This window comes from Squalius cephalus (assembly GCF_949319135.1).
Source record: "Squalius cephalus genome assembly, chromosome: 7".
NCBI lineage: Eukaryota > Metazoa > Chordata > Actinopteri > Cypriniformes > Leuciscidae > Squalius > Squalius cephalus.
Genome location: NC_137128.1, coordinates 43213679 through 43274626, shown reverse-complemented (window position 1 = coordinate 43274626; position 60948 = coordinate 43213679). Strand labels below are relative to the sequence as shown.

General features: G+C 37.2%; 4 protein-coding genes across 6 annotated transcripts in view; 1 reads left to right on the top strand and 3 right to left on the bottom strand.

Annotated features, from left to right (window-relative positions):
• Positions 1–3909: 3909 nt before the first annotated feature.
• LOC307161889 (interleukin-6 receptor subunit beta) lies at positions 3910–33296 on the bottom strand. 2 transcript variants are annotated; one of them, XM_079876833.1, is made up of 15 exons: positions 33052–33296; positions 32171–32267; positions 30865–30991; positions 24782–24960; positions 23664–23803; positions 19216–19375; positions 15153–15235; positions 11064–11286; positions 10230–10418; positions 9835–9933; positions 7617–7754; positions 7396–7524; positions 7213–7303; positions 6880–6961; positions 3910–6165 (listed from the first exon to the last, which is right to left on the bottom strand). In XM_079876833.1, exons 2-15 carry the CDS (start codon positions 32241–32243, stop codon positions 5737–5739), a joined length of 2142 nt encoding a protein of 713 aa, XP_079732959.1. In that variant the 5' UTR covers positions 32244–32267; positions 33052–33296; the 3' UTR covers positions 3910–5736. The 2 variants fall into 2 exon arrangements, with proteins under 2 accessions (XP_079732959.1, XP_079732960.1); XM_079876834.1 differs by lacking the exons at positions 23664–23803; positions 32171–32267; positions 33052–33296 and having other exon boundaries at positions 30865–30937.
• A 7399-nt stretch (positions 33297–40695) lies between these two features.
• spmap2 (sperm microtubule associated protein 2) lies at positions 40696–51888 on the bottom strand. Its single transcript, XM_079876850.1, has 6 exons — positions 51755–51888; positions 49488–49552; positions 49184–49250; positions 48140–48266; positions 41672–41834; positions 40696–41596 (listed from the first exon to the last, which is right to left on the bottom strand). Exons 1-6 carry the CDS (start codon positions 51814–51816, stop codon positions 41355–41357), a joined length of 726 nt encoding a protein of 241 aa, XP_079732976.1. The 5' UTR covers positions 51817–51888; the 3' UTR covers positions 40696–41354.
• LOC307161903 (uncharacterized protein) overlaps positions 46494–60948 on the top strand; it is a 150839-nt gene continuing 136384 nt past the window's right edge. The window contains exon 1 of the mRNA XM_079876856.1: positions 46494–46497. The gene's annotated coding sequence lies outside the window, so the exon portion shown is untranslated. The remainder of the gene's footprint in view (positions 46498–60948) is intronic.
• shda (Src homology 2 domain containing transforming protein D, a) overlaps positions 59511–60948 on the bottom strand; it is a gene marked incomplete at its 3' end in the record, with an annotated part of 15553 nt that continues 14115 nt past the window's right edge. For both annotated transcript variants that reach the window (XM_079876841.1, XM_079876842.1), the window contains one exon: positions 59511–60948. This exon is cut by the window's right edge and continues 966 nt beyond it.

The window sequence follows — 60948 nt, the reverse complement described above, 5'->3', positions numbered from 1 at the left end:
GACGTCAGTCTCCGATCGACGAAACAGCAGCAGCTTTTACAGTTCCTCCTGAACCAAAACAACCCGCTTATGCTGCATTCACGCCATAACTACTGTCATTTGCAAGAGATTGGAAACATTGTGACGATATACTCAGAGCGTTTTATGACTCAGATTTATGCGTTTCAGTGGCAACACCATCAACGCTGAAATGAATCTGCAGCAGTCAGGTGGTACAGGTCAGCACTCTTTAAGTTGTTTATGTTCATTATTATTGCAATGTTATGTGCTTTGAGACATGAGGTAGTTTAACGCCATCTCTCGTGACTCTTTTGTTTACTCACTGTTGTACGTGTTCATGTGTTTTTAAACTTTTGAACGAGGCGTGGCTTTGGAGACGCTCTGAAGGGAGAACAGGATCTCATGCTTTCAAAGCTAGCTCGCTATTGCTAGCCTCTCAGAAAATTGCCTATACTACCTTTAATGATGTCTTTATACTACCTTTCTGGGGCTTGAAAGTGGTAGTTGCGTAGGCTGTCAATGCAGGGACTGAAAGCTCTCAGATTTCATTAAGATCTTAATTTTATGAAGCAACACCAGTGCTTTGTTTGCGCGGAAACAACAATTTACCACTTTATTGAAAAATATGAATCTCCAATGGTCATTCACGAGAGCACCACGATGCATGCGTGTTGTGTTGTGTTAATGCGAGAGATGTTGTTGCGTGAACGCATGTTGGAGATTAATATTTTGTAAATAAAGTGGTAAATTATGTTTTTTGCACTAACAAAACACTCAACATAAAATTGAGGTTACACCACTGGAGTCACATGGATCACTTTAATGATGTCTTTACTACCTTTCTGGGACTTGAAAGTGCTAGTTGCGTAGCAATGGAGGGACAGAAAGCTCTCAGATTTCATTCAAATGATCTTCATTTGTGTTCCAAAGATGAACGAAGGCCTTACAGGTTTGGAACGACATGAGGGTGAGTAATTAATGACAGAATTTTCATTTTTTGGGTGAACTATCCCTTTAACAGTATCCAGTCTGTTTGGATGTAGTTTGTGGTTTATAGTATTTTTTTCTTCTGTTAATTACACTGTATATGTGTAACCCTGATTTATTTTACATATACCATCTGCCTTTCACAGCAGCTCGCACTGCTTTTTTGCCTCCTGAGTAGTTATTTATACTTCAACAGGAAAAGATGTGCAAACTTGTCTCACACAATACAAAATAAATACAAAAGATTGTTTACATATCCAGATTATTTTAGTTCTTAAGTAAATGAACCCTAATAATCACTACGCCCTTTTATGAATCTTATTCCTTTGTCCCTAGGATGTTTTGTCAAGTTGTGCTATTGCTCTGATAACAATAGGGAAGTTAAATACAAAAATACCCAAAGTTAACAAAATGTCTACACAGAGAGAAAAAGCTAACATGCACTTTTTACTTTTTAATTTCTCCATACATGAAACATGTACACAGAGCAGTCAAAGTGCAAAGGAAATAGCTATGATCAATTCCCACACCCAAGAAATATCAATAAATATAACCAAAGTCCAATGTATGCTGGCATTTCCAAGAGCTCAACACACTCAGCGCATGTATAGTCTATGTATATGCACATATTTCCTCAAATTGAGTAAGATATAGAGTTTTTACTTTCAAATATTAACCTTGTGACTTGAGATAACAATAACACAAGGTGATTTTCTGTCCACTTTTTTTAGTGAATAGAGAATAACATGTGCTTTATCAGAATATATACATACCCTTGAGAACATTACTACAGGAATGACAAATTGTGTGCTAAGCATTAATCCATTCCTTTTTGAGCCACATTCGCAGGCTGACAAATTCCTGAAGGACTGGTGGAATGCAAGGAGTATGTTAGCACTGTTCTGGCAGGTCAGCGTGAATATCCATCTATTGTCAACAATAGCACATTTCATCCACAATAAATATTGCTGCACCAGCTCTGGCACACGGCCGATCTGCGCTCTTGTCACTGAAGATCAGCTCTGTGGAGCCGGATGTGTGTGTGTGACACTGCCCTGGCCCGTCTGTCCAAACAAAGAGGGACTTTGTCGGGAATTCCAGTCGCAGGAAAGATGGACCAGCGGTGGTGAACTCTGGTCTAAAGCCACAACATTCCCAACAAAATGTTCCCAATGCTCGCGACCCTCTCGCTGTCTTTTCCTCTTCCGTAGTCTGGTTTATCTTCAGATGCAGCTCACAAAAATGAACTTTTAACATTATTTTACAAGGGGATTGCTTAATTCTATTCATTTGTAAATTAAACAATACTTGACACTTAATTAGGTACACCTGCTCAACTTCTCCTTAATGCAAATATCTAATCAGCCAATCACATGACAGGAACCTAATACATTTAGACATGGTCAAGATGATCCGCTGAAGATCAAACTAAGCATCGGAATGAGGAAGAAAGGTGATTTAAGTGACTTTGAACGTGGCCTGGTTGTTGGTGCCAGACAGGTATCAGAGTATTTCAGAAACTGCTGATCTACTGGGAATTTCATGCACAACTATAGGGTTACAGAGAATGATCTGAAAAAGAGAAAATATCCAGTGAGTGGCAGTTTTGGTTCAAGCTGAAAGAAAGGCAACAGTAGCTCAAATAACCACAAATTACAACCGAGGTCTGCAGAAGAGCATCTCTGAACACACAACACGTCCAACCTTGAAGCAGAAGAGCTCTAGCAGCAGAAGACACACACCGGTGTCACTCCTGTCAGCTGAGAACAGAAACGGAGGCTACAATTCACACGGGCTCACCACATTTTGTACAATAGAAGACTGGAAAAACATTTCCTGGTCTGATGAGTCTCAATTTCTGCTGCGACATACAGATGGTAGGGTCAGAATTTGGCGCAAACAACATTAAAGCATGGATCCATCCTGCCTTGTATCAGCGGTTCAGGCTGCTGCTGGTGTAATGATGTGTTATATATTTTCTTGTCAAACTTTGGGCCTTTAGTATAAAACCAACGCATTCTCAAATCATATCAAACTGCTTTCTTGAACATGACAATGAGTTCGATGCTCAAATAGCCTGCGTGATGCTATCATATGGACCAGATGTTTCCAGCACCTCACCTTGTTTAATCTATGCCATGAAGAATTAAGGCAAGTGGGGGTCCAGCCCAGTCAGCAAGGTGTACATAATAAAGTGCCCGGTGAGTGTATATATATGTATATAGAGAGTATAGTATAGTATGATCACATACAGTAGTTCAGATCAGGTGGGTTGTGTTGTTTTTCTCATCTGAACAGTTTACATCCATATATATGGTTAATGACACAAATGGTAATTTGTAAAAAGACTGGATAAAGATGTATATTATTTCTAGGCTAGTTAGATCCAGTCGTGTTACCAGATCCTGTCAGATGTTATTTGTTTTGTTTGGATTGTTCTGTCTGATATCCAAAACCAGTTAGAATTTAGTTTGGTCTGATATAAAAAAAAAAAAAAAACACAGTTAGAATTTAGTTCTGTCAGATATCCAAAACCTGTTAGATTGAGTTCTGTCTGATAACCAAAATCATAGAATTTAGTTTTTTTCTATTATCAAAAACCAGTAAAAAAAAAAGTTATTCTGTTTGATATCCAAAACCTGAATTGAGTTCTGTCTGATATCCAAAACCAATAAACATTGAGTTCTTTCTGATATCCCCCAAAAAAATCAGTCCCGTCTGATATATAAATATATAAATTGATATCAAATTTCCAAAACCAAATAGAATTGTTCCGTCTGATATCCAAAACCTGTTTAGTTTGATTTCCAAAACCAGTTAGAATTGAGTTCTGTCTTGTATCCAAAACCAGTTAACAATATATTTTGTCTGATATCCAAAACAGTCATAAACTGAAAAAAAAAAAGAAAAAAAGGACAGAGTAAAGCAGGAGACGACAGGTTTAATGCAAGCAGCAGCGTTACAGTAAAGACCATCATAAATACACAATGCACAATAACAAACAGAAAAATAAGTTAAACAGGTCTGTATAATTCCAAGATGTGTCCGTGATGTAACCAGTCCCACGAAGGGGAAAGTGTTGTCCCATCTGGGACTGTTTGTCCTTGACTTTGTCAACAGAAAAAAACACTATTTACAAAATGTAACAGTAAACCAAATATCACAAGATGAAAGTAACATAATGTGAATACTTAAGGTTTTCAATGCACCATAAGATAATAAAAATGAGAAAAGCAATATGCTGTCAACAGCACTGTTTTAATAAGTCTCCATGCAACGAAAGCAATTTTCCCACCTGGCACATTTTTTCATGCAGTTTATAACTGATATCAGTGGTTTATGCACATTTTTTTTCCTTCTTGAGATCAAAGTGGTTTAGTGAGAGGTATCGCATGTGGAAATGACTAGTCCTTGACCTAGACGAGATCTGACGGGAGGAGCTTGGATAAAAAGTTCCTGCTAGGTCACAGTGTCAGGTACCCTGGAAATCCAGAGTTCTTGCGAGAGCACAATTTGAATTTGCTCAGCGAGTTACTCAGGCATTGAGTAATGATGCTCATTAACTATGCCCTTGTATCCGAGCTGCACCAATCACATCGGGTTATCTGATATAGGCGGGCCAGAGGCGAGCTAAACATGACATGACAGCGCTAGTGGGCGCGCAATCACGACAGTAGGCACGTTTCCATTACAGATTTGCGCAAAACTCTTGCATTTTTTTTTTTTTTCTTCTTCTAAATGTCGACAAAGAACTATTATGAAATGACGGCGTTTCCACTAACCGATGTTATGCGACCAAAACTTCACTTTTTCCTCTCGCGATAAGTCATTCCAAAAATCATGGCAACGGACATTGGTAGGTTTATGTACTATATCCCAGCCACTGCACTGGCCATTATTATTAATCAAAGGAGACGTATGTGTGTTTTCCAAGCATTAATGGCAAGGAATGACCCTTATACTTGTGAGCGGCACATATGAGGTGTTTCTGGGTGTTTCTCACTCATTTCTGCTTCGAGGTCTCGATTGTGGCATTTCTTTTGAGGTTTAGAATTCTTCTGTCTTTTATGAATTTAATAAAGAACTCAGTCTCGTATTCTGTCCAAACACACCGCGTCATCTACGTCAGGTGACCTGTAAATGTTTCCATTGCAGTTTTGCTAAATATTTATTTTTCGAATTGCCTGAAAAACCCCCTCATGCGAGCGTAAAAACTTTTTTGCGATAAATGGGAGTTCTTACAAAATTGACGCGTTTCCATTGGGCGTATTTTCAATTGCCAATTTCAATTTGCGCAATTTGAAGGGTAATGGAAACGCGGCTAGTGATTGGTCGAAGTGTTATCCAATTGCGTGCAGTGAGATTTTCAAATGCATGCTCGAGCTGGCTGATTTTCATTACTCAATGCCAGATCCTTAATCTTCCGGATTTGGGTCTGGATAACCAGACAGTGAGCAGACCCAATCTCTTGAACCTGCCAATGAAACTTCAGTAAATCCAGTGCAACTACAATTAACTGAGGCTGTCTACACCGGACAGTTTGCAGACCAGTTATCGGATTCCATTGCATCCGGCTTTACGTCCCAACCAGCCTTATGCCGTTTCAAACTATCCTGTTACTTCCCAAGCCTGTGTATATCTGTCAATCAGAATGCACACAAAGATGACGTTTGATATGAGGGCACATGTTTTGGCGGGCTGGCTGGAGAGAGTGGGATTGTGAAACTCCAGTCACGTAAGACTTGTTGTTTACGCTGTGATGTTGGTGTCCTCCGGTAAACCTACAGTTCTGTATGCGTCTACGGTTGTAACAAACGGTACGTAGCTCTGGGACACATGGACGTAGCCGTTTAAATCTACTGGATTCCTTTCACAGCTGAAGAGTGAATCAAACAAGAGATCGGCCGATGAGGGCTCCAAGTCTTCTGTAAATCCAGCAGGAATGACTTGGTCTGGTTTGGTGTAGCTCTGGTTTAGGAAATGTGTCGTGAAAGCTTGAGTTGGTGCCGGTTTGGGGTCCAGGAATGTTGCAGTGCCGTTGGTCTTGGTTTCGGCCTCATTGTCTTCATGTCGAACAGTGTGGTAGGATAATACCTGAATTGGGTCATAGTCTTTCTCAGCATAGCTTGTAGCTTGACCGATAGAGATGATGGAGCTCATGGTGGATGTTAGCTTATGCTGTTGAACATAGAAGAGAAAACTTCATGAAACTGTAGTATTGAATATATATATAATTTGAAAGGAGTCTCTTATGCTCACCAAGGCTGCGTTTATTTGATCAAAAATACAATAAAAACAGTAATATTGTGGAAATATAATTACAAATTAAAGAACTGTTTTCTATTTGAATATATTTTAAAATGTAATTTATTCCTGTTAATCAAAGCTGAATTTTCAGCATCATTACTCCAGTCTTCAGTGTCACATGATCCTTCAGAAATATTTCTAACATGCTTTTTTACCTTTAATTAACTTTCTTAATTATTTCAAACTCCAAACTTATAATATATTAATAATAATATTCTATAAAAATATATAAAAAAAAAATTTCATGTTATGGATGATTTTCTTTGACACTGCTGTCTACTACTTGGTATTAGTGGAAACTGAGTACTGTATACAAAAACTATTTTTGTCCTCAGAATTTTTTGGTATATGTTTTCCAGTAAAAATATCTAAATATACTTAAATCAAGATACATTTACTTGAGAAGCAAAATGAGGAAACTACATGTTTTTAGGCCACATCTTTGGACATTAATGTGGAAGGAATTTTCTTCCAAGACTGTAGCAAGAGATACAATTAATTCGCCAAAAATTATAGTTTAAAGATTATATTGATACCAAGTGGTGTATATATTTCCTATATAACTACAACTAGGGTAATGTTTACCTGACATGGTTTAGTGTAAGACCAGACGGACAGGCTGCTTTTTGAGGGGTCTGGTACGGTCGGACACAGACACTGTTTAATCCTAAAAAACAAACATAAATACAGAGACAATAAGTACTGCATGCTAGTATGTTATCATATTAAATAAACACTGACATTTTTATTTAAATAAAAGAACATACTGCATTGCAAAGTGTTTTTAATATGCTATCTCCATTTATTTGAGGTTGTTCATATTGAGATGTATAAACATTGGACCATGTTTATTAATGCTCTCCTTGAATGAATATAGATTTAATAACTGAATCATGATTTATTTATAAGTTCTCTTACCTCACTCTCAAGCATAATGGGATTATTAGTATCAGAAAACTCAGCAGTAGTGAGCACAGCAGTATGGGGATCACTTGTACATCCTCAAGTCCTTTGGACACACACAAACAGGTTTAAAGATAACATTGTGTTTATGCAGGCATGCATGAATGAATACAAAATTCAAGCCAAATGGTGTCATACCCACAGCCACCATGTGCCACGGCCCAGCGGCGCCCCCTACTGCAGTGTGAGCCATTACACAGATGTTATAGGTTCCTGCTGTTAGTCCATTCAGGGATATCTGTTCAGCACGAGTGTAAACCTTCTCACCTTCAGATACAGACACAAACTCTTAAATGAAAGTTCTGCTCTGAAATAGTTCTGATATAGCTTTTTAATATTTTGCAAAGTGTGCGTCTTACTTTTGCCATTTATACTGTACAGAACAGTGTAATTCTGGATGAAGCCATGAAGTTTCTCTATAGGAACCGGTTCCCATTTCAGAATAATGACGCTGCTGCTCGTCTTCTTCACTGTCATCGTTGGGCCGACAGAGGGCGCTGATACACAGGAACACATCAGTAAAGCCGGCACACCGGCAGCAATGATTTTGATGTGCCCTTGTTTACACTTACAGGCTTACTTTAACTACACGAACACACAGACGCTGTTCATTGTGTTCATCTTCATATTTAAATATCGGTATTGCCATGAGCTGCATTGATGAGTACAGTAGTCGAACGTAATGCAAATTCATGAGTAGCTGCACTGTTTTATTATTATGTTGCCGTAACTGTCAATGGAGATACATAAAAACTCTCAGATTTCATTAGAAAAAAAAAAAGATCTTAATTTGTGTTCCGAAGGTGAATGAAAGTTTTACGGGTTTGGAACAACATGAGGGTGAGATATAAATGACAGAATTTACATTTTTGTGTGAACTATCCCTTTAAGGGTGAATGGGGCATGTTGTCACAGTATATGGGGTAACATATATGAAATATGACATTCTATATAAAATACTACATATATACTTGCATATATAATATACTTGCATATACACTCACCTAAAGGATTATTAGGCACACCATACTAATACTGTGTTTGACCTCCTTTCGCCTTCAGAACTGCCTTAATTCTACGTGGCATTGATTCAACAAGGTGCTGAAAGCATTCTTTAGAAATGTTGGCCCATATTGATAGGATAGCATCTTGCAGTTGATGGAGATTTGTGGGATGCACATCCAGGGCACGAAGCTCCCGTTCCACCACATCCCAAAGATGCTCTATTGGGTTGAGATCTGGTGACTGTGGGGGCCATTTTAGTACAGTGAACTCATTGTCATGTTCAAGAAACCAATTTGAAATGATTCGAGCTTTGTGACATGGTGCATTATCCTGCTGGAAGTAGCCATCAGAGGATGGGTACATGGTTGTCATAAAGGGATGGACATGGTCAGAAACAATGCTCAGGTAGGCCGTGGCATTTAAACGAGGCCCAATTGGCACTAAGGGGCCTAAAGTGTGCCAAGAAAACATCCCCCACACCATTACACCACCACCACCAGCCTGCACAGTGGTAACAAGGCATGATGGATCCATGTTCTCATTCTGTTTACGCCAAATTCTGACTCTACCATCTGAATGTCTCAACAGAAATCGAGACTCATCAGACCAGGCAACATTTTTCCAGTCTTCAACTGTCCAATTTTGGTGAGCTTGTGCAAATTGTAGCCTCTTTTTCCTATTTGTAGTGGAGATGAGTGGTACCCGGTGGGGTCTTCTGCTGTTGTAGCCCATCCGCCTCAAGGTTGTGCGTGTTGTGGCTTCACAAATGCTTTGCTGCATACCTCGGTTGTAACGAGTGGTTATTTCAGTCAAAGTTGCTCTTCTATCAGCTTGAATCAGTCGGCCCATTCTCCTCTGACCTCTAGCATCAACAAGGCATTTTCGCCCACAGGACTGCCGCATACTGGATGTTTTTCCCTTTTCACACCATTCTTTGTAAACCCTAGAAATGGTTGTGCGTGAAAATCCCAGTAACTGAGCAGATTGTGAAATACTCAGACCGGCCCGTCTGGCACCAACAACCATGCCACGCTCAAAATTGCTTAAATCACCTTTCTTTCCCATTCTGACATTCAGTTTGGAGTTCAGGAGATTGTCTTGACCAGGACCACACCCCTAAATGCATTGAAGCAACTGCCATGTGATTGGTTCATTAATTGCATTAATGAGAAATTGAACAGGTGTTCCTAATAATCCTTTAGGTGAGTGTATATATATATATATATATATATATATATATATATATATATATATATATATATATAAATAATATACAATATACTTTAATATACATAAATATAAATCTCCCACAACACGTGTAATGGCTTTTCATCTAAATGTAAATAGCAATACAATTATGTATTTGGACTTTTGACTCAAAACCTTACAGTTATACATCCTACTAGCCCCATTCTTCTCTAAAGTTCATGTTTCTGTGTGTTTTTTTTTGTTTTTTGTTTTTTTGGCATGGCATGGCATTTTTACAAAGGAAAAGAGCTGACAAATACACTATTGCAGTACTACCACACCTTCAGTTCCAATAAATGAACATCTTTCAGTGTAATATCTGACCTCCTTCCCGTGTGAAGACAATGACAGACTTGTCACTTCCTGCTCGTCGCCCATACAGATTCACGACTGACAGATTATATGGAATTTCTGGCAGAAGACCTGAAACACACATACATAGACATGGACTAAAACTATACTGTTCAAGTTATTTGATTAAACTATGATCATAGTAGTAAAAGACGGCAGTATGTTTGTTTTTTTTCATCTAAGGACGAAAAAGAAGGAAAACTTAACACTTCTTATGAAAGATGAAAATAAAATAAAAGTCAATAAAGAAATACATATATGCCACCAGTAACTATGAACTTGAACAGGACACTGTCATATCGACCAGCAAAAACAAACAAAAAATGACTTAGTGCGTATTCTATTGGAGTATAAATGATTGATCAGACCTGTGAGATTAAAACTTCTTGCAGTTTTATTCATTTGTTCCCAGTGCAGACTAGCTGGTCCACTGAGAGGCACAGAACTCCACTGCAGCACAAAGCCGCTCTCTGATTGGTTCAGTGCAGCTGTCCATTCCACCTTCAGACGAGTGTCGTCCAATGGGGTGACGCTGATACTCTGAGGGGGAGGGAGTTCTTCCAGGGCAGGAAATGGGAGATAAGTTTGGGATAAATGAACGTAAGGTTTCTGATAATGATGGTATTTTATGAATGCTTGTGCAGAATTTCCCATATAATCATCACTATTTCATTAGACGTCCACAAGGAAGTTGCTTTGAGATTTTTGCAGGATGTCATGAATTAAGTAGAAGAAAGCAAGCGTTTTGTTTTTTTTTGGGCAAAAAATTAAATAAATAATTTGTCTGTTTATTAAATAAAAATGTTGCGGTGCCTATTTTTTAAACAAATCAGCTACTTAATTATTCTCATTTGATTATTTTCTCTTAATTTTTTAATTTGAGTTAAATGCAAAAGACTCAAAACAGTAAAACTAATAAATATTATATTATATTATATAGAAAAGATAACAAATTCAAATTAATTGAATTCATCAAATTCATCAAATATGATATATGTACACCTGTGATGCACATTAAATTCTACATTAATGAAGCAAGTTGCATTAAGACCAGCTAGGGCCAACTAGCGACCATAAATGACCACCGGTTTGGACCAGCTAGAAACCATGTAAACCAGTCCAGTGGTTATTAGCTGCATTTTCCAACACATCAATTCCACTGAAACTCCCAAACACGCTGAAGCATCACATCAGTGATTTACCTGCATCTGTGTGCGCGGGTATGTAGAGGTGAGCTGGAGGTGACGTCCCGGCAGAGTTGGTGGCCGTCAGGTTACACTGACAGGGATCGGTTGAAACGGCGAGGACGCAGGAGCTTCTGGATGCGTTTAATGCGCCGCAGGTCCACTGAGATGAATCCAGCTCACTGCGACAGGACACTGAGTAACTCAGAACAACACCATTGACCTCAGGCCAGGAGACAGGCTGAAACACACAGACAAATCCCAAAGATATTAATTATTATAATGCTTAAAAGCAGGTCATTGAAGGAAGATGCATATGCAGGCAGATCGTGTAGTTACAAGATCTACCAGCAGGGGCTAAAAGGGCCATGAAAAGCTGACACACATTGACCCCTTCATCACAGTCGCAGCAACAGAGCAAGTATGGACTTGCTAATGCTAAGACACACTGCTGTACGCATGTAAGAGATGCTGCTTTTGCTTAAATAGACATCCATAATTCTGGTAGCAGATCTAGGCAGGTGGAGCTGGGGGAGGAGGAGGGTTTCAGAGAAACTGCAGGACTAGCTTAGCCTGGGTGCCAGTCCGAACCCCGCCCACAACATTTTTTGGTCGGGAAGTTCGGTCTGGACTCGATCCGTTGAGGAGTAATTATGCTCGGCTCCCAGAAGGCCGAGCCAATCAAATTGCCAGGGCGGGCTTTAATCGATGATGGACAGATGATCTGAGGTTACGTAATCACCCATGTCACCAAAGAGCGCTTGATTTGATTAGTTTACAACAAAGATGACTGCAGCTGGAGAATTGAGATTTCACACTTACAAATAAGTCAGATAGAATAAATGCGTAGGCTATATGAGATTTCACGAGTTCACACAAATAAGTCAGATATGCGTATATGACGTGCTGTCCGAGGAGAGGGCTGTGGGCTCGGTAGCCATACTCCCCCCCCCCCATACTTCGGGGTGGTGGAGGGATGCTGAAAAACTGTCAAGGAGTGTTAGGTAAGTTGACAGAGTGAATATGCTTCCTCATGCTGATATAGGGCAACGTTAGACATGGTATTGTTTGATGACAAGTTGATATTGGATTGATTATTTGTACGTGCTCCTCCCGAACTTTGTTTATGAAACATCATGTGTAGATTCCGCCATCGCGTCTGTTATAGAAGATATCCACAGCGCATTCATTTTAAAAGAGGAACAGAGAGCCGCGACATTTTGTTGGTTGAAAATATGAATGAAGAACATGCGTCATTTACTCCGTTGCTCTGATTGGTTGTAGGTCTATCCAATTGAGTGCAGAGTTTTTTTTTTTCCTGGTTCGGTTGAGACAATAATCAAATCTCTATGGAGCAGTATCAGACTCACATTCTGACTAGAATATGAGTATGACGAAGTCAGGCTAGGACTAGCTTACAGCAAACAATAAACCAGACTATTTAAATGCTGAGCAAGCAATCTCATTGGCTGCAGGATCAGCAGAGGCCAATCAGCTTGTGCCATGCAGTAATGTGATTGCTTGCAGATTGCATGTAAAGGATGTAAAAGATTGCATGTATCAGCCTGCGCCCTCTAGAGTTTCATGACTGAACTATATTTATAATGCTTATCAATTCATTGTTACACCTTTAGAAAGTATAATGCATTTAAAACACATAACAAGTAATTTACAATTGATTAGTTAATGATTAACTAATAATTTACGAAACATGACTATGCATTCATAAATGATTAATCAGTGATATGTTCATTATTTTATGTATGTTATGTAGATTCAGTTATAAGTCATTTCATTAGTTAATGATTAACTAATCATTTACAAAACATGACTATGCGTTTCATAAATGTTTAATTCATTTTTAATTTTTTTTTTGTATGTTTTGCTCACATCAGGTGCACAGTGGTTAAAGTGGACTCCATGTGTTTCAGAGAAGACAGCTGTCTATACCCTCACCAGTCAGCACTTACACTGCAGTACACACTACAGTGTTCAACACCTGTTATAGATGATGTGTAAATGCATGAATAAATCATTTACAACACTTTCTGCATCCCCTAATCTAAAGTGTAAACTATTCATCACTTGTAAATGTCTTACACATCATTCGTAGATACGATTCGTTGATCTTATGCCTTGATTGATTCTTGAAGTGGTAATCTACGAATGATGTGTAACACATTTACAAGTGATGAATAGTTTACACTTTAGATTAGGGGATGCAGAAAGTGCTGTAAATGATTTATTCATGCGTTTACAAATCATTGTGTTGAATACAAGGCATTTACAACACTTTCTGCATCCCCTAATTGCTACATATATACAAAAAAAAAAAAACATAATTTATTAAACATTTATGAAACGCATATTCATGTTTTGTAAATTATTAGTTAATCATAAACTAATCAAATGTAAATGACTTATAACTGAATCTACAAAACATACATACAATAATGAACATATCACTTATTAATCATTTATGAATGCATAGTCATGTTTTGTAAATAATTAGTTAATCATTTACTAATCACTTGTAAATGACTTGTAACGGAATTTACAAAACATACATAAAATGTTAGTATATCACTTGCAAATCATTTATGAATGTTTTGTAAATTATTAGTTCATTTACTAACCACTTATAAATGACTTACTGAACGTTATTATAAAGTGTTACCATTTATATATTTGATAATCCCTGATTTAGATAATAAGGATTTCCTGAGTTTATTTTGTTTGTCAGAACAGATTTAGCCCTGCTTTAGTTGATCCACACTAAAACAGAGTGACTATAAAGCAATGAAAATGACAAACATGTAAAGGAGTAAACATGCATGACACACTTCTGTCTTTAATTAGCACTGGGTTCTGTGTTAATTTCCTGCTCCAAATGTTTCTCTGCAACAAAATGAGCCATATCACCTCACACCAGATCATATTAATCACAGTAGCTGTGAGACTGGAATCATTCTGAGGTTATTATCCTTCTAAATGTTATTGCAAGCACGCCAAGCAGTGAAAGACGAGAGACAAAACCGCTTATTAAAACCTATTAAGTTGAACTGAGGCCTCATTAATTATTATTCCATAAAACTCAACGAGTAGATGAGGGTGCGGACAAGTCAGGGACTAGATCTTGTAGAAGGAGATCTTTACATTGGACCCCATTGACTTTCAATGTATTTTCAGATTATCTTTTTTTGTGTCAAACAGTCATACAAGTGAGGTGTGACCAACATGAGGGTGAGTAAATGATGACAGTTGTCAGAGTTGTCATTTTTAACAGGATTATCAATTTTGGATGAACTATCTCATTAGCGTGAGAAGCAATCTGGTATAGAATACTATACAGATTGTCTAATCACTAAATCAGCTGCTAAATGTGCTAAATTCAGCCATATCAGTTGATATGTGGAGCCCAGAAGGCAGGATGTGGTCGTGCTGTTTGTCAGATTTAAGCTGACAGGAAAATCTGAAAGAGTGTTATTAAAACAGGAAGTGCCTTGATGCACAGGAAGTGAGTATAAATAAGTCTTTTATTACAGTCGCTGATCTGCTTTACATCTCTATATTTATGCTGTTGATTTGTTTTTGTCTGTATGCCAGGTGGGAACATATAAACATATATTAAATATTAATGATCATGTCATTGTTAAGTTTAAATACGTTTTCCAATAAATTCATCCAGAATGGTCCATCTCACAGGAAAGAAAAGAAAAAAATATCACAAATTAGGTCTTTTTTACATCTCAGATGCCTCTCGATGACATTAAATAGTGATGTTTCTCCTGCGAAAAAGACCCCAGATATCATAAACTGTGCTCAGATTGTGCCAAGATAAAGTCTGCAATCAAAGTCAGAGATCTCAATAACATCTCGCTGTATGTCAACAGACTAATTTTTGTATGCTTTGAATTCTCATTTCAAGGAATTATAGGTGAATCATCTTTACAAAAAGCTAACGCAAAATAACTGAGAACTACAACAATGCTCTATAAAACAGATGCCAGTTTTTCTGTGGGCTCAGTGCTTTAGCTGCCTTTCGCAATCATCCTTTAAATCACATGCTCATGTTTAAAAACAGATTTCTTTAGAACAAAAGCAAACCTTCCAGAGCAGGGTGAGGCGTCTCTTTCCAGCTTCTTCTGCAGGTTGGATGTGTCTCCAGAGCCGAGGAGCCGCAGACGGGGCTGAGGAAAGATCAATCTTATTACTCATATTCATCCATATGACCACATTTAACCACACTACTAAACACAAATGACTCAAACTGATGTCTATCTTTGCCAGCAAACACTGAAACTAATCATAACGAGTGGACTAGAATTGCTTTAAACAAGTGTCTGTTTGGTGGGATGTGAAAATGCACGCTCGTTTGAGAGATTCAAGCCAGAAAGTGCCCCTGTTATGCTATTTTAATGGTTTCTAATTAGTTTTGGAGTCTCCTACAATATGCGTACATGCATCCAAGGTCAAAAAACACTTTAATTTTCTAATAATATTGTAAGGCTGGAGAAACTGGAAGAACTGGAAGAGAGAGCTACTCTCTGAGAGAACAAAGGAAATCAACATTTGAACTCTCTTGCTATATTACCATCCCCATTCGAGACACGATCACACTTGAGTTGACCACCTCCCAATTTACACATCATTCCCTTCACCCATCCCTACCTGAATTCACCCAAAAATCTATATGGTTTAATATGAACAATTATCATACAGTAATACACATTTTTGGTATCATTTGAAATGTCTCAGTGCGACTGGTACAAAGGTCTCATTCCCAAAGAAGTAAACCAAAAGGTAATAAAGTATTTAAGAGTTTAGAGATAATTCGCACACATAGGAGGGTGTGTCTTCCAGGCAAATTGCATCCTGTTCTCAAAGGTGTAAACTCCGCCCTCAGTAAGTCTTGGACGGTGATCAATGCAAATTCCCATTGTTAGCATATGTTTCCATGTGAAAGAAGTTTCTGTCTATATAATGAAATGCAACCAGAGGATCAGGGCGATTCTGTACCTCAGATCAGCCCGTGATGCAGAGAGTCGCAGAGACTCTCAGCATCATGTATTTCCTAATGTCGGGTTCGCATCTCTTCTCTTTATTCCAGAGCATTTGATGTTTTGTATTGATTATCTTTGAACTGATTATGTAATTGGCATGATACATTTACCTGCAGTGTTGGGAAAGTTCACTTTCTACATGAACTAGTTCAAAGTTCAGTTCACAAATTTTAAAATGAACTAGTTCAGTTCATAGTTCATGCTCAAAATTTTGAACTAAGTTCACAGTTCCAAAAATGAACTAGTTCATAGTTCTTTTTTTTCCATGTTGCTGCGAGATATTATTTTTCAAAATGATTGCCACAGCCCATATAGAACCACAGACAGTTATTTTATCAGTTTTAACACTGAATGTGTCAGATTTTTCCCATCCTCACCGACCTTGTCATAAAACTCGTTTAAATGATCATACGACGCCTCCTTGATGCTTTTTGTTTTGATTTGTAACGTAAGTGATGAGTCGTTCATGAATGATCCATTCATTGCGTCTGTCACGTGACAAATGAACGAAAGACTCGGAAGGTAAAGTAATTATTTATGTTCCGTGTAAACGATTTTTTTTGACTGCATTATAATATTTCTTAATTCAGAATATGATCAAGATTGCATAGGTGGATGTGTTCTGGGAATTTGACAGTTAATAGTATAACATTTAAAGCCCCTTAAATGAACGAAATGACTCGAAAAAAGATTTGTTCATTTTGATGAATGAGATCGAACAAGAGAGTCAGTAGACACTGGTGGCTAGTGTTGCCAGATTGGGTGTTTTTTCCTCTACATATTAAGACCGGTTTACGGTGTGTTTTAAAAATGGTAAACATTTGATTTTATTCTAATCGGCTCTGACATTATTTTCAGTAAAGAGTTAAAAAGAATAGCAAAACATTCGCTCACATTTAATGATGCACACGACAGATATCATTAAAACCTTTTCATTTGTGGAGTCAGATGAAATAACGAGAAAATACATATCTAAACGTTCCTCATCCTATGGAAGCGCAGCAAAGTGGATTTGCATTCACAGCACAGAAAACAGCATCTTCTCCACATCTTGACTACACAAACCAAACTATTCCAGTCTCAGCTTCAACTACAGTGTCTGAGGGTCAAAGAAGACCTTGTTTGCAGGCAGCCAATGAAGACAATTGGCTTGCATTATGCAAATTTGTTACAAACCTATGAAGGTTCATGCATGAAGTGAGACTGGAATTACCGGCCACTCGTCTCGGCAGTTCAGATTCAGAATCAGGTCTTACTTTTGAAAGAATTTGTTGTTCGCTTTGATCTTTACATTTCGCTTTGATCAGACATTTTACATTCACAAACAGCTACAGTATATTATACACTACAATACATGAAAGGTAATACTGAAAAAAGCATAACAGGGGCACTTTAACAAGGGAAATAGTGCTGAAGGGATGACGCATTTTTGGAGGTCAAAACCCGGAAATGAGTTAGTATTTTAGCACTTCTGGCTCAAGTCAAGTCAGTCGTTTTTTTATTTTTTTTATGGGTTTTGAGTTAAATGCCTGAGGTCACCGTGATCTTGCCAAGTAAGACATGTTTTTGGATCAGCAAATTTTGTAGATCCTGGAACAACATTCCTGTCTGAAAATGTAGTCCTAGCCCCATAATTTCCCAAAATCAGAGGGAAACAATAGGTGAATAACACTGATGTAGAACAATCTAACCCTGGTTGTAAGCCTAAACTTGACATAAACTGTAAACTTGTCCCTCAACAAAGATGTTGATCACGTTCACCGGCAGACAAAAGGTTTGTAGTTACCCCAGACTCAACATATTTTCACGTTTTATTCTACAACATAAAACACATCACAATACCCCTTGTGATTTTTTTCCAAAGCTTTTACTTGTTTTGAAAAAGGCAGTTTCTACCAAGTGTCTAAATGAGACTGCAGAGTTTGTTGGTGATTAATTAAACATCATCACACTGAAGTAAACTTTCACAGCCTTGTTGTGTTTATAATCGCGCTCTTGCAAACTCTCCTTACTCAAACTTTCAGGTGGCATTTGAGTCTGTGGTATAGTGTAGTTCATTTATAGCCTAAGTTTAGCTTTTTACTTCTGCCGATTGTATTTAGGCTTCAAAAGTTAATTTGTCAAGGTTATCATGATGAACAAAACATGTAAGAATCATAACCTTTCGCTTATTTTATACAATCATCCAAAAGCCAATGGAAAAATCCTATGGGGTCTCTGTTGTGGGAACCTGGGGCCTCATTTATAAAACTTTGCGTAGGATTTGCATCAGAAGTGGCGTACGGATGAAACATAGGACGTGCGTACGCACAGAACTATTCGGATTTATAAAACCATGCGCACGCACATCCTACGCAGTTTTCCCTTAGTAAATCACAATCAATTCTAAATGTAGCGCCGCTTTTGCGGCTTCATGTCACGCCCATAGTTGCCTATAAATAGTCCGTGAAACGCCCACAAGTTAATATTCATCATTTGCCACATCTTCTATGAGCGCAAGATCAGCCATTGTGCGTCATTACGCATTGTGATGGCATCATGGCATTTTATTACCATCCATTTGATTGCATCTGACAAGTTACAGATGTGTTATGAGGATGAATTGCATAACACGCCAATATTATTGCAGAACATATTTCACTTTTCTTTTTGCAAATATGTGTTAATTTGCATTTCTGTTGTAATCTTCGTTTGATTATGTTTATTTTACACTGCAGATCGACCAAACGGGTGTTCGTGTAGGCTGTTAATTGTAAGACTTGCTTTGTGAAGTCTTCATGTTATTTATGAGACGCAGTATTGCCATTTCTTTTACACAACGGTCTACAGTTTCACACACTTTCACGTGTTTCTTCCATCTGCCGACGGTGTCGCCATTTCTCATTTCACCCATTTTTGTGTGTACGCCTGGGTCAGAGTTTGCGTGAAGGACCGCACATTTTCCCGTCAAGTTTGCTATTTATAAATACCAATTATTGTGTAGAGAGCGGCATACGCCTTCTTTTGTGCGTACGCAACGTTTATAAATGAGGCCCCAGGTGATGCTAACTTCTGGGCTGGCCTACAGAAATACGTCATCCCTGCAGCGCTCTATGTCTGAGTTTTACCTTTCTCCGCTGTGGTGGTGTCTGTAGAGGTCCATGAGCTCCAGTGAGCCTTTGCTCGATTGTCCTGAGCTCTCAGTCTCACTGTATACTTGGATCCAGGGTGTAAGTCACAGAGCTCCAGTATCTCATTGGAATACGCTTCTACAGTCTGTGATCGAGTCTACAGGATCATAGGAGAGAGTTTCATTATAACAACCACCAAATATAAGTCTAATCTTATATTTGGTGTAATCACATAACAGTTTTGTTAACCTTTGTGAAAAAGAAGTAGACTTTAGCAACTTTTAAAGAGTGTTACATGTAACACTGAAGCAGTGTTGAAGTTAATGAGATATTTAAGTGATTAATTGAGTGATGATTGAGCATTATTGAAGACACCCGATGTTAACAAGCAGAATCACTGAAGGAGAAAATCACAAATTGTAAATCACCATTATGGTAATCAGTGTGTGCTTTAGTTGGGCTATTGACCCTTACATTTTTAACTTTAGATTTAGTTTTGCTGCTGTAACTGAGTAATAACTGCCAGATGAACAAATAGAAAATGTGATCTGGTGGTGTTGGTTATGTTTTAACGTAATCATTTTTTGACCTGAATCACTGAACTCATTTAGAGCCTAATCTCTGAGTTAGGTTTACTTTATTGATTAGAGCAGCACTGGCCTTGTACAGTATAATAATGTTAGCATTTTCAATGTAATCCAAAGGATTTCTTAAGTTATTCTGATACACATACACAAAAACTTTAATTTACGCACACACAGACATCAAGATTCATCATATGAATATCAGCAATGGTGATAAACAGCATATTCAGATAAACAGATCAACTCTGAACATTAGAAAACAAGCGACTAAAAAGTCACATAAAAACAGCAGAAATAAAATAAAATAGTAAGAATAAAGGAAATTAACAAGAAAATTAACCTCATTATTTATTCATGCAGCAATGCATGACGGGAGCGATGAATGAGTTTTGATTGGTGGTACACAGAATACACTGCAACATGCTTTATAATTGTCACCATTGTTGAGATTTACAGGCTGATTCTTGATGTCTATGTGTCTAAATGAAAATAAGAAAAGAAAAAAACTTTTGGTTTCAGAACAACTTTAAGAAATCCATTGGATTACATTGAAAATGCTAAAACATATATTATGCTATGCAAGAACAGTGCTGTTGTAATCAATCAAATAAACCTAACTCTCTCTTTAGAGTTAGGCTCGAAATGAGAAAATGATTGTTAAAGGGATAGTTCACTTTGAAATTAAATTTTGGTATGTTTTAGCTTACCTGAAGGGCATCCAAGATGTAGGTGTCTTTTTTTCCGCAGTAGTTTCAATTTTGATATTTTTAGGTCAAACCGTTCTTGTCTGTCAGTCATTTCATGCAGGTATATGGATACTGACTCAAAGAGCTTGCACAAAGTCCAAAATAAAACAGTTCCCCATCGTCCAAATTAAACAATTCCCCATCGTAAGTACACATTGATGGCCTAAGACACGAAACGAGCGGTTTGTGTGAGAAAACGAACAGTATTTATATAGTTTTTAGCTCTTATAACACAGCCGCGTCCAAATGATCTGAGGGCTCGGCGGGTATAGATATATACACTAGATGTCGCCTTGGTTACTGCAGTTCATTGGAACGAAACCGTAGCCAAGCGACATCTAGTGTATATATCTATACCCGCCCTTGGGCAGGTATAGATATATACACTAGATGTCGCCTTCGCTACTGCAGTTCATTGGAACGGAACCGTAGCCAAGGCGACATCTAGTGTATATATCTATACCCGCCGAGCCCTCAGATCATTTGGACGCGGCTGTGTTATAAGAGCTAAAAACTATATAAATACTGTTTGTTTTCTCACACAAACCGCTCGTTTCGTGTCTTAGGCCATCAATGTGTACTTACGATGGGGAATTGTTTAATTTGGACGATGGGGAACTGTTTTATTTTGGACTTTGTGCAAGCTCTTTGAGTCAGTATCCATAGACCTGCATGAAATGACTAACAGACAAGAACGGTTTGACCTAAAAATATCAAAATTGAAACTACTGCGGAAAAAAAGACACCTACATCTTGGATGCCCTTCAGGTAAGCTAAAACATACCAAAATTTAATTTCAAAGTGAACTATCCCTTTAAAACACAACCAACACCATCAGATCACTTTTTCTCTTTGTTCATCTGGCAGTTATAACTCAGTTACAGCAGCTAAATTAAAAATGTAAGGGTCAAGAGCCCAACTAAAGCAGACACTGATCTCCATAATGGTTAACATTTGTGATTTTCTCCTTCAGGCCGCTATTACTGACGTTGGCACTGAGACAGAGAGGCACTCGCACGTGTTTTTTTTTTTTTTTTTTTTTTACTGGAGTAAGCATGTGACGGCAGCGTGCACAAGTCATGGCTCTGCTCCTACCCAATGACAGAGGCACGCAGGGTTTTTTTCCACTGCTGGAGTACTCACGTGAAGGATGCGTGCACAACTATCATCATGCTGTTAGGCAGTAGCACCCCTGCGCTGGGTGCGCCCCTCCCCCTATAACTGTTCTGTCTCGCGGAGGAGCTAATTTGTGTGCATCTGTGTGAAACACGCATAGGAAAAAAAGAACGACAGAAGAACGGCTCCCCTCCAGCCGCGACTCGGCTCCCATCGTTCATGTTTATGAGCCGTTCAAAAGAATCGGTTCGTTCGCGAACGTCACAAATCTACTTCAGTGATTCTGCTTGTTAACATCAGGTGTCTTCAATAATGCGCAATCATCACTCAATTAATCACTTAATTATCTCATTAACTTCAACACTGCTTCAGTGTTGCTTATAACACTCTGAGAGTGTGGATTAGCGGTATATAAACACTGAGCAGTGTTAATTTAACACTGGGGATTTTGCTGTGCAGACAATCACCAGATTAAAGTATGTCAATTCTCAGACAATCCACAACCTTTCAAACGCCAATTCAACATGTTGAATCAGGGAAAAAAAGCACAGACCAATGGCAACAGATGCTGACAGGGGTAACAACACACTGATCCTGTCACGACTAGGCAGATGAAGCAGACAGACGAATGTCGATTTCAAACGATAACAAGATTTAATGTAACAAGAAGATGAAGACACGAACAATAACCGACAAGGGACTGAACTGAACGGGGAGAATATATACACAGGGTAAACGAGGGAACTAACTAGACACAGGTAGATGAAGGTTAATCAGGGACTAACAAGAACAGGTGTAGACAAGACAGAACATAATTGTGACAGATCCGACAAAACCCTGACTGTTGGCGTCTGTTGGCGCAGTGTGAATTGGGCTTAAAATAGTACTTATTATGGACATAATACTTTAAAAGAATATATATTACATTGTATGAATTTTGAATTACATTGGGAGAATACAAACTTGTATGTCATGCATTTAAATATATTTTTAATTGCATTTATTTGTAGTGATTAAGTGGTAGTCTAGTACATTAAAAAATTAAATTTAAAAGTACTACAAATAAAATGATAATCTTTACATGTGATTTAGTATGTTAGTCAACACATCAAAATAAGTGTGCTCCTTTAAAGCATGACAATATGTTTGAATATAATGATTTTAAATGTACTGTAAAGCTTTTACTTTGACATTATTGCAATGTGTACTTTTTAAAAGTGTACTTAAAGGGTAACTCTCGCCAAAATGCAACCTAGGTATTTTTGTTAACCTACCCGAGGCAAACTTTCATTTAAAAGCATATTAGAATGGAAATGCCACTTTTAAGTTTGACTGTATTTTCGTTTTAGGTCAAATTGCCTTTTGAATGGGAGTGCTTGGGGCACTTCTATGATAGCATCAAAAATCGCTATTTTTAAAACACTAAGAAGGCTCGACACAACATGAAACTCTGCTGGAAGTATCACCAGGGGCTCTACACATGAACTCAAGCATTGACGACATTGTTTGTGTACACAGAGTTTACTAAAATGAAAGATTTTGAACAACTCACTGTAGCTGTATCCGCCGGCATTTTGACAGTCAAAAATAGTCGATCTCCGAATGTGAATGAACTGACTCTGAATTTTAGTATTGCTTCTTATATGAGCATCCTTTTTCAAATACAAGGTCAATATTGATTTTCACTAATGACAAAACAACAAATTATGCATGAATTTATATGGAATTAAGCTTTAGAGCTTTCAATCTTTCCATCTCTCCTCCCTGTTACGTTGCATTCGGAGATCGACTATTTTTGACTGTCAAAATGCCAGCGGACTGTCAAAATGACATCTTCTGAAGTCTTTGTGCGCGAAATAGACAAAAATATGATTCATTATTATAATCAAATAAGTTTGAGTTTGGGATGATATGAGGATGAGTAAATGATGACAGAATTTTCATTTTTTGGTGAACTATCACTCTTATATTTTTGCTCATTATAGACATATGTATAAACCTGGTCATGTGTCGTGAACTCCACTTGGAGCTGTATGTGGTTTTTCTCATCCTTGGGAAAGCTCTCAGTCATTCCCCAGACCACATGCAAACATCTAGCTGATGGATTGAGATGTTTTATCTGTGGGGGAAGAAGTTTCACTGCAGTAGAGAGAGAAAACATAAGGAGAATAGAAAAGAAAAAACTCTTTATTGACAGGTTTTTGTTTCCTGTGGTCAGAAATGCCCTTGGCACTGAATACAGGTGCAAATAATGATGAATACTGACTGTAAACATAACAATTGATGGAAATTAGTCATTTGCATAATGCGCTCTAATGACATTTTTTGAGACATGTGTCACCATCATATGAAAGGAATAAACAATATGTGCATGTGCGCTTTTGTTCTCTTTTATTTATTGCTTGTTGTTTGCGTTGTCATGACCAACCTTGACCTGACACAATGGCAGAATTGAATACTAGCATAATGCTAATTGCGCTGTATGCCTTAAACAATTGCATATGAAATTGTGTGGATGACTGGATATGGATAAGTCATGAACATTTAATACATTACTATGCTAGGTATCTAGAATATATACACTACCATTGAAAAGTTTGGGGTCGATAAAGCTACATTTATTTGATTAAAAATACAGTAAAAACAGTGATATTGTGAAATATTATTAAATGTAAAAATAACTGTTGTCTACTTGAATATATCTTAAAATGTCATTTATTCCTGCGATGGCAAAGTTGTGCTGCTTTACAATTTTGTGGAAACTGTGATACATAGTTTTTTTTGATGAACAGAAAGTTCAAAAGAACAGCATTTATTTGAAACTGATATTTTTGTAATATTATAAATGTCTTTACTGTCACTTTTCATCAATTTAATGCATCCTTGCTGAAAGGTGTTTATTTCCTACTGACCCCAAACTTTTCACCAGTAGTGTAGGTTGTCTGGGCATTATATGCATAATGGAAGTTATTAGGCACAAAATACACCCTAAATATACAGTAGTAAGTAGTAAGAGATGTATAGTGGTATGCTATGTCCAAAGTGTTCATACCTCCAGTTTCAAAGCTACAGTCGGCACAGAGATGCACATTAATGTTGTTCAGTGAAGTGTTGTACCTGACTCGGAACCGTTGAAGCAGTACGGCGGTGAGCGTATGGATCCAGTGTGTGTGTCCGCCAGCACGTCCGCGCGGAAACAGTGTAACGCTGAATTGATGTACTGAACGCCGCAATTGGACCCTCTGGTATCACAGACACCCACATCATTGAACCTTTCTTTGCTATCACAATTGGTTCTGTTCAGAATAACACAAGAATATTCACAATCACTTACATGCTTGCATATTAAGAGCCAACTGTGTACTGGTGATTTAAAGGGGTCTTATTATGCTTTTTAACATGTTCAGCTTTTTTTAGTGTGTAACGTTGCTGTTTGAGCATGAAAAAGGTCTGCAAAGTTACTGTAGGGGCATTCATTATTTGATATTTATTATTGGTTATTCACTGTCACGTGGGCACAGGTGATCACTTCCGTTTTCTTTATTATTTCCTTTTGGCGGATTGTTTGATGCTGTGTTTGGAAGGGGCGAGTTACGGGAGCCAACTTTCTGTTGACCGTATTGCGTTGCCTACCTACTACTTGCGTACTACATAGCCTCTATGTGGCTATTGGATGCCTGAACATTAGTCAACAGAAAACGGCGCTTTGTTTTCAAGGATATTTCATTCATGCGCTGCATTGGAACGCAGTTGTGGATTGCAAGAAGAAACGGACATGAGATGCAGAGCACTTGGACCGGTATGAGGTTGTGGAAAAAAGAGCAAACAGCTATGGTGATTGTTTCTATTTTCTTGAGCAGTATACCTGAGGTCAACCTAGAGAACTTGTCAGATGTTGTCAACACATGACTTCCACGCAGGGTTACATGAAAGCCAAGACCCTACTTAAGGAACAATTCGGAAACGAACTCAAAATCTCTTCAGCATATATGGACAAAGTGCTCTCTTGGAAGTTCATTAAACCTGAGGATACAAGGGCTTTACAAGATTATCATCTTTTTCTTAGAGCTTGCTGTAATGCTATGGAGGATGTTCGTTATATGAAAGAGTAAAACTTGGCTACCAACATGCAAATAATTCTTTCAAAGTTGCCTTTTAAGCTCAGAGACAAATGGAGAGCAGTGGCGTGTGATCTGCAGGAAAAACGTAAGGAACCAGCAGCATTTAAAGACATTGTGGATTTTGTAGAGAATTGCAACATACCCTGTGTTTGGAAACATCATCTTAGAGGCTCCTTTTGGTGGAGGTCGAAGCATGATTCGTTCTAAGAATAAGGGAAGTAGTTTCGCTACCACTGTTACTGTACCAGGTATGGAAGATGTTGGGAAAACTAATAAAGGAAGTGCATCCTGTCTTTGTTGTGTACTGTGCTTGCTAAAAAATTCCCTAAAGAAAAGCTGGACTTTCTGAAGAAGAAAGGAATCTGTTTTGTCTGTCTATGTACAGGCCATATTAGCAGAGATTGTAAGAAGCGCATAACATGCAGTGTGTGTGGCTCTAAACATCCCAGCATCCTTCATGTCTTTCAGCGAGATAAAACAGAGGAACCAAAGCAAGCAGTGGACAGTGCTCTGATCTCTGTTCAGTCCAGTAGTCTTACTGGGGCCGGTGAAGATGCTTGTGCCTTGTCCATTCTTCCATTATGTGTTAAATCTAAGAATGGAAACAAAATTGTGGAAACTTGTGCCTTTTTAGATCCAGGCAGTTCAGCGACCTTTTGTACAGAAAGTCTTATGAATAAGCTTAATCTTTCTGGCAAAAAAATGAATATTCTGCTTAAAACCATGAATCAAGAGAAATCGGTTTCCAGTTATGTTCTCAAGGATCTAGAAGTTGCTGGATTGGATCAGACACGTTATTGTTCACTTCCTGAAGTGTATTCCCAGAAAAGTATGCCAGTTTCTAAATCCAATATTCCCATGCAGAGCAATCTTGTTCGATGGCCTTATTTAAATGGCATACACTTGTCCTCAATAGAAGCAGGAGTTGAGCACTTAATTGGAGCAAATATACCAGAGGCACTGGAGCCATGGCAGGTTGTTCACAGTCAAATGAATGGACCGTATGCGGTAAGAACCATACTTGGATGGACAGTGAATGGACCGCTTAAAGGAATGGAAAGGAATGGAACTTTCTGCAATGGCCAATCTTACGTGACTGTTAACAGGATTTCTGTCTTAAAATTGGATGAGCTTTGGGAACAACAGTTTGAGACCGATTTCCCCGAAAATGCTCTGGATGACCTGGTAGGGATGTCTAAAGAAGATAATCAGTTCATGGACCTCGTGTCTCAGTCTGTAAAACTTATAGATGGTCATTACTGCATTGGGGAAAACCCTCAAGAATAAAGATGTGGTCCTACCAAACAATAAAATAGTTGCAGAACAGCGGGCTTTGAGTCTGCAAAGAAAATTCAGAAAAGGCTCCGCATTTCAAGAAGATTATACTGCTTTCATGGAAGATGTGATTTCCAAAGGATATGCGGAAAGGGTACCTGTGGAGGAACTTGAGAGGCATGATGGTTGTGTGTGGTACATACCTCATCATGGGGTTTACCATTCGAAAAAGAAAAAGATCAGGGTTGTTTTCGACTGTAGTGCCTCATTTCAGGGAGTGTCATTGAATGGACAACTACTTCAGAGACCAGACCTAACAAGCACTTTAATAAGTGTTCATACAGGATTCAGAATGTATGCATGTTTTTTTTACATGGACATGCATACACACACATACTGTATATGTAAATATTTTGTATATTTCTAAAATGATTTGTATTTTGTACAATTAATGTATGTATTTATTATTGTTGGTAATTGATGATTATTATCTTTACTTTGTCTGTAATAATCATGGGGCCGGAATGTAGCATTAATTATTTGATATTTATTATTGGTTATTCACTGTCACGTGGACACAGGTGATCACTTCCGTTTTCTTTATTATTTCCTTTTGGCGGATTGTTTGATGCTGTGTTTGGAAGGGGCGAGTTACTGTAAGAGCCAACTTTCTGTTGACCGTATTGCGTTGGTTGAATCATGTCTGCATATGTCAAGCTGAAAATAAAAGTAAAATCAAGATAAGATCGCCAGTCTATTGTTTTGTTAATGATATGACGACCGAGTGCGAGCGAGTCACGAGCCATCCCGCTACATAGCCTCTATGTGGCTTTTGGATGCCTGAACAGTTACAAAGCACAAAGTCACTTCAGCGGGAGTTATTCTCTATATCAGTGTCACTTTTTCTGAACTCCCTGAAACACCTCCATTGTTGTCTTGAGTTTTCTTCCAGGAACGAACACGTCACAATATTCCTCATGTAAATAATTCCTGCCCAAGGCAAACGCAAAATAAAGGGCCGGGGCCTGGTTGAGTTGCGGTAAGGTATGGGTAAGTTATGGTAAGGGGCGGGACATTTCCGAAACAGGCTCAAAGTGGTTGACCAATCACAACTCACTCATCCAGCTGACCAATCAGAGCACAGTGTGCTTTTCAGAAGGAGGGGCTTCATAGAGACTGTAACTAAACTGAACTTTACTGACAGACTGGGAAAGAGGTCCTGCAATAGTTTAAAATATGTGAAAAACAAAGTGTTTTTGAAAATTCAATCATTAAAACCTATTCTAGTAGAGTGCAAAACAAAATCAACACTTTGGTTTGAAGAACCTGTAATGAAACACCAAGAACTTGTTTCATCTATATAGCAAATGAAGAAAACTGTACAGCAAATAAAAGTGCTTTTAAAACCATTGCATATTATATTGAACGTAAAAACAAACTTGTGTCAAAACAACACTGACATATCCTTAACCACGATCATTAACCACTTTCAAATCAAGATAACAAGTTTGTAAAGCCCCTAAAATGCTAAAAAGATCTGTTTTCATGTATATGTAAATTAATTTCAAAAGAAAAAGCGAATTAAATGTGAAGGGACTTTTCAATGAATGAGACTTGAATAAAGGATCTTTAACACGATCATGAAACATTAATGCATATTGGTTGACAGTAGTGACGCCAATAAAAACCAGGAAGAGCATGTGATAAGAAATCTAAGTACTGTGGTGGTACTATGGTATCAGATGTTAAAGGGATAGTTCACCCAAAAATGAAAGTTATGTCATCACCCTCAAGTTGTTCCAAACCTGTATGAATTTATTTCTTCTGTTGAACACAAAGGAAGATATTTTGATGAATGTTGGTAACCGAACAGAAACCCCATTGACATCTATAATAGTTTATTCCATACTATGAAAGTCAATAGTGCCAATCAACTGTCTTCATCAAAAATATCTTATTTTGTGTTCAGTTCAGGTTTGGAACAACCTGGGGGTGAGTAAATGATGACAGAATTTTCATTTTTGGGTGAACTGTCACTTTAATACCAAAATACTTGCAATGTCATGCTGCTGAATGATATCATATTCATACAGTCATGTGACAAAGAAAGGACACCCTTTTGAATTCTATGGTTTTACGTATCAGGACAGAATAAAAAATCCTGGTCCTTGGTAGTCAGGCGCTGCTAATCAAATGTCTTTAATTCGTTACATTTATATAGCGCTTTTCTGGGTACTCAAAGCGCTTTACATGGAAGGAGGAATCTCCTCAGCCACCACCAATGTGCAGCATCGCCCTGGATAATGTGACGGCAGCCATATTGCACCAGAATGCCCATCACACACCAGCTTACAGGTGGAGAGGAGACAGTGATGAAGACAATCAGTATGTCTTTGATTAATTGATCATCAGCAAGCATGACCAACTCTATAGAAGCAGAAGTTTTGGCAGTTTGCTGGTCTGGAGCATTCAGGTGTGTGTTAACACAATGACAAGGAGGAAAGACATCAGCGATGATCTTAGAGAAGCAAAATGTCGCTGCCATCAATCTGAAATGGTTACACGGCCATTTCCAAACAATTTGAAATCCATTATTTTACAGTAAGGAAGATTATTCACAAGTGGAAAACATTCAAGACAGTTCCCAGCAAATTCACCCCAAGATCAGACCGTGCAATGCTCAGAGAAACTGCAGAAAACACAAGAACTACACCTCAGACTCTACAGGCCTCAGTTATCATGTTAAATGTTAAAGTTTAAGACAGTACAATTAGAAAAAGACTGGACAAGTATGGCATGTTTGGAAGGGTTGCCAAGAGAAAGCCTCTTCTCTCTAAAAGGACAATGGCAACACGGCTTAGGATTGCAAATGTGTATCTGAACAAACCAAGGATTCTGGAACAATGTCCTTTGGACAGACAAGACCAAAGTGGAGATGTCTGGCCATAATGCACAGCGACACCTTTGGCAAAAAAACAAACACAGCATATCAGCACAAACACCTCATACCAGCGCTCAAGCGGTGGCGGTGGGGTGATGATTTGGGCTTGTTTTGCAGCCACAGGACCCTGGCACCTTACTGTCATTGAGTCGACCATGAACTCCTCTGTGTGCCAAAGTATTCTAGAGTCAAATGTGAGTCCATCTGTCCGACAGCTAAAGCTTGGCCGATGTGCAACAGGACAATGACCTCAAGCTCACCAGCAAATCTACAACAGAACGGCTGAAAAAGAAAAGAATCAAGGAGTTGCATTGGCCCAGTCAGAGTCCAGACCTCAACATGATTAAAATGCTGCGGCGGGACCTTCAGAGAGATGTGTATAAACAAATGCCCACAAACCTCAATGAACTGAAGCAACATTGTAAAGAAGAGCAGGCCAAATTCCTCCAGAACAATGTGAGAGACTGATGCAGTCATATAGAAAATGATTACTTCAAGTTATTGCTGCTAAAAGTGGCTCTACAAGCTACTGAATCATAAGGTGTACTTAGTTTGTCACACATGGCTTCTCCATTTTGGTTTTTATTTTTGTTAAATAAATAATGACACAGTGTAGTGTCATGTGTTGTTGTATTTAGCATTTGTCATTTTAAGACCTGCTGACGACCAGATGATATTTTATTATATCCTGATACGTAAAACCATAAAATTCAACAGAGTGTACTTTCATTTTACATGTATATCATGATATTAATGAGTTACCTTTAGGTACTTTAACGAATACCATGTTACTGATGGTATGATACCGGTCCATAAACATGCTAATACATTTTAGATCGTTTTGTTAGTGTGAAATGTCTTACTTGTTAATCTGCAGTCTGTAGCTGCTGGCGTTCAGGTGGTGGTCGCTCGTTTCCCAATAACAGGTGATGTTGATGTACTGCAGAATCACACACTGTGTGATGGACAGCGTCAAAGAAGCTGCTGCTGCTGAGAGAGTAATCACATGTTTAATGGTGTTTCTGAACACAAAGAAAGTGTCTCTGGGCTTATTCAACTGCATAAAATAACAACATATAAAACATGTGACAACTTGCCCCACCCTGGCATCATGACAAGTAAATACCCTCGGACCTGAGAATATAGTTCAAAATCTTTCCATTAAAATCTGTTTCAATATTTACTGAGCATGTGTGTAATTGGATCTTTTGGTTGAAACTTTATAGCTACTGGGATTGAGCCCTCAGTGTGACAACTAGCCCCGGTCTGCCCGATTAAACCCATTTTAACACAAAAATAGCAGGTGTGCAACAACAACATACAGCAGGTGAGCATCAACCTTTGCAGCAGTCTGTGTGTGTGTGTGTGTGTGTGTGTGTGTGTGTGTGTGTGTGTGTGTGTGTGTGTGTGTGTGTGTGTGTGTGAGTGTGAACTGAACTCAGGCAGCCACAAAACAACCAGTCGTATGGATTAGATTTCAGCTAAAGGGCAAGAAATAATCCAGTGCTGGGAATCATGAAGAAACTGAGTGGGACACACACACTGAATGATGTCACAACCACAAACATGTGTTTAATTTTTACGTCCGTTTCGCAACATGGTTGTGCCGTTGTTTTGGGTAATGGGTCGCTCAATACTTGTAATACAGTGTCAGGTATGAGACATGTGAGAACCAGTGGTGTTCAACCAGCACCATATTTGCATATAGCTTTGAAAGATCTTCAGCAAATAAAAATTTAAAATACCGGTCTGTTCTTCAATGAAAACTTGCGTATGACTAACAAAATGACTAACATATGAACTACTGTTCATGCAGTGTGTTATGGTGCTTTTCAGTCACTGTATTTAAAAAAAGCCATGTGACGATTCTACAGAAATTCTGTTGTTTTCTAGTGAAAAAAGAAAGCGTACAAAACTGGAAGAGGATGACACTGAATTTTTTGGGTGCCTATTCATTCACTTACAACTTACTGTGGGACTGTCCCACCACGGTAAACTGTGGTTAAACGTCTAACTTGTGCACATCAGAGATAGTTCATCCCCTCCAACCTGTCAATTACACAAGCCCAGATCTTTAACCACTACACTAAACCTTTGTCACGGCCAAGACGCTCATTTTAACTTAGTAGAAAGTCAATTTACATTTATTATTATTATAAAAACTCTAACCTGTGTCCAAGAACTTGTTCATTACGTACATCCAGAGCAGGAGTCCAGCTTGAGCAAGCTTCCTTCGGCTCATTTCTGACGTGAAGACTGTCCACTGCTGTGAAAGTATAAGATCACGACATCTCAGCTGAACGTGAAGTGATTCCCAAATCAAGTCAGCAGAGGCTCAGAGGTCCGGCCGAAAGTTTGGACACTACTATTTGTGATGTTTTTGAAAGAAGCCCTTTATGCTCATCAAGGCTGCATTTATTTGGTTTTGTGCAATGTATAATACATAAAAGGAATAATAAGAATAAGTCGAATTACCAGATGAATGGATTCAGAAAAGTACATTTTAGAGGCTAAAAAGAGGGGAAAAAATAACTAAATATGAATATGGTAATTTTATTATTCTTGTTATTAATATTGGTATTAATAATAATAATAATAATACATTTTTTAAATATTAAGTAGAAGAAGATGTCCAATCAAGTCCAGAAAAGTATATTTTTAGAGGGTAAAAGGAAAGGAAAAAATTTAAAAGGAAAAGCAAAATAAAAAATCAAACATTAATACGGTAGCCTACGTTATATATATATATATATATATTATATATATATTGCAATAAGAAGAAGGGAAAGAAGAAGAAGAAATAAGAATGCGCTTTTTACAGGTAAAACGGACAGGCAAATCATAAAAAACAAGTATAACACTATATTTTCAAGTCGTTCAGTCAAAACAGATTCACATTTGGCATGCATGAAAGCGCAAATGAAGCACAGATTCACATTTGGCATGCATGAAAGCGCAAATGAAGCAACTTAAATGGCTTTTATGGCGGATTTCCCAAACAAAGCGAAAGCAAGAGTAACATCGTAAAGTCGCCATGAGCGCGAGTTTACCTGTGCTGGATGAAGCTGGAGAAGATGAAGAAGCGGAGAAGAGTTGAATGCTGAATCCAAGATTTACAGTCTACCCTATAAGTGTCCGGTGATGAGCGCCGGGAGGAAGACAGTTCGTGAGTTGAGTGGTTGAGGTGTATCTTCTGTAAAACAGGCTACATCATCATTACAACTAATGGAGTTGGCTATACATCTGGATAATATCGTTCGGTATCCTATTGCTGAAATGGGCGGCGCTAGGGCGCAGGTGCTAGGACCCAGACAGCACCCCCAAAAATCACTTCTGGAAGCAATTATATTCAGACTGTATTCTATGGAAGCCCAGAACCGCATGGTGAATAAATCAAAATAAAACTTATCTTGTTATTTCGACATGATAAGTCGTTATTTCGACATAATATCTCGTTATTTCGACATAATAAGTCGTTATTTCGACATAATATCTCGTTATTTCGACAGAAGGGGACATTCTAATTAGCATTAAGCCACATTAAGCGTTCTTATAATGGTTTTCATATGGGAGGAAATTAAACACGTTGCATTCATATTCTGGGCTCATCTGATATAGCCTACTTATGATTTTAGTGTCATAATGATAATTATCAGTGAACTTGATAAATGATAAATGACTTGAACTTGACAAATGTTGCAAATGTTTCAGCCTGAAATATATCAAACATAAAAAAATATCAAACATTTATTTAAATTTTTCTTATGCAAATAATAGGCTACAATAGCTAAGACAAAATGATGACAATAATAATAAAACATTTATGTAAATATTTGATTGGCCTATAAAAATGTAAAATGTATTTCAATGATGCATCAAACAATAATATAAAATAAAAAGTACATTTAATTTGTGCATCAATGATGCAAAAATGGGGTCTGATTCTATTTCTATATTTTTTTCAGTGGTTATGCATCAAATATTAATTAAAAAATAAATAAAAATAGGCCTACAACAAAAACAAAACCTAATATTTAAATACAACTGTATGACTAAACTATGACAGAGCTACAGTGTGTTATGTTTATCTTTTCAATCCAATGACTCACAAAGCCATTCAAATACACAGATAGGAAATGCTCATTACACACTGAGATTGTTAAAAAGAGAATGATCGGAACATTTAATGCAATCATGTTTTTCAGTGCATTTTGAACTTCATAACATTAGTGTGATCATAGTTTTGGGAGTCTTTCTGTTGGAAAAGCCAGTTTAAGATATTTGACAATTACAATAAAGGAAAAATTGCAATACTTTATAAGGAGTCTTACTTCTAAAAAGAGAACTGATTGAAAATGGTGACTGAAACCAAGTGAAATCGAATCCTCCTACGACACAGCTGATGTTTAGAGGTTATAGTGCATCTTCTTAAAGGATATTTGTACGAGATCAGATGTGGTTTCGAGCGGTTTATACTGCTCAGAGAGAGAGAGAGAGAGAGAGAGAGAGAGAGAGAGAGAGAGAGGGAGAGAGAGAGAGAGAGAGAGAGAGAGAGGGGGGAGAGAGAGAGAGAGAGAGAGAGAGAGAGAGAGAGAGAGAGAGAGAGAGGGGGGGGGGGGGGGGGGGGGGGGGTAGAGAGGGCAGGTTTGTTTTCAATTACATCAGATGGAAAACATTCATTGCAAATCCCACTCAACACCACAACCTCAAAGCACTCGTGTGGAGATACAAGTGATGATGACTGAACACACAAACAGGTGCATTTGGTCATTATTAAGAGTCGCCAGAGTTCTAAATGCTTGCCATCCTTGAAAAATGCTAAAGGATGCATGTAATAATTGTGCAAAGCAAACATTTTAGTTTTCAGTTTGGCTGCTTAATTGGAATTAGGAACAATAGAATAAAGGCAAAATGACAAACAAAGTGCAATATGTTTAAAAAGCTGCTTCAAATCTCGTCTTAACCAAATATTTGCTTAAAAATGAGAATATACTAAGATATTTTAACAAGAATCATTCATGCAGTAATGCTTATTTGAAGACTTTCATTTTGTTTTCTGCATGGCATTGTGTTATAACTGTTTTTGCAATTTGTATTTGTCACATGGAGTGATAAAAAAAACAGTAAAAGTACATGAACAACAATAAGTCAGAGAAATAAACTGTATAAATAAAGAGATCACAGATTCAAATGAGTAAAATCATTTTTGTGAAACCCTTAGTCTGTCATAAACGGATGTTAAATAATCACTCCTGCTCAGAGGAAGCGCATTTAAGTTCTCAACTCCCCTAAAGTCCCATTAAAACAGGATATTGGAACACGTATGCTACGGATTCTCATTCAATAACATTGCAAATGAGCGTTTCACCTCCCCTCGGAGTTCTGCAAAATACAAATATAACATTACGTAAATTGTGGTTTGTGGCACAGCCTGGAGAAATAACACAATTATTGATCTTCAAACACAACAGTACCTTTAACTTAGAAACAGTTTAATATTACAGTGCGAAGCTGATCCAAATAAACTGGTTAGCCTATGTTTACAATAGAATAGCTTACGTCATAGGCAAGGCAAGTTTATGTAGCACATTTCATACACTATGGCAATTCAAAGTGCTTTACATAGAAAGGAATGCAAATAATCACAAAATAAAAGCAAGGAAAATGATAACAGTTATTCAAACTGCTTTACATAGAAAGGAATAAAAGCAAGGGAAATTAAAACAGTTATAAAAGGAATTAAAAGAGATAAATGATAGCGTTATAAAAGGATGATACACAGAATAAACTTCTCATCTGGCAAAACACTGGTGTATCTTATTTTGCATGTAGTTTTACTCTTACACTGTGTCTGTGGTGTTTATTCGGCGCGCCTAAGAATTTCATTGGACGTCTCCAATGGACCCGATTTCCCCCTAAAATCGGACTGGAGGAGCCCTAGGACTGATCTCGGGTTCACTGTCCCATCAGTCCGCACCCTCAAAAAAACTGTATAGGCTACTGAAGATTGTTTTCATAAATAAAAAAGTGAAACAATTTTTATTATGTAACAATAAACATTCCAAACACTGTAATAAAGATTAAAGTGCGTTTTACAAGAAAATACCATTTCCGTTTTTCTACTCCAAAATCATGTTTAATTCAATTATTTGTGAAAATTACTAGAAATTAAATAGTAAATCACATAATGTGCATGCTTAATTCTGCAAGTCATGTCATCATTTTATAGGATTAAATATGTATTGTGAAAAAAAAAATGTATTGTGCATTGCATTGTGGGATACAGTACGGCTACAGTGTGCACTGTTGTACTGCACATTTTGGCAGTACAGGTCACAGATTCTATGCTTACAGAATATTTGTGTGCACACAGATACTGCAGAATGGCAGTAACATGGCAGAATATATGAATAAGGAATATGATAAAGGTAGCCTACTCCGGGTTTGGACAAAGACCACAGAAAATGTCCACTAAGGAGTCGAGGTTGGTGCTGAGGTTCAAAAATATTGAATTTCGCGCAAAGATGCACTTCATGTGTTTTTCATGTGAAGAGAAAAAAGACTTTCCATGAAGACCTGACAGAAATTAGCCTATATCAACCACACATGTTGAGGTCTATAATGACATAATGGACATTGACTCACACTATTACAATCTAATGGAAGCATTAATGAGTCTCTCATGAGTTCAGTTTTGATGAAGAATTTAATGGAGAAGAACTTAAGATGACATAAACACATAGGCCTACTGTACATCAGCTCAAGTAAAAACCTTCAAATGAGTCATTTGCTGTTTTCTGAATATCAAAACGAATCATTTGTTAAACTGATATTGGCCTATAAAATAACACTAATTTGCCCGGTTTCACAGACTAGGCTTAAGGTTTGAGCTGTTTTAACTGAAAGCAACTGATATATCCTTAGCGATGTGGAACTCCCGATCGAACGTGCTCGCCGGGTTGGGAAGAGATCACCTGGATGAGCGTGACGGGTGGTTGTCCGTTTCACCAAGTGGAAGGATAAGGACGAGATTTTATAGAAGTCACGACAGAAAACACAAGAATGGCGTGAACGAAGCAAAAGTGAAGATGATGGATCTAACGGGCAAATTCGGGTGTCAGAGGACTTGAGTACTCGAGTGCGTGAGATACTGAGAAAGCTGGTTAATTACATGCAAACTCTTCGTCCAAATCAACCTAACACACGGATGTCGCTTCGTTTTGATAAACTTTTTGTGGATGGTAGAGTTTTCACTTATGACACCGAATCTGAGTCTGAAATTGTGGACTGAATAATGAAGAAACATTTGACACTCGAGTAAAGTAGGCCTAGGATGACGGCCTCGGCCCAGATGAATTTACTATGATCTCATGGAATGTTCAAGGGTTAAAGACGAAAGTCAATAACAGTGAGTTAATGGATACCTTATGAGTCATATGCGCAAAAGTTGTTGCTGTTTCTAGTAGTAGAATCCTGTTTGCTTTGACCTCATATTTGGTGTTAATGCATATGCTTTTAATGTGTTGTAGCCTGGAATATTGTGTTGGAAACTTTTATTCCTTCATCGAAGCAAGACCAGGAGACGTTGGGATCGCGTTCAAACAGAAGTTATTCTTTTATTGAGAACCTCGCTGTGCGTTGCTGCAGTTCGTCCAACAATCTAAATCTAATACAGTATGCATTGTGGCTATATACATTCCAAGGGGGAGGGATTACATAGAGGCGGAGACTCTGAACAAAGCATGCAAATGGAGTAGGAACACACCCTACTCTGAGATCGCTACCAATCCCAATTGAATCAGCGTAACTATTCAAATGCTGATACTGGCCAGGAACTCCGGTTCTAAGAGCCATCCCAGAGCCATTAAAGACAAAAGGTGAAAGTCTCCCCTACAGCTAATCCAATCAACCTAACGATTCAACGTCTGGGACTGGGGCTCGAGCCATTAAAGAAAAAAGGTGAAACAGGAATTGTAACTTTGCTGAGCAGAATCATTTGTGTGAGAGTCATCTTAACCTTAAAAGCTAAATACAATATTCTTCACCGTAATGTTATGTAAGGAAGCATATCTGAAATAGATTCTTAAATTTGTAATCCTTCAATTGTCACATTTTATATTGAGATACAATACATTGTATCTCTGTGTTAAGGATTTAACTTTTCAACTAATATATCTATACGAATTATTTCTGCGGTAGAAAACGTTGTGGCACCAAGATAGGCTACTATGAAGGGGGCCCTTGGGTTGGCTATAGCCCCTGGGCCCTATGTGTGGGGGCCTGCTTATGAGTCTGGGTTCTGTCACTTATTGGCTGGTGTTGTATTACAAATTTATTAAATGTTTAATTTAGGTTTCCAATACAATAGTATATAAACTGAGAAAGTTTAGTAGACTGAATTTAGCATATGAGGCATAGATGATGATATTCAAAGAAGATTAAGTCAAGCAATCCAGGTGTCTGACATTAACCTTTTGTCTTTTGTCTTTATGCACCTCCTGAATAGTGTCATTGTCCCAAGTTAAGCTATGATAATGTGAAGGTATGGGTGATACTGTCAGGCTGATTAGATTAGCATTTATGCATGCTGTAATGCTGATGAGATCAGGAAATCTCTGTAAACGAGCTGACTCATGTAGGCTACTTCATTTGCATGCTTTGATCAACCTCAATGTAAATCCTTCCCCCTAAATGTATATATTGCAAGGCAACGCTCCTTAGTTAGACTTGAGTTGGATGACTACAGCAACGCACAGCGAAGTCCTCAATAAAGAATAACTTCTGCTTGAAAGATATCCCAACATCTCCTGGTCTCTGCTTTGACGAAGGAAAAGTTTCCAACACTGGTTAAACAGGGTTTTTTCTCATGCACAAGCAGCATTTGGACGTAACATTGGAGGTATCTGTGTATATGTAGCCTACATGATTCTATATTGTGAAAGATTTTTCGGTTATACTTTATTTGACACTTTATAATACACTTTATTTATAAATTGGAAAAGAGTCGGTTATGCAATATCAGTGTAACAAATGATTCGTTTTGATATTCAGCAAACAGCAAATGACTCAAAAACATACATTTTAGTTTGGGACTAGGCTTTAGCCTTGTCTGTGAAACCGGGGGAATATGTAGTCAGTAAATACGGTTTATTTGAAGTTTGATACTTTAGAATTTGATAAAGAGCTTTAAATTTGTAATATTAAAAACAGATGATTTGTGGATTTTAATACTGACACATTACAGATGAACCATAGCCTACTGATGATCTTCATTCATTCTGTGATCTTTATCAGCAAACGCATAACAGATAAATATAACCTATGACAGTTGCCTTAAGGCTTAAGGAGCAATTTCAGATGTGCAGTAACATGTCATTGATCACATCGTATAATTTCCCTCAAATGAAGACATTCCATGTTAGCATGAAGTGCCTTCAAAGCACTTTTGAAATAATTTTGCATGGTGAATATGAGAGTCTGAACGTCCTTATTTTAGAAGCAACAAACCCTGACTAACATTACAAGTCTCTTGTGCTCACCAATGCTGCATTTATTTAATCAAAAATAAACACAATAAAAATAAAAATATTGTGAAATATTATTACATTTTAAAAAACAGTTAAAATTGTAACTTGTACATTTTCAGCATCATTACTCCAGTCTTCAGTGTCACATGATCCTTCAGAAATCATTCTAATATGCTGATTTGCTGCTCAAGAAACATTTTCTGAATATTATGTTAAAAATAGTTGTGCTGCTCAACATTTTAATGGAAACCGTGATGGAAAACTTTTGTGAAAAAAAAAAAAAAAATACTTTTAAGAATGCATTAAGCTGATGAAATGTGACAGTAAAAACACTTAGACTGTTAAAAAAAATCACGATTATCCACAAAAATATTAAATGGCAAAATTTGTTTTTAGCATTGATAATAAGAACCATTATTAATAATTAAGCACCAATAATAACTGATAATATCTGAGCAGCAAATCAGCATATTCGAATGATTTCAGAAGGATCATGTGACACTGAAGACTGGAGTAATGATGCTGAAAATTCAGCTTTGATTACAGGAATAAATTTCATTTTGAAATATAATCACAGTTATTTTAAACAGTAATAATATTTCACAATATTATACTTTTTTTTATCAAATAGATGAGTGTAAGAGACTTCTTTCAAAAACAAAAAAAAATCTTAATTATTCTAAACTTTTGACCGGTAGATTAAAGGATAACAAACAAACCAGCCTCACTAAAGATGGAGGGATGATGGTGTAAGCTCGCGCTCGATCGGCCCAAAGTCCGGCATCCGACCAGCGCGGAAGGTCTTTACGTGTTACTGTCTTTTTCTCGAGGCAAAGTATTTTTGATTAAATGCAATACAAAATAGAATATGTATCCTCTCGTTATTTCATCTGACTCCATAAATGAAAAAGTTTTAATGATATCTGTGCATCATTAAATGTGAGCAAATGTTTGACTATTCATTTTAACTCTTTAATGAAAATAAGTCAGTTAGAATAATCAAATGTAACAATTTATTATGTCAGGTAAATATATCATGCCAATTACATAATCAATTCAAAGATAATCGATACAAAACATCAAATGCTCTGGAATAAAGAGAAGAGATGCAAACCCGACATTAAGATACATGATGCAGAGTAAGTTTACTTTACTCTTAAGCAAGAGTCGCTCTTAGCGTCATGGGCCAACTTGAGTTACAAAAAGGCCCCGAGCCCTTTGCTGCATTCCATTATATAGACAGAACCTCTTTCACATGGAAACATGTGCTAACAATGGAAATTTGCATTCAGAGGTTACACCTTTTGGGGGTATGAGACCATTTGCCAGGAGACCACCTTCCTTTGTATGCCAGCTATCTCTAAACTCTTAAAAACCTTATTACCTTTTGTACCTTATGACACTTGTACCAGTCGCACTGAGACATTTCAAATGATACCAAACATGTGTAATACTGTATGATAATTATTCACATTAAACCATATGGATTTTTGGGTGATTTACATGTGATCTTCGCATGGGGGAGAGGGAATGGAGGATGAGGGATAGAAATGTAGATTAGGATGACTCGGATGTGAGTCTTTCGTCTCGATAGTGCACAAGGGGGAGTTCAGATGTTAATTTCCAGCAAGCTCCTTTGTCTTATCGAGGTCCTGGAGGGCCACTGTCCTGCACAGTTTAGCTCCAACCCTGATCAAACACACCTGAGCAAGCTAATCAATGTCTTCAGGATCGCTAGAAACTCACAGCTAGGTGTGTTTGATCAGGGTTGGAGCTAAACTGTGCAGGACAGTGGCCCTCCAGGGCCGAGTTTGAGAAACCCTGGTTTATTGGCTTTTACATTTGCGTGGTAAGGGTAAAGACAGCTCAATCAGTCTGGGGGAGGCGGTGGCGGCCCGGGCGGCAGGACTGACCCGGTAGGGGTCGTACCCCTCAAACAGGGCCTGGCGTGTCTTGGGTCGAGCCAGCGTCTGCAGACTCTCACTGGCTACAGCCTTCAGGACACGATCTGGAATCGGCCCAGACACCGGCCTGGCGAGAGCGTGCTGTGCGTGAACCTGTTTAGGAGCTGAGAGTGGAAAACATGAGAGATGAACAGAAAATTACTATTCAAAGCTCTCCAAACGTGGTGATATGGACTCACAGGCCAGCTGCAGTATTCGTGAGGAGGGTGGGGTGGGGATGCCAAACGCGTGGGTGCTTGAATCCACACTGGGTGCCTCAGTCAACACCATCTTCGCTGGCTTTGGTTGAGCTAAATGGCATATCCTAGGACTCGGCTTAGCCGTTTTAACCGCAACACTCAGCTGTAAAGGCACAATAACCAGATCTGCCACGTGTCATGCAATAAACCGTAAACACATTCTGCAGAATGTGCTTGAGGGCTTGTGTTTCAACACTTTAAAACTGTAACACAGAGCAACACACTTAGTAACTGAAAGAAACAAGGAGAGCACTGACAAACGTTAGAAGATCTGACCACTACTGGTGGTCTAATTTCTGGAGTTTAAAGGGTTAGTTAACCCAAAAATGAAAATTGTCCCATAATTTACTCACCCTTAAGCCATCCTATTTTTATATGACTTTAAAAAAACACAATTGGAGTTATACTGAAAAATATCCTGGCTAGTCCAAGCTTTATAATGGGAGTGAGTAGCCTGAGATTTTGAATCCCAAAAAAAGTGCATCCATCCATCATAAAAGTAATCCATACGGCTCCAGAGGGTTAATAAAGGCCTTCTGAAGCGAAGCGATGTGTTTTTGTAAGAAAAATATTTTTTTAAATATAGGATTAATACCTGATATTTTTTAACCTTACTCCGATTGTGTTTGGCTGAAAAAGGAAAGTCACATACACCTTGGATGGCTTGATGGTGACTAAATTGTGGGATAATTTTCCTTTTTGGGATTAACCCATTAAAGAGGACCTATTATGCTTTTTTTAGTGTGTAATGTTGCTATTTGAGCATGAAAAATGTCTGCAAAGTTACAAAGCAGAAAGTCCCTCCAGCGGGAGTTATTCTCTATATCAGCGTCACTGTTTCTGAACTCCCTGAAACGCCTCCATTGTAGTCTTGAGGAACGAACACGTCACAATATTCCTCATTTAAATAATTCCCACCAAAGGCATACACACACAATTCTAGTAGACCCCAAAAACAAAATCAAACTAACATTACAAGTCTCTTCTGCTCACTAATGCTGCATTTATTTAATCAAAAACAAACACATTAAATATTGTAAAATATTATTACATTTTAAAAAACAGTTAAAATTGTAACTTGATCAAAGCTGAATTTTCAGCATCATTACTCACATGATTACTTCAGCGTCACATGATCCTTCAGAAATCATTCTAATATGCTGATTTGCTGCTCAAGAAACATTTTCTGAGTATTATGTTAAAAACAGTTGTGCTGCTCAACATTTTTGTGGAAACCGTGATGGAAAACTTTTGTGAAAAAAAACAAACTACTTTAAAGAATGCATTAAACTGATGAAATGTGACAGTAAAAACACAGTTTTTGTTAAAAAAAAAAAAAAACTCGAAGACTTGGGCGATCACTAAAAGTATGTACTTCCCGTGTGGTGAAGTGCTTTAATTTATACATTCATAGCTCAGATTGCCATCCAGCTACATTTACTAAATCACTTCAGTCCAGGAAATGGCTTGATGAACGTAGGATTTTTTCCTGTGTCGTCAATATATTTCATACTGAAACAGGAAGGTGGGGTGGCAGACACTGAAGGGGTTGTCCCAATTTTAAAATAGCAAACTCACGCATGAACCAAAATGTGCCTATAAAGCAAACACACCAGCACACTTTCAAAGTATACTAGAAACGGTATAATATAATACAGTATGAGTTTGGGAAAATGCTTCTATTTTGAATTACTTGTAATTTCATTTCATTTTTTTAAGTAATTGATAAATAATATTTAAATAATACTTTCCCCATTACATTTACAATTCACCATAGATCTCCAAATTATAAAACAAATGTTTTATTGTATTATTATTATTGTAACATCTTTCAAAATATCATTTATTCCTCAGTCTTCAGTGTCACATGATCCTTATCCAACATGATCTGCTGCTCAAGAAATATTTATTATCAATGTTGATAATATGCTTTTTTTATATAAATGTTTTGTAACATTATACATGTCTTTCTTGTCATTTTAATGCATCCTTGCTGAATAAAAGTGTTAAAGTCCAACTGAAATCAAAATTGCCCCTATTTACTTTGTTAGTGCATATTACTAGTCTTGTGGTGAAAAATTAATCCGTGCAAGTTAATACACAGAAAAAAATAGTTTGCCGTCGTAATCTTTAATCAAAGTCTGAAAAGTTACTTCCAGTCTGGAATGGCTGATGATGTAGGTTTGACGGCTTGGGTTGGGAAACGCTTAACCACTCCCCTCAAACCGTTAGTCTGCATGAGCAGAGATGGAGAGGAGGAGCGCTAGAGTAAAACCCTGCCCTCTGTTCAATATTCCGTTTCACTGGGAAATACGTCACAACACTGGAGACTTCCGGTTCACGCAGACTTTAATTTCTTAAAAACACTTTACTATAAGGTTTCATTTGTTAACATTGGTTACTTAGTTGAATTAACAATAAAAAAACACTTATTAATCTTAGTTAGTTAATTTCAACATTTACATTACTAAAATCAAAAGTTGTACCTGTTAATATTTTAATGGACCTGAGCTAACATGAATGAACAGTAATATTTTGTATTAACTAACGTTAACAAAGATTCATATAAATACTGTAACAAATCTATTGCTCATTGTTGGTTAATATTAAGTAATGCATTTACTTGCATTAACTAATGGAACCATATTTAAAGTGATACCAAAAATCTTAGCTGGGGAGCACTTCGACTCGGCGCAGTAAAAAGTCACTCCTGAAAAATCCTCTCCCCCTCACTTCTGTCATTAGAACCAACGTGACTTTTTACTGCGCCGAGTCGAAGTGCTCCCGAGTCCCAAGTGCTATTTCGCCATACATTATAGTTATCCTTTTTACCCGCTTAGAAAAGCGCCACGTTTTATTTTGTGTCACCATACTTGGTCGTGTAACTACTCGTGTAACTGTATTTAAATAGGAAAAGCGTGGAGGTGTTTGGTCGCTTCTAGCTTCATCTCTGTGTGGATCCTAATGAATGAACTGGGCTAAGCTAAGTGCTATCAAAGTCTCGCCGCGCGCCAGAGCGATTGAGTGCACGCACTGAGACGAGAGAGGCATGTAGGTGGGCGAAGTACACAACTTCCTTACTTGAGTGAAAGTATAGATACTACTGGTCAAATATTACTCCGTTACAAGTAAAAGTTGCAAAGACCTATTTTTACTTAAGTAAAAGTACAGAAGTACTCGTTTTTAAAAGTACTTAAGTATCAAAAGTAAAAAGTAAATGTCAATGCATTGTTTTATTATTGTTGCATTGTTGTGTGTAATACTTACAGTACCTTATGCCTCTGAATCTATGCCTGCACTTATATCAATATCACATTTAATTCTAGAACACAGTTCAGTAGTGGGATTGAATATGAGATTGAATAAGTGCACTCAATAACATCCACAATGGTTTCGGACACCCAAATGGCTGTTCCCTCAAATATTGCCCTATTTAAAGTTTTTTGGCTTTTAGTATGAATATGTTAGCCTTACTGTTATCTATAAGCTAGTGTGCTCCAAAAAAGTGACAAAATTCGCATTTAGAAAACCAAACCCAACGTTGAAAATGAAAATCAGGTTTATGTCAAAATCCAATGTCAGATTGACGGTGATCTCCAACATTGGACAGACGTTGTATTGTGGTTGAAAATGAAAATCGGGTTGACGTCAACCCGACTTTTATTTTCAACCAATATCCAACGTCCAGATGCAGGGTTCTGACGTCAACCCGACTTTCATTTTCAACCAAAATGCAATCCCTGCGACCAAAATCATGCATTGACAGATGTTACTTTCTACTCAAGGACCTTGACAGAATTGTAGTGGAGTAAAAAGTATGATATTTGTCTGATTATAAGTAATGATACCCGAGTATTATTTTTTCCAGAAAAAATAATACTCAAGTAAAGTACAGATACTCAAAAAGTGTACTTAAGTACAGTACTCAAGTAAATGTACTTTGTTACTGTCCACCTCTGTGTATCAACTCGTCTTATAGTTAAGGGAATAACATAGTTTAATATGAAAAAAATGGTGGAGTATCCATTTAAAGAACAGAGAAACCAATATAGTCCAATATTAAATTCTCTAAAAAATATTTTGGGATTATAGTGTGGGTTGTGGTCATATTTAGTCATGGTAAAAAGCGTTCAAGGTTTTCCTCCAGAGAGGTGAGAAACACTCATTTGTAACCACTCAAAGTGTTTGGGTGAAGTATTGATGCTGATAAAGGTTACAAACCAGTTATTGAGGGGGAAAAACACTTTTTTTATACATCTTGATACTACTATGCCATTTTAAAATAACTAATATGCTTTAGTTTACATTACAGACATGATGGAATCTAATGCATATTAGATATGAAAGTCATTCTCCTTTGAACAACTCAGAACGTCAGTGGAGAAAGGCATATAGTTCGTCATAACATCATAATATACATCATATCAAGTTCAAGTTCCGTTTATTTATAGAGCACATTTACTACCGGCTGTCAACCGACCAAAGTGCTGTACAATAATTACAATCAAATACACAACGAAACAATCAATGATCACTTGTAATCAGTAAATACAAAAATCCAATTACATATTAAAAGCTGAATCAAACAGATGAGTTTTCAGAGCAGATTTAAACTCAGATAAAGTGGAAGCCATTTTAATTTGGATTGGGAGTTTGTTCCACAACGTGGGGCCAGCCACTTCAAACGCTCTATTACCCCTGTTTTTCAAGCGGGTTCTGGGAATCTGAAGGAGGAATTTGTTTTCCGATCTAAGCCCTCGCTTAGGGGTATATAGGTGAAGTAGGTCTGACAGGTATAATGGTGCAAGATTATTTAGTGATTTGTAGACCAATAATAGAATTTTATATTCAATTCTATGCTGAACCGGTAACCAATGTAGGGATCTCAGAAGGGGTGTAACATGCTCAAACTTTTTACATCCCTTCAGGAATCTCGCTGCTGCGTTTTGAACGACTTGTAGGCGTGAAAATTCACCCGAAATATCACCCGCTATATTGCTAAATGTACCTGATTTTTCATATCAACAGAAAATATACTGTGAGAACCTGGCTTCTCTTGAGACCCCACTGCTTCACAGCAGATAATGATATGCTAAAGCCCGCCGGTTCGTTGACCTGATTGGTTACAAGGTCCAGACGTCAGAAACACCAGCGATTCCAAACCGCGTTTTTGAGACTGTCTTTTTTAGCGCAATTTTCCTACGGACAAAATTGCGATTGTTAACTCATGATTTCTGTTCTGTCTGTGCGCACCAATCTTGCACTTCTATCTCCTCCTCAACCAGACCACCTAGAGACTTCGGGTTTTCGGCATTATGTTAAGGAAGGTCTAATCTCGGGAACGCACAAAAAAAAAAAAAAAAAAAAAAAAAAAAAAAAAACATAAAAAGATTTACTATCTCTTAGTGTTGTGATCCCATGACGTCAGAAAATTGCGCTAAAACACTCACTGAGTTTTTATTACTTGTTTCACTGCAGTTTTAAGGAGAAAATACTCAGCAGTGGTGCTGACTTATGAATTTGCACATGGTTTGTCTTAAAGCATATAAAAAATAGACATCTAAACAACATTAAAAACTTGATTTTCACTTTAACTAAAGCATTATTATTATGAATCCTTGCAGAACGGCTTCAGCTCAGTGACATTTGTAGGATTTCTCACGCATGAAGATTGCATGCTTGAAACCTTGCAAACAAAAGAAACATGCACCAAACATAGTGTACGTTTTACCACCAGACTCTAAATACTAAACACAAACCAAAGGATAATCTGACAAAAATAAAATGTTAAAATGTGCACAAGCTCAGGCATTAAAGTAGGGTAGGCAATTTCGGAGAGGCTAGTGATAGCAAGCTAGTTTTGAAAGCATGAGATCCCACTCTCCCTCCAGAGAGCCTCCAAAGCCACGACTCCTTCAAAACAAATGAACGCCGATGAACTGTGATGTCAGAGACAGCAGGTGCATGGAGGAATGGAAATACATAGGTTATGTTGACAGGCAGGTAGGATATCGTATCATTGCGTTCGCACCAAATACAATGATTGGACGAAAGATTTTCGGTCCTGAGACTTCCACAGAAGATATACAGTACAATTCTTTTTTATATTTATACCACTTCTATGAATGATTGCTATCAGGATGTGAAGAAAGTTTCAACCAGTTTAATACAAGTTTAATCTATTTAATATCTTTAGCATTTGTTTTTGCCTGTTTGTTTGTTTTGTATTATGTATATGTGTATTTGGACCCTCTTGAAAATGAGATGTTGCATCTCAAGGGGCTATCCATTAATAAATTGAAATTGAAATCTTGTCTAAAAGTTTAATAAACTATTCCATTTCAAAAACATATATTTTAAGGAGCGCAGGCCTAATCTGAAATTGTAAGATGAAGTGTTTTTACTCACAGGAGCCAGAAGGGGGCGATCAGGCTGCCATCCATCAACAGGCACACGAGGTGAAGCCAGTGAACACACTCTTTGAGAAGGACATGCTTTTAGCGCTGCCGCACTAACCATCCACTCCGGTGACCTTCTGTGAGGACAGACATGTGTGCTATGTTAAGGAAAGCATACTATCATAATACTATTTCTGCTGTAGGCTACTCTGTGCAGAGTGTGCAAAAATAAAAGGTCAAGTAGCACTCAACTGGAACTTCCATTTCATGTGAAAACGTCTGTTGCTGCATTATGTTTTCTGTTTCACATTCATTTTTCTATCACTATATCATTATATCACATTTAGATTTAGCACTGCCATGAATCGTGATCATGATCTTCTAGCTTCTTTTCTTCAAATCAATTAGATGATACCCGAGAGAGCTGGATTCATATTTGCTTATTAACTAATTACAGATGCGCTCATCAGTTGAGAACGCAGCCAATACAAGCCCTGTGATGAGCTTTGAGACTGAGTTTAGCGTTTGAATGGAACCAAGAGGACAGAGAGCGGGAGAGCAGTTATTGCATGAAGACGTCAGTTGGTGTTCTGTCTGCGTTATTAAACTGTAAACGGAAACTGAAATTATGAGATAAGCATCCTGGGATATTTTGGAAGTGAAATTACTGTTTGTGTCCTTTAACGATGATAAAATGGAATGAACATGAGCTTAACTCTCATAGGTTGCATATACACATGAATGAAGGCGGAGGTGTGTAATGCATGTGAAACAGTTTAGGTGGCTATAAGAACTCCATATACACACATTCAATAATAAAAAAAACTGTTATTAATATTAATACATGCATATATTCCTATAACATTACATTTGTTAGTATATTGTGTAACAGGAGAATCTTATTGGATTTAATATTGAATTGAATTACATTATATTGAAATGGCTTGTTATGCACATGGAGTTAAAATGCATTTATACAGCCCTGTGTGGTGACTATTTCTTTAAGAACTGTAGCTTTACATTAAGAAGTTTTAATGGAAATAACATTAGTCACCTGCTCTCCTTAAAGAAACGGCTTGATTGTTTGCTCTGGGCGAGCTTCTCCAAGCGAGGAGTCAGTTCTGTGGAGACAATCTCAATTAACTTTTTAAATGAACATCTTTACTGAAAATATTTTCAATATACACAACAGTACAGATTGTAAACTTTCACACTCTAAAAAAAAAAAAAAAGTCCTATACCTTAACTTTTTAAGTAAAGCAGAAGAGGTGCCAGATTTGCAACCTCGCGTTCATTAAAATCATGTTAACATTTTCATAATGCTTCTAAGCGTTCGGTAAATGAAGTGATTCTCATACCAAAGGCAGTTGTGGAGATGTTCTTTGACCTGGTAGGTAGTTCATCAAGCCAGTATACTGAGCGCCTGTTTTGATATTAAAAGAACACAATTAATTATTGCAGAAAAACACAAAGATAAATGGGTTATTGAACACATTTAGCTGCTGTATTTCATCATATACTCTTAAGAATCAAGGCATTTGGCTCCATGAAGAACCTTTAACATCCATGGAACCTTTCTAATGCACAAAAGTTTCTTTATAGTGGAAAAAGGTTCATTAGATTACTAAAATGTTCTTCACACTAAGAAAAAGTGGTTATTTTATGAACGGTTCACTGAAAGGTTCTTTGAGGAACCAAAAATGGTTCTTCTATGGCATCACTATGAAACCTTTATATTTAAAGATGTACATTTCCAAAACTATTGTTGGGGTCAATGTCACTGCAGTGTTATTACAGGAATGCGGCAGAGACAAGTTAATGTGAAAGCATGAATAATTCACGAAGTTATGTGCTGCAGTTTGAATGAGTCAAAGAGCCCCCTTGTGGGCAAACACGCCAGTTCATTTAAAAACTAGGTCAACAAGCACAGACAGAGGTTTTGACCATGTGAGAGAATGGCAGTCTTTATTTTCCTGGGACACAGCAATTCAGTTTTGTCCTCTGTAGAGGATGTTGCCAAATATTGAAGTCCTTGTATGTCTTGTATATCTATATTTTCGAATGACATTCAAAGCAGAGTAAGATGTTCTTTACATATTCTGAATTATTACTCATTATTTATCTATATATAAATATATGGTAACTATTAACTATGACTTTTGCCTCAGTAAAATCCTAATTACTGCTTATTAATAGTTAGTAAGGTAGTTAAAGTTTAGGTATTGAGAGGATTAAGGGATGTAGAATATGGTCATGCAGAATAATATGTGCTTTATAAGTACTGATAAACAGCCAATATGCATGCTAATAGCAATGGACCTTAAACTAAAGTGTTAGCAAAACATTTTTTTCTCTGGCCCGTCTTTGACTAGCTTTTCTTTGATTTGAGTTAATCTTGAAATCCAACTCTTCATCCTGTAGACTTGACCCCGCATCTACTTCTCTCCTGAAATTCTGCCACTCTGTCATCTTTGCACCTGTTTCTTACTTCATTGATACATCTCTTACCTTTGCTTCATTTCGAAACTGCCACAGTTTCCCCAGTTCTCAAGAAACCCAACCTCAACCCCTCAGTTCTATCTAATTATCGTCCTCCTATTTCAAATCTACCATTAATTGCCAAATTACTGGAAAGAACGGTTGCTTCCCAGCTTCAGTCTTTTCTAGTTGAAAATAATCTCTTAGATCGCTTTCAATCTGGTGTTTGCCCATTTCATTGAAACTGCCCTTGTAAATGTAGTAAATTACCCACTACTTTCTGGGGACTCTGGCTCTCTCTCTCTCTCTCTCTCTCTCTCTCTCTCTCTCTCTCTCTCTCTCTCTCTCTCTCTCTCTCTCTCTCTCTCTCTCTCTCTCTCTCTACTTCTACTACTCAACCTCTGCATTTGATACTATCTGCCATGATTTACTTATTTCTCGCCTCTCAGATGTGGGTGTTGCTCTTTCTTGGTTTTCTTCCTATCTCTCTGATAGACAATTTTACATTTCAGTGCAGGATTTTAGATCTCAGACTATCCCTCTGAAGCGAGGTGCCCCCCAGGGAACCATTCTAGGGCCATTACTATTCATCATTTACATACTACCTCATACGCATGGTTTTATCATTAGCTGATGACATCCAGATATACACAATGTGCAAGCCTGCTTTATCTGAGAATGGCTCAACTCCAACTCTCTGAAACTAAATATGGACAAGCCTGATATCATTATTACTGGAACCCCAGCACTTACAAGCAAAATTCCTACTGACTTTGCCTGTGAGATTGCAAGTAATGTAACTAAACCATACAGTACTGTAAAAAAAAATCTGTTATTTTTGATTCCTCTCTCACATTTGAGGCACATATGAACTATCACCAAATCTGCTTTCTTCAACTTAAGTCACATTGCCCATTATTGCTAATAATGTATAGGCCATAGCCTATAGGCTACTATACATAATGTATGTACTAATATATCAAAACACTTATTTTGCCTATATTCACACAAATTGAGTAAGAAAATTGTAAACATTTATTTGTCAAGTAAATTATGTCATGACTTGGCACCGGGATGTTGTATATAAACACACGGCCATATATAGGACAAACCCCGCTGTCGATGTATATAAAGGGATGTGCTGTACCTGTCTGGGAATCTGAGCAGGTTTGGTTTGGGCAGCGCGAGGCGGTCTGTGCGCGTGGCCATGCTGAAGCGCGTTCCTGCTCACTAAACACAACAGCTTACAGTAGTTATAGCCGAACTCTGGAACTTGTGCTTTAACCTGTATAAACACATGAAAACATTCCAAATATATCTGCATACACATGTAGGCTAATCGAAGAAAAATAAAGTGAATGTTGGTATATGCATAACAATTCGTATGTAAAAAAATAAAAAATAAAAAAACAAAGCGAAAGAAGCCTAACCCACAACTTCAGACAATACCGTTAAATACCGTTTAAAGGTGGTTTTATTAGATGAACAGAAACTTCCACACCTCACTCACCGATCCAAGCGTCAGTGGCGCGTTACGTGACACCATAGCGACCGGTGACGCGAAGACGCTCTATCTACCCGGATCTTCATTTAAATGCAAAAGAAAAAATCTTCAAATTTGTACATATGGAGAGGTTTAAAGTCATTTTCTGTAGGAGTCAGATGTTATTACAAGGCTATTAGGAAGGACATTTCAAATCCCTCACGTTTTAAAGAACAGATTCTCTCTCAATTACTCACTCACTGGTTGTGGGGACTTTATAATTTTATACTGAACAAACTGTATATTATTCTATCCCCTTACTCTAACCCTACAGAGAACTTTCTGCATTTTTACATTTTCAAAACACTTCACTTCAAAAACACTTACATTTTCAAAAATTCCCCATTTAGTCAAAATGTACTGGTACCTTTGTGGGAGACAAAAATAATGAGTCCCCATGAGTAAAAACACACACACACACACACACACACACTTGACAAATATCCTATATATAGGGTATAATGTAGTTGCCTAAATCATGCATATACATATAGGCCTACACATATTATAGCCTACAAATATACATAGCCTGCCTTGTCCTGGAAAGACAATTCAACCTAACAGTTAAAATCAACCTTAATCCGTCCCTGCCCTGAATTAATGCTAGTGTGGTTTTATTGTGTTCATAACACATACAAAAATATGATATTACAGTTTTAATTTGGACAAAGTTGTGAGGTGAAACCAACATACATAACCACAGCTAGAGAAAACAGACATTTATGCAATTGGACTCACTTTAGGGTTGCAAAATACAGACCCCAAGATAATTCATTAAATGATAATAAAATCAATTCACTTGACTTGCATGAAATAAACAGTTTGAGGTGTAGCTAATTCTGCTCACGCGGGGAGGAGCTCCAGATAAATAACAGTGTCAGTGTGTGAGAGCTCCAGCACAGCAGCAGATGGGAGTCAGAGCTTAGCTTGCGTAATGATCACCAAAGTCAAATGTTAGACTGGTAACTGAGCCCAGCAGAGGGTGAACCAAGAGCACAATGCTGGAGATTAGAAAAACACAAATGCATCAGAAAAGAAGGCCATCAGCAGCTGTGTGTGTCCTCTTTCATTCAGCTCTCACTGCATCTCCTGCCAACTCAACTGACCATTTATATCATATTCGGATTGGTCAAACGCACTATACAATGTTCGTGCAGTGACCTCTAAAGTGGTAAAAGATCACTGTGCTAGTTTCACATCACTGACTCCATAGTCTCTTCCCTTGTGAAAAAGTAGTGCACTAGCATACTTTGAAAACACACCTTTTTTTTTTCTTCTTTTTAATTTTTTTTTAAATAAAATTTTCATTTTTTTGACAATAAACATGCCAGAATGAGAACATGAAAACACGGATGAAATCAACTGCACCAACCAATCCCTCCCTCCCCACCCACCCACCCCACGGTCTCTTTACAAAGGGGGTACATAATGGATAGATAAGTCAACAGAAAATCAGCCACAGGAATGATAAAAAAAAAAAAAAGTGGGATAAAGTGTTAAGATATTCACTCTGAGTCCTGATCATTGCTTTGCACAATATACTTGGAGACCTTCTCATCAGCTATAAAACACACAATTTTTTAGACTCTTAATTGCATGTTATTTACAATTAAATATAAAATTATTATTGTTTAATTAATGCTTTTAGTTTAACATAAGAATGCTTTTTGACCCATTTAAGTATGCAATTTCACAATTACTTCTATTGTGTTTGAAATATGTTTAAAGTGCACTGCCGTATGGACTGACAAGCGTTTATGATAAAGTAAAATATAGGTAAATTCTGGATAATTGGGACATTTTTTCCCTCAGTCATCTGAGAGGCAACAAGTGTCCAAATTTAGCTGAATTCACCTGTATTTTACTTATAGGCCAATTCAAGTAATTTGGGACGCTTTGTGCCACTGAGACGTCTGTGAAAGAAATATCCCAATTATCCTGAATTTACCTACTTTAATGCAATTTCTACTGAAACTTGTTTTTGAATATATTTGTAATGAAGTTGCAATTTAGTACATTTAAAGCATGACAACATATTATTAAAACAATGATTTATGATGTACTTTAAAATAAAACTTTTAATGTGACTGTTACAAAGTGTGTAAAAAGTTGCTGTACATTAAGTACAATCAACTTCGATGTTTAAGTCATATCAACTTAAATTACATTAAACTGACTTTAAAAAATGAGTTGAGTCTTGTATAACTTATTTTGATGAGTTAAAGCAATGAAAAACATGTTGTCATAACTTATTAATCATAATCTTTTTAGTGTACACACTCTTAAGTGGCCTTTTATTTCATTAATATATTATCTGCAAGAGTTTTTTTTTTTAATTGTACACTTAAGTACACAGTAAGTACACATTCAATACATTTAAGTGCACTTATTTTCACAAGGTAAATATAGTCAAATAAATTAAACTCATTGCGATATTTCATGTCTACTAAGCATTTGTGCAATAAGCTGGATGATATTAAGTATCAATGTAATAAGTTGGATAATGTACATCGTAAATCAATCCCAACAGGACACAAGAAACCTAATTCCTAAAATAAAGAGGGTTCTTTGCTGAATCATACCATTATCACATCATAATGAGGACATAAGTATAATCTGCTACACCATTAAGCTTGTTAAACCCATGTGAAGCTTAAAGATCTTTGAAGAATAAAGGTGAATGTTAAGGTTCTTGAGAAACGACCTGTACTGTCACTGCAGGGCAAAACTCTGAACATCAGTGTGTTTCAACATGCTGAAGTATGCCAGATGAGCAGAAATCACTGTACATGTAGACACATGTTAAATATTTACCACGGTATTTGTCTTGCTCGATAATGCATTACCAGGGTGAAATATTACATATTTCTAGAGTAAAATCCACAAAGGCATTTAAAGAGATAGTTCACCCAAAAATGAAAGTTCTGTCATCATTTACTCGCCCTCAAGTTGTTCCAAACCTTGTATGAGTTTCTTTCTTCTGCTGAACACAACAGAAGATATTTGGAAGAATATGAGTAACCATACAGTTGATGGACACTACTGACTTCCATAGTATGCCAATAGGGCCCATGCATCAACTGTTGGGTTACCGACATTCTTCAAAATATATATAATCCCTTAAGGAAAAAACTGCAAAATGTGATTTATGGTCAGGCATAATACATTCTTCACATGTAAACCTCATCCTTTATCAAATTCAAGTACTTGATCTTTAAGCATACAGAAAATGAAGATGTGTACCTGTACAGAAGTCACAATCATGATGCAGTCTTCAGAGTGATTGCTTAAAGGGGTGGTATAATGCCCTTTTCACAAGATGTAAAATAAGTCTCTGATGTCCCCAGAGATTGTGTGTGTAAAGTTTCAGCTCAAAATACCCCTCATATATTTTTATATAGCATGTTAAAGTTGTCACTTTTTGAGGGTGAGCAAAAACACACCGTTTTGTGTCTGTTCCTTTAAATGCAAATGAGCTGCTGCTCCCGGCTCAGGGGGCGGAGCTTCAAGAGCTTGCATTCACACAGACATGCACTGAAAATTTCAAAAGCTTTTAGCATTTTATGTTCAAACTGGAGTCAGACAATCATGGAGAGACTCAAGAAGAAGTGACAACATGTAGAAGCAACAGGACGTTTCTGAATGGTTAGTTGATGAATTTATGAAGCTTATGTGTAGTTATCTTCTAGTCATTGATTGGCATATTCTGTCTTGATAATCTATAAATCGTGTTCAGGGGGCGGGGTTTATGTAAATTCTAAGGTTGGTGATGTCACTAACCCGGGAGGAATGTGGTGTAGTCTCTACCAGCCGTTTGTTGTAGTCCTTAAAAAGCAGTTTCTTTAAAAGCAAATATCTCCCTTTGCTTTGAACTTTGAGTGTTGTAACTTTGCAGATGTTGTTTATGCTCAAACAGCAACATTACACACTAACTAAAGTTAGAAAAATGAAATCATAATCAACCACCCCTTTAAAAGCATGATTTGAGATGTTGTCCTCTTTGTAGCACAAACATCGCAGGAGAAGTTTAATAGTTTGGGTTTAGAGCAATAATAATAATAATAATAATGATGATGCTTAACAAACACCAGTAATAATCTATTACAGCACTTACACTGACAGAAAACAGTTTTAAATAATTAAGATTTTTTTCTTTCTGTTTTTCTCTCATGCTCACCAAGGCTGCATATATTTGATCAAAAATAGTTATATTATGAAATATTATTTTAATTTAAAATAGCTTTTCTATATGAATATATAGTAAAGTGTAATTTATTCCTGTGATCAAAGCTGAATTTTCAGCATCATTACTCCAGAAATCCTTCAGAAATCATTAAAATATGATGATTTGCTGCTCAATTTATGATTATTATGAATGTTGAAAACAGTTGTGCTGCTTCATATTCTTTATCAAAATCGTGATACACTTGCATTCAAATGTTTGGAGTAAGATTACATTTTTTTTATAATAATTAAACTGATCACAAGCGACAGTAAATACATTTATCATGTTACAAAAATATTTCTATTTCAATTAAATGCTGTTCTTTTGAACTTTCCGTTCATCAAAGAGTCCTGAATTATTTTCATCATGATTACCTTCATTTATATGGTAGTAATTCTGCAGAAAGTCTAACTTGTCCACACCCTTCGGTTGCCCTTTTCTGGTCTTGCCGGATCAGGCCGAAAGGATCAGCTGTTGCCGTGGTGATCAAGGTGGTTTCCTGGTGGTTGTCCAGGAATTTTCTTTGACCCGACACTGATGAAATGTTCCAGCTTCAGCAAACAGTACATCTACACACTCACACACATACACACTCACACTCATTCTTGTACATCTATCTTTATGGGGACATTCATTGACACAATGCAATCTCTAGCCGCTTACCCTAACCTTACCTATCACAACTAAGTGCCTAACCCGACCCCTGACCCTAAACCGACCCTTAACCTCATTATAACCTTATCCCTAAAACCAAGTCTTGACCCTCAAACAGGCCTTTAAAGGCTCTCAGAAAGTGAGGACCGGCCAAAATGTCCTCACTTTACTCTCTTTGTCCTCAATCCAATGGTCTAAAACTCAAACTGGTCCTCACAAAGATAGTTGTACAAGTACACACACACACACACACACACACACGAATGAAATTACAGCCTTCTTGGGGTTGTAAGGCTGTAACGAATGAAGTTACAGCCTTACAACAGTTAATAAGGAATATTAATCAGAAAACAAATATTACAAACAACATTATAAATAACCAACTCAATATCAACCCCCAATTTACACGAAAAAAACAAAACAAAAACAAAAACACATTAATGAGTAGTTGAAGTGTAACGCATCCATCGACATTTTAGGATAAAAGTTGTATGAATGTTTATGGGAAAATGTATATCCTAGACCTACTATGTCATCATGCCTTTTATTTTTCCCAATTTTAATCACCTTTTGCCTTCACTAGTTTATAATAATTGTTTAATGATAATTAATAATGATAATAAATAACACAATTCTGTTTAAAATAGTTTAGATAGAGTGCAGCATGTCAACTACCCAAATGTAAACAGGATTATAATAAACAGTGATGCAGCAAGACATTCTCAGCATACCGACAATAACACAATAACACAATAACACAATGCAAGGATGCAGGACGGGTTCTTTACAGTGTGACTCACTCGGGACAGTGTTGGCACTGGATTCCTCAGGACAGCATGGCAGAATGTTTCTATGGTCATGAGACGCAAGGAGAACTGAGAGAAACTGAGAGAAAAAGTCAATGACAGCGAGTCTATCTGGAAGTAAATCACACCTGCATGTTGCCATCATTTCAGAAGCTCTTTCTGCCACATTATGATTTGGTAAATCATAATTATGACATAAAATGTCCTAACTGTGACTCGAGCCATTGACCTCACTTTTTATTAGTACATCATAATTTTGCATTTGTCATGATTTATTTTTTTATCTCATTTATGACTATCTTATAATTTTTTACTTATTACTAGTATAAATTTTGACCATTAATTTCAACTTTTGCAGTAATGTCATTATTATTACTGATTTGTCACAATTATGACTAATTTTTGACTTGTCATAATTTTGACTTTAATCATAATTAAGAAAAAAATGCTTTGCTAGATCATAATTTTGACAAAATGTTATATTCATGACCAAAAGTAAAAAACAAAAAAACAAAAACCTGATACTAAGTTATAATTATGCAAAGTCACTGACAAAAATTGACTTCAATTGATCTCATAGTTAATTTTTTTATGAATGTCAATTGATTTTTATCTCAATTATGGTTTAGTATCTCACAATTTCAACTTGTGCCATAATTATTACTGTCTTAGTTTTGTGCCATATTAGTACTGTCAAAATCATGACTGTTTCTCGTCTTTGACTTATCCTATAAAGAAAAAAATGCTTTGGCAGATCATAACAAAACGTTATATTTATGAAAAAAAGTCAAAACGAGATACTAAATCATTATTATGCAGTCACTGACAAAAATGCCTTCATCTTATAATTTAAACAAATTTTTACTCATAATTTTGATTGTCAATTGATTTTTATCTCAATTATTTTATCTCTTATTATTTGTGTCAATTTTGACCATTCATTTCGACTTGCAATAATGCAATAATGTCATAATTATTAGTCATAGTTGTGATTTTTGCCATAATTATGACTTTTTATCTCAGTTTCGACTTCTCGTCATAATTTCGACTTATCTTAGTATTTCATAATTTTGAATTTTTATGACAATTAAAATAGATTTTTCTAGACTTTCATTCCCCATTACTTATTACTGAGAATTTGCCAACGTTATCCTACTTGTCATTGTATTTGCGGCTTACATCGTTTTTTAAATACATCAAGATATGTGGTTTAAACACCACATATCACGTATATACACTTAACCAAGCATCTGCTTTTTTGAAGCAAACCACCATTTATTGGTCTCGAGATGCTGAAGACAAAGGCGTAAGAAGAATTGAGAGCAAACTAATAGATGGCGCTTTAAAACAGTCACAGAGCTGGTTCTTATCATCTTCAGATATGAGAAACATTTCAGATGTCATTTCAGTCTTGACAGCATAAATCAGCCGTGTTGAGCCCGAGTCTCAACACACACATACCCAGAAGCGTTAGAGCTCAGAGTCAACAACAGAGTGTGTATAAGCTCGGTCACATGGAGGAGGCCTGACCTATTTTTTACAGTGTTGCATGAACGCTTTATAAGGCAGGACCCTTTCGCTGCCTTCCGCCTCTCCCTTCAGCCCAGTAATGTCACATCCAGTCTAGATTCAACTGTAAAATGGGATAATAATTCAACACACTTCTTTTTTTTTTAAGAAAACAAAAAACTCCTATTTTATTCCAAAGAAAAGCTGGAAAACAGCAAATAGAAAAATGTATACAGTCATCATAACAAAACATTATCTACCGTGTGGATCTCTATAGCGAGTCAAAATGCAGTAGTGTGTGTCACGTGCAAGTAAATCAATCCCAAACCACGTTAATATGAAAGCTGTTTATCATAACATACACTATAGAGTGGGAGATTGTGTTTCTTCAGAGGAAAACGCTAGATTTCACCTGCAAAAACATACAGTTGTGGTTTACGATTCTGGGGGACGTGGTCAAACTGACCTTATTTCAAACATCACGTTAACCGAGATAACAGTCCATGTAAGGTCACTCATGAAGCTTTAAGTATTGCTAAGGAGTCCTCGGAAACGACCCGACGGCACTGAGCGGTATCATGATGGGTCGCATTGTGACAGCAGCCTCAAGTGAAGCGAAATGCCACAGTAATGAAGACTGCTTCCTGTCATACTACAAGACCGGAGCACTGAAGCCAATAAAAGTGCAGCATTAGATGGTCTGAGGACATCACTTCCTGTTTTCATCATCCTCTGCTGCCTGGGATTCTGGGAACAGAACAAATCTCTGCGCAGATGGCCATCCGGACGAGTGAAAGTCACATTCGGAACATTCCAGTGTCGTATCCTCACTTCCCTTAGCATTAAACAATGATTCATCGCTTCTAGTTACTGACAAAAGGAAGTCAAGGACCGCTTTCCTGTTCCTGTTCCTAAAGAGAAGCCCTGATTTTCACCTACAGTCACTCAAAATTTAAATTCGGTCATTATTCACTCACCCTCATCATGTCGTTCCAAACCAGCATGATTTTATATCATGGAACAGAAAGGGAGGAATTTAGTAGAATAGTAGTAAATGTACAATGGACAATGAAAGAGTGAAACTAACTAATGAAAGTACCGTAGATTGTGACCATCACAGCTAAGCTCTAAAAAAGACAATAAATCACCATAAATGTAGTCCATATGACTTTTGAAGCTAAGATTTAAGTTTCAACTTTTTATTATGTCATAATTTTTTCAGATTTTAATTATGGCTCAACTGCAACCTTTTGTCATACTTTTAACTTATCTTATCATGATTTTGTGTCAATTTCAACTTTATCAACAGACCAAAATTGAAGTTATTTGTATCTTTCCCTCTGCCCTAGTTTTATTAATGCAGAAATACAAATGAGAATTGAGAGCTGCAACATAGTATGAAAAATGTACATAACTAAAATTGTGGTGAAAAAGTCCAAATTTACATGAGATAAAAAGTCTAAATTATGACAAGGCATAATTGCCAAAAAAAAAAAACTGACTTATCTTATCATTTAGACTTTGTCATCCTTTCAACTTTTTATCTCATAATTATGACCATGTATGTCAATTTTCGACTTTTTATCAACAGTGCAAATTTTAAG

Coding starts and splice junctions, on each gene's coding strand:
- LOC307161889 (XM_079876833.1), bottom strand. CDS start 32,243: ATGAGCCGAAGGAAGCTTGCTCAAGCTGGACTCCTGCTCTGGATGTAC. Junction 23,804..24,781: donor CTTCAACGGTTCCGAGTCAG/GTACAACACTTC, acceptor TCTCTACTGCAG/TGAAACTTCTTCCCCCACAG. Junction 7,755..9,834: donor TGTCTTCACACGGGAAGGAG/GTCAGATATTAC, acceptor CCTGTGTATCAG/CGCCCTCTGTCGGCCCAACG.
- spmap2 (XM_079876850.1), bottom strand. CDS start 51,816: ATGGCCACGCGCACAGACCGCCTCGCGCTGCCCAAACCAAACCTGCTC. Junction 49,553..51,754: donor CTGCTCAGATTCCCAGACAG/GTACAGCACATC, acceptor ATATCAAAACAG/GCGCTCAGTATACTGGCTTG. Junction 48,267..49,183: donor CGTTTCTTTAAGGAGAGCAG/GTGACTAATGTT, acceptor CTGTCCTCACAG/AAGGTCACCGGAGTGGATGG.